Source organism: Hyla sarda, chromosome 1 (assembly GCF_029499605.1).
Source record: "Hyla sarda isolate aHylSar1 chromosome 1, aHylSar1.hap1, whole genome shotgun sequence".
Lineage (NCBI taxonomy): Eukaryota > Metazoa > Chordata > Amphibia > Anura > Hylidae > Hyla > Hyla sarda.
The window spans coordinates 182,705,141-182,777,229 of NC_079189.1; the positions used below are offsets into that span (position 1 = coordinate 182,705,141).

Below are 72,089 nucleotides of genomic sequence, written 5' to 3' on the forward strand. Positions count from 1 at the left end.
CCACTGAATTTGCTAAAATATACCATCAATACAGTGAAACTCCAAGCCAGCTCCAAGTTGGCATACGATTTAGAGGCTGTCTCACAAGCACTTCAAATGCACCTATGTTTAACAAATGAACCTCACTAAGCTTAATTCTTTAAATACAAGGACAAAAGTATTGAAAATTTACCAAATGTTGGTGTAAATTCTGTCTGGTAGAGCAAGGGAAGCTGATGGATTCAAGAGATACATCTGTTATTAGTATGTATTGACCGCTGATTCACCTGCACTAAACCCCATACACAGGGTTATAGCGCGTGTGAACCTGATTAAAATGAGGTATATTTTACCAGGATCTGTGGTCCGGGTGCCGAGATAGACCCGTTATTAGCCAATATGGCTAATATGTTAATTGCTGGCTTCGCACAGGTCAGTCGGGACCTGCCATACCTTCATGCCAGGTCCCGCTTTAATCAGCAGTAGGACCACGGGGACATGCACTTGGGTGAAAACACAATTATGTTATAAAGAAAATAACCATACAACTTCCTCTGTAGTATACAGCAGCTGATAAGTACTGGATGGATCAAGATTTTTAAATAGAAGCAATTTACAAATCTAATACATTTTTGACACCAGTGGAGTTAAAAATAATTGTTTTCCACTGGAGTACCACTTTAAGTACCAACTAAGCCATCTACATGTAGAGTTTTTCTCTTAAACAACAACTACCACCTACTCCAAAGATGTAACATTCACTCCTGAAACCTTTATCGATATCTTTATTCTTCCCAAAGAGTAGAATTGGGCAGCAGTGAGCTTTCCCAACTGCTCATCACTGGGGGATATTCTTGTGATCTGTGGGGTACCACTTGATGGAAAAGGGGGATAGGAAGTGAAGTTCATGGAAAAAAACATATTAAAGGTTAAAGGAAAAGTGACAGATTATGAGAGTAGTTCATGGAAAAACCCTTTTAAGCGGTTAAAAGAAAATAAATATTTTCCTACATGTAACACTGCTTAAAAATGTTGAAGGCAGGCGAGAACAATGAATGGATGTAGCTTGCTGACAATGCCAGCATAATACTTTCAATGCCTAGTTCTCCAATGGAAGGCATACATCAAAACATACACAATCCCCATTAGATTATGTACATCACCCCCACATGTATATATTTACAGGGGCATTCTGATTTAACATTAGTTATTGCCTATCTACAAAGCTCCGGGGGCAGAGGCAGGTTTTTGTTATCCTTAGAGTGGCGTGCCCAGCATGTGTGCCACTGCTCCATTCATTCTGCCAAAGGTAGGTGAGCGTTATACTCAGCAGTTCCATAAACTATTAATGAGCGACTCGCTACTCCATTGATAACAAAGTCCCAGGGCCCCGTCTGGAGACTGCAGGTGTTTTCACTATGCAATGAGCAACATTAATTTGGGGAAAAATCTCCACGGTAAGCCTACCAGGTTGAGGGTTGAGGGGCTCCGACTGTAGGTGGGAGGTGCTGTGTTTGCAACACCATTTAGAGGAAGTCATTTGAGCCTGCAAAAATGGCTGACTTTCTCACCAATATTGTTTTTAGACTGATGCATTGTTGAGCTGGGTTGAGAACATTAGACCCTTCATCACTTGTCTGCCAGGTCACTACTGTAAGAAGAATTCCATGTGCATCCGAAAGCAGGATTTGTCGCTGAGCAAGGTTTGCCTCTGTGAGAGACAGAAAGAGACAGTAGGTCTGAATGGGCAGTGACTGGAGCATGCAGACTGTGAGTGTATGTAACAACCATGTTACGCCTAGCGCTCCGGGCCCCCGCTCCTCCCCGGAGCGCTCACGGCGTCTTTCTCCCTGCAGCTCCCCGGTCAGTCCCGCTGACCGGGAGCGCTGCTCTGTCATGGCCGTTGGGGATGCGATTCGCACAGCGGGACGCGCCCGCTCGCGAATCGCATCCCAGGTCACTTACCCGTTCCCGTCCCCTGCTGTCATGTGCTGGCGCGCGCGGCTCCGCTCTCTAGGGCGCGCGCGCGCCAGCTCCCTGAGACTTAAAGGGCCAGTGCACCAATGATTGGTGCCTGGCCCAATTAGCTTAATTGGCTTCCACCTGGTCCCTGACTATATCTAACCTCCTCCCATGCACTTCCTTGCTGGATCTTGTTGCCCTTGTGCCTAGTGAAAGCGTTTTGTGTGTTTACAGCCTGTGTACCAGAACTTCTGCTATCTCCCCTGACTACGAACCTTGCCGCCTGCCCCCGACCTTCTGCTACGTCCGACTTTGCTTCTGCCTACTCCCTTGTACCTCGCCTATCTTCAGCAGTCAGAGAGGTGAGCCGTTGCTAGTGGATACGACCTGGTCACTACCGCCGCAGCAAGACCATCCCGCTTTGCGGCGGGCTCTGGTGAAAACCTGTAGTGGCTTAGAACCGGTCCACTAGCGCGGTCCTCGCAATCCCTCTCTGGCACAGAGGATCCACTACCTGCCAGCCGGCATCGTGACAGTAGATCCGGCCATGGATCCCGCTGAAGTTCCTCTGCCAGTTGTCGCTGACCTCCCTACGCTGGTCGCCCAGCAAGCTCGTCAGATCGCCCAACAAGATCACCAGCTGTCGTACTTGACCACCATGACACAGCAACTCCAGTCACAACTACAGCAAGTACAGTCACAGCTACAGCAGCAACAACCATCTCCTCCGCCAGCTCCTGCACCCCTTCCGCAGCGAGTGGCCACTCCTAGCCTCCGCCTGTCCTTGCCGGACAAATTTAATGGGGACTCTAAGTTTTGCCGTGGCTTTCTTTCGCAATGTTCCCTGCACTTGGAGATGATGTCGGACCAGTTTCCTACTGAAAGGTCTAAGGTGGCTTTCGTAGTCAGCCTTCTGTCTGGAAAAGCCCTGTCATGGGCCACACCGCTCTGGGACCGCAATGACCCCGTCACTGCCTCTGTACACTCCTTCTTCTCGGAAATTCGAAGTGTCTTTGAGGAACCTGCCCGAGCCTCTTCTGCTGAGACTGCCTTGCTGAACCTGGTCCAGGGTAATTCCTCCGTTGGCGAGTACGCCATACAATTCCGTACTCTTGCTTCTGAACTATCCTGGAATAATGAGGCTCTCTGCGCGACCTTTAAAAAAGGCCTATCCAGCAACATTAAAGATGTTCTGGCCGCACGAGAGACTCCTGCTAACCTGCATGAACTCATTCATCTAGCCACTCGCATTGACATGCGTTTTTCTGAGAGGCATCAAGAGCTCCGCCAGGAAAAAGACTTAGATCTCTGGACACCTCTCCCACAGTCTCCACTGCAATCTGCGCCTAGGCCTCCCGCCGAGGAGGCCATGCAAGTGGATCGGTCTCGCCTGACCCTGGAAGAGAGGAATCGCCGCAAGGAAGAGAATCTTTGTCTGTACTGTGCCAGTACTGAACATTTTTTGGTGGATTGCCCAATCCGTCCTCCACGTCTGGGAAACGCACGCTCGCACCCAGATCTCGTGGGTGTGGCGTCTCTTGATGCTAAGTCGGCTTCTCCACGTCTCACGGTGCCTGTTCGGATTTCTACTTCAGCCAGCTCTCCCCTCTCAGCCGTGGCCTGCCTGGACTCTGGAGCTTCTGGGAATTTTATTCGGGAGTCCTTAGTGAATAAATTCCGCATTCCGGTGACCCGTCTTGTCAAGCCACTCCACATTTCCGCGGTCAACGGAGCCAGGTTGGATTGCACCGTGCGTTACCGCACGGAGCCCCTCCTAATGTGCATCGGACCTCATCACGAGGAAATTGTATTTTTTGTCCTTCCTAATTGCACTTCTGAAGTTCTCCTTTCGACTACCCTGGCTTCAACACCATTCCCCAACCCTGGATTGGTCCACTGGGGAGATCAAGAGTTGGGGTCCCTCTTGTTCCAAGGACTGCCTTCAACCGGTTCCCAGTACTCCCTGCCGTGACCCTGTGGTTCCTCCTGTATCCGGTCCCCCTAAGGTCATTAAGGACTCTGCCTGCCACAGGAAATGCCTCTCCCCCCCTCCCAGTCCCATCAGGCAAGCCTCTGTGTCCCCTCATGGCCCTCGTCCTGGTGTCACACTGCCCCGTGCCAGGTCTCGCCCTCTGCCCTCTCTCCCCATTCCTACTCCTGCTGTTCTGCCTGCCGTTGAGGAATCCCTCCATCCTTTCCCGGTGTCCTCATCCCAGGGGAGGCAGTTACCGGACAAAGAGAAGGGGAGACCTAAGGGGGGGGGTACTGTTACGCCTAGCGCTCCGGGCCCCCGCTCCTCCCCGGAGCGCTCACGGCGTCTTTCTCCCTGCAGCTCCCCGGTCAGTCCCGCTGACCGGGAGCGCTGCTCTGTCATGGCCGTTGGGGATGCGATTCGCACAGCGGGACGCGCCCGCTCGCGAATCGCATCCCAGGTCACTTACCCGTTCCCGTCCCCTGCTGTCATGTGCTGGCGCGCGCGGCTCCGCTCTCTAGGGCGCGCGCGCCAGCTCCCTGAGACTTAAAGGGCCAGTGCACCAATGATTGGTGCCTGGCCCAATTAGCTTAATTGGCTTCCACCTGGTCCCTGACTATATCTAACCTCCTCCCATGCACTTCCTTGCCGGATCTTGTTGCCCTTGTGCCTAGTGAAAGCGTTTTGTGTGTTTACAGCCTGTGTACCAGAACTTCTGCTATCTCCCCTGACTACGAACCTTGCCGCCTGCCCCCGACCTTCTGCTACGTCCGACTTTGCTTCTGCCTACTCCCTTGTACCTCGCCTATCTTCAGCAGTCAGAGAGGTGAGCCGTTGCTAGTGGATACGACCTGGTCACTACCGCCGCAGCAAGACCATCCCGCTTTGCGGCGGGCTCTGGTGAAAACCTGTAGTGGCTTAGAACCGGTCCACTAGCGCGGTCCTCGCAATCCCTCTCTGGCACAGAGGATCCACTACCTGCCAGCCGGCATCGTGACAAACCATACTGCAACCATAACTGCCAGCCTGTAATAATGTGCTATGCCACTGAATAGCTTGACATTTTTATGCCTTGTTAATACTGTAGCCACTAACCCAGTTGCCTCTTGGTTGTAAGTCCATCTTGAGTTGAGGCAAACTACTATGAACTGCAAGCTTAGCTGTTCCCTCTTACAGGGTGATTAAAGGGGTACTCCGGTGGGATTTTATTTATTTTTTCATATCAACTAGCTTCAGAAACTTTAATAGATTTGTAAATCAGTGCTCTCTGCTGACACCTCTGCTCATGTCAGGATCTGTCCAGAGTAGGAACAAATTCCCATAGCAAACCTCTCCTGCTCCTGACATTCCTGACATGGACAATGGTGTCAGCAGAGAGCACTGCGGTCAGACAGAAAAGAACAACACAACTTCCTCTGGAGCATACAGCAGCTGATAAGTAGTGGAAGGAATAATATATTTTAAAAGAAGTAATTTACAAATCTGCACTCTTCCCCACCCCCTCAGCCCAACCCTATATAAGCAGTAGTTAGCTGCACATGGGCCATTTCTTTCCTAGCTGCCTCCCAGTCTTACTGGGAGAGTATGGTAAGTGAGCTGTTACATCCCTGTTCACACTGGTGTTGTTACGCCGAGCGCTCCGGGTCCCCGCTCCTCCCCGGAGCGCTCGCTTCACTCTCCCCGCTGCAGCGCTCCGGTCACATCCTCTGACCCGGGGCGCTGCGATTCCGCTGCCAGCCGGGATGCGATTCGCGATGCGGGTAGCGCCCGCTCGCGATGCGCACCCCGGCTCCCGTACCTTACTCGCTCTCCGTCTGTTCTGTCCCGGCGCGCGCGGCCCCGCTCCCTAGGGCGCGCGCGCGCCGGGTCTCTGCAATTTAAAGGGCCACTGCGCCGCTGATTGGCGCAGTGGTTCCAATTAGTGTGTTCACCTGTGCACTTCCCTATATCACCTCACTTCCCCTGCACTCCCTTGCCGGATCTTGTTGCCATTGTGCCAGTGAAAGCGTTCCTTGTGTGTTCCTAGCCTGTGTTCCAGACCTTCTGCCGTTGCCCCTGACTACGATCCTTGCTGCCTGCCCCGACCTTCTGCTACGTCCGACCTTGCTTCTGCCTACTCCCTTGTACCGCGCCTATCTTCAGCAGCCAGAGAGGTGAGCCGTTGCTAGTGGATACGACCTGGTCACTACCGCCGCAGCAAGACCATCCCGCTTTGCGGCGGGCTCTGGTGAAAACCAGTAGTGGCTTAGAACCGGTCCACTAGCACGGTCCACGCCAATCCCTCTCTGGCACAGAGGATCCACTACCTGCCAGCCGGCATCGTGACAGTAGATCCGGCCATGGATCCCGCTGAAGTTCCTCTGCCAGTTGTCGCTGACCTCACCACGGTGGTCGCCCAGCAGTCACAACAGATAGCGCAACAAGGCCAACAGCTGTCTCAACTGACCGTTATGCTACAACAGTTACTACCACAGCTTCAGCAGTCATCTCCTCCGCCAGCTCCTGCACCTCCTCCGCAGCGAGTGGCCGCTCCTGGGCTACGCCTATCCTTGCCGGATAAATTTGATGGGGACTCTAAGTTTTGCCGTGGCTTTCTTTTCCAATGTTCCCTGCATCTGGAGATGATGTCGGACCTGTTTCCCACTGAAAGGTCTAAGGTGGCTTTCGTAGTCAGCCTTCTGTCCGGAAAAGCCCTGTCATGGGCCACACCGCTCTGGGACCGCAATGACCCCGTCACTGCCTCTGTACACTCCTTCTTCTCGGAAATCCGAAGTGTCTTTGAGGAACCTGCCCGAGCCTCTTCTGCTGAGACTGCCCTGTTGAACCTGGTCCAGGGTAATTCTTCCGTTGGCGAGTATGCCGTACAATTCCGTACTCTTGCTTCAGAATTGTCCTGGAATAATGAGGCCCTCTGCGCGACCTTCAAAAAAGGCCTATCCAGCAACATTAAAGATGTTCTGGCCGCACGAGAAATTCCTGCTAATCTACATGAACTTATTCACCTAGCCACTCGCATTGACATGCGTTTTTCCGAAAGGCGTCAGGAACTCCGCCAAGATATGGACTCTGTTCGCACGAGGCGTTTCTTCTCCTCGGCTCCTCTCTCCTCTGGTCCCCTGCAATCTGTTCCTGTGCCTCCCGCCGTGGAGGCTATGCAGGTCGACCGGTCTCGTCTGACACCTCAAGAGAGGACACGACGCCGTATGGAGAACCTCTGCCTGTACTGTGCTAGTACCGAACACTTCCTGAGGGATTGTCCTATCCGTCCTCCCCGCCTGGAAAGACGTACGCTGACTCCGCACAAAGGTGAGACAGTCCTTGATGTCTACTCTGCTTCTCCACGTCTTACTGTGCCTGTGCGGATGTCTGCCTCTGCCTTCTCCTTCTCTACTGTGGCCTTCTTGGACTCTGGATCTGCAGGAAATTTTATTTTGGCCTCTCTCGTCAACAGGTTCAACATCCCGGTGACCAGTCTCGCCAGACCCCTCTACATCAATTGTGTAAATAATGAAAGATTGGACTGTACCATACGTTTCCGCACGGAGCCCCTTCTTATGAGCATCGGATCTCATCACGAGAGGATTGAACTTTTGGTCCTCCCCAATTGCACCTCGGAAATTCTCCTTGGACTTCCCTGGCTTCAACTTCATTCCCCAACCTTGGATTGGTCCACTGGGGAGATCAAGAGTTGGGGGTCCTCTTGTTCCAAGAACTGTCTAAAACCGGTTCCCAGTAACCCTTGCCGTAACTCTGTGGTTCCTCCAGTAACCGGTCTCCCTAAGGCCTATATGGACTTCGCGGATGTTTTCTGCAAAAAACAAGCTGAGACTCTACCTCCTCACAGGCCTTATGATTGTCCTATCGACCTCCTCCCGGGCACTACTCCACCCCGGGGCAGAATTTATCCTCTCTCTGCCCCAGAGACTCTTGCCATGTCTGAATACGTCCAGGAGAATCTAAAAAAGGGCTTTATCCGTAAATCCTCCTCTCCTGCCGGAGCCGGATTTTTCTTTGTGTCCAAAAAAGATGGCTCCCTACGTCCTTGCATTGACTACCGCGGTCTTAATAAAATCACGGTTAAGAACCGCTACCCCTTACCCCTCATCTCTGAACTCTTTGATCGCCTCCAAGGTGCCCACATCTTTACTAAATTGGACTTAAGAGGCGCCTATAACCTCATCCGCATCAGAGAGGGGGATGAGTGGAAAACGGCATTTAACACCAGAGATGGACACTTTGAGTATCTGGTCATGCCCTTTGGCCTGTGCAACGCCCCTGCCGTCTTCCAAGACTTTGTCAATGAAATTTTTCGTGATCTGTTATACTCCTGTGTTGTTGTATATCTGGACGATATCCTAATTTTTTCTGCCAATCTAGAAGAACACCGCCAGCATGTCCGTATGGTTCTTCAGAGACTTCGTGACAATCAACTCTATGCCAAAATTGAGAAATGTCTGTTTGAATGCCAATCTCTTCCTTTTCTAGGATATTTGGTCTCTGGCCAGGGACTACAGATGGATCCAGACAAACTCTCTGCCGTCTTAGATTGGCCACGCCCCTCCGGACTCCGTGCTATCCAACGCTTTTTGGGGTTCGCCAATTATTACAGGCAATTTATTCCACATTTTCTACCATTGTGGCTCCTATCGTGGCTTTAACCAAAAAAAATGCTGATCCCAAGTCCTGGCCTCCTCAAGCAGAAGACGCCTTTAAACGACTCAAGTCTGCCTTTTCTTCGGCTCCCGTCCTCTCCAGACCTGACCCTTCCAAACCCTTCCTATTGGAGGTTGATGCCTCCTCAGTGGGAGCTGGAGCTGTTCTTCTACAAAAAAATTCCTCCGGGCATGCTGTCACTTGTGGTTTTTTCTCTAGGACCTTCTCTCCAGCGGAGAGGAACTACTCCATCGGGGATCGAGAGCTTCTAGCCATTAAATTAGCACTTGAGGAATGGAGGCATCTGCTGGAGGGATCAAGTTTTCCTGTTATTATCTACACCGACCACAAGAACCTCTCCTACCTCCAGTCTGCCCAACGGCTGAATCCTCGCCAGGCCCGGTGGTCTCTGTTCTTTGCCCGATTTAATTTTGAGATTCACTTTCGTCCTGCCGATAAGAACATTAGGGCCGATGCTCTCTCTCGTTCCTCGGATGCCTCAGAAGTTGAACTCTCTCCGCAACACATCATTCCACCTGACTGCCTGATCTCCACTTCTCCTGCCTCCATCAGGCAGACTCCTCCAGGAAAGACCTTTGTTTCTCCACGCCAACGCCTCGGAATCCTCAAATGGGGTCACTCCTCCCATCTCGCAGGTCATGCGGGCATCAAGAAATCTGTGCAACTCATCTCCCGCTTCTATTGGTGGCCGACTCTGGAGACGGATGTTGTGGACTTTGTGCGAGCCTGCACTATCTGTGCCCGGGATAAGACTCCTCGCCAGAAGCCCGCTGGTTTTCTTCATCCTCTGCCTGTCCCCGAACAGCCTTGGTCTCTGATTGGTATGGATTTTATTACTGATTTACCCCCTTCCCGTGGCAACACTGTTATTTGGGTGGTCGTTGATCGATTCTCCAAAATGGCACATTTCATCCCTCTTCCTGGTCTTCCTTCTGCGCCTCAGTTGGCTAAACAATTTTTTGTACACATTTTTCGTCTTCACGGGTTGCCTACGCAGATTGTCTCGGATAGAGGTGTCCAATTCGTGTCTAAATTCTGGAGGGCTCTCTGTAAACAACTCAAGATTAAATTACATTTTTCTTCTGCATATCATCCCCAGTCCAATGGACAAGTAGAAAGAATTAACCAGATCTTGGGTGATTATTTGCGACATTTTGTTTCCTCCCGCCAGGATGACTGGGCAGATCTCCTCCCATGGGCCGAATTCTCGTATAACTTCAGGGTCTCTGAATCTTCCTCCAAATCCCCATTTTTCGTGGTGTACGGCCGTCACCCTCTTCCCCCCCTCCCTACTCCCTTGCCCTCTGGTCTGCCCGCTGTGGATGAAATTTCTCGTGACCTTTCCATCATATGGAGAGAGACCCAAAATTCTCTCTTACAGGCTTCATCACGCATGAAGAAGTTCGCGGATAAGAAAAGAAGAGCTCCTCCCGTTTTTTCCCCTGGAGACAAGGTATGGCTCTCCGCTAAATATGTCCGCTTCCGTGTCCCTAGCTACAAGTTGGGACCACGCTATCTTGGTCCTTTCAAAATTTTGTGTCAAATTAATCCTGTCTCTTATAAACTTCTTCTTCCTCCTTCTCTTCGTATCCCTAATGCCTTTCACGTCTCTCTTCTCAAACCACTCATCCTCAACCGTTTTTCTCCCAAATCTGTTCCTCCCACTCCTGTTTCCGGCTCCTCGGACATCTTCTCTGTCAAAGAGATCTTAGCTTCCAAAAAGGTCAGAGGGAAAACTTTTTTTTTAGTGGACTGGGAGGGTTGTGGTCCTGAAGAGAGATCCTGGGAACCTGAGGACAACATCCTAGACAAAAGTCTGCTCCTCAGGTTCTCAGGCTCTAAGAAGAGGGGGAGACCCAAGGGGGGGGGTACTGTTACGCCGAGCGCTCCGGGTCCCCGCTCCTCCCCGGAGCGCTCGCTTCACTCTCCCCGCTGCAGCGCTCCGGTCACATCCTCTGACCCGGGGCGCTGCGATTCCGCTGCCAGCCGGGATGCGATTCGCGATGCGGGTAGCGCCCGCTCGCGATGCGCACCCCGGCTCCCGTACCTTACTCGCTCTCCGTCTGTTCTGTCCCGGCGCGCGCGGCCCCGCTCCCTAGGGCGCGCGCGCGCCGGGTCTCTGCGATTTAAAGGGCCACTGCGCCGCTGATTGGCGCAGTGGTTCCAATTAGTGTGTTCACCTGTGCACTTCCCTATATCACCTCACTTCCCCTGCACTCCCTTGCCGGATCTTGTTGCCATTGTGCCAGTGAAAGCGTTCCTTGTGTGTTCCTAGCCTGTGTTCCAGACCTTCTGCCGTTGCCCCTGACTACGATCCTTGCTGCCTGCCCCGACCTTCTGCTACGTCCGACCTTGCTTCTGCCTACTCCCTTGTACCGCGCCTATCTTCAGCAGCCAGAGAGGTGAGCCGTTGCTAGTGGATACGACCTGGTCACTACCGCCGCAGCAAGACCATCCCGCTTTGCGGCGGGCTCTGGTGAAAACCAGTAGTGGCTTAGAACCGGTCCACTAGCACGGTCCACGCCAATCCCTCTCTGGCACAGAGGATCCACTACCTGCCAGCCGGCATCGTGACAGGTGTGGTGCTGTGCGGTGTCCGTTGCTGCCGTGGTGCCGTGTCTGCGGGAGGGTGCGGCTCATAAACTGGTTTGAGTGGCATTGGGGCTGCTCTGCCGGTGGGTCGTTCCCCCCTGTGGGCATTGGCGTCGTGGCGGTGGTGGTCGCCGCTCGGTGCTGCGCCATTTCATGCTAGGGACGTTAGGGACCCACTCTGGATAGGTGGCTTTGACGTGGCGAGTGGGCTTGTACTTTTTGATCAAAAATGTATACTAACAACCTGTTAGTTTTTGATATTATGCTGAGAAGCAGTCAGATCATTATACAGGATTGTAGATGTGCACCATGTCTGTTTTTCTACCCGAATTCACACTGTGATTTCTATCCCCTCCTTTTTCTTTGTTTTAACATGTGCTGCACTCTTCCCCACCCCCTCAGCCCAACCCTATATAAGCAGTAGTTAGCTGCACATGGGCCATTTCTTTCCTAGCTGCCTCCCAGTCTGACTGGGAGAGTATGGTAAGTGAGCTATTACATCCCTGTTCACACTGGTGTGGTGCTGTGCGGTGTCCGTTGCTGCCGTGGCGCCGTGTCTGCGCGGGGGTGCGGCCCATAGACTGGTTTGAGTGGCATTGGGGCTGCTCTGCCGGTGGGTCGTTCCCCCCTGTGGGCATTGGCGTCGCGGCGGTGGCGGTCGCCGCCCGGTGCTGTGCCATTTTATGCTAGGGACGTTAGGGACCCACTCTGGATAGGTGGCCTTGACGTGGCGAGTGGGCTTGTACTTTTTGATCAAAAATGTATACTAACAACCTGTTAGTTTTTGATATTATGCTGAGAAGCAGTCAGATCATTATACAGGATTGTAGATGTGCACCATGTCTGTTTTTCTACCCGAATTCATAATTTACAAATCTGTTTAACTTTCTGGCACCAGTTGATTGAAAAAAAAAAAATAAATTCCACCATATCCATATCCATTTAAGTCATCGCTCAGCCCCTTGCCCACCATTTGCCTGCTGTCTCTTACACTTTTGGAGATTATGTTATTGTTCTGAACTACTTCAGGTATTCTACCATCATTTATTGTTTAATTATCAATAATTACATGACAGTCCTCTTCTTTGCCCCATGAGGATTAACTTGCAGAATTATTCTTAGTGAAAGTCAATAAAATTCCTTTTAGTTAAATGTCAGAAATATAAATCCATCTGAGGGGAATTAACTTGATCTTTCTTATTTACATGGACAGTAATACCCTTTAATGGCTCCTATTCCAGCTAATAACATTTTATGATATTTACTAAGTGCTGTAGAAACAGCTTTTTGAAAATGTTATAAATGGTCAATAAAATAAGGAATGTGTCTCAGCTGAATATAAATGCGCAGTTTACCAGATTAATGGCTGAGAGGGTAAAAACACAAGGGCTGTTGGCCACATGTGGCCAAAATATGGTAGCCAATCAGCGCATGAGTTTACTGGATGCTACATTTTGGCTGCCTGCAGCCAACAGCTCATGTGTGTTCACCCTAATAGTTTTCTTTTAATTGAATTTTTATGTCAATATGTCTTATGTACATAAACTTTATAAAGTGCAAGTTAGGCTTAGACTACTGCTAATGGTGTGCACTCTCTGAGTCTGTAAAAAATACCATTGGGAGCAAGGGTAATGCACATCATGCTTCATATTTTTTTCCTGCTAATAAAGCCTTAGGCCCCTTTCCACTACAGTTATTTTCCTGCATTCTGACATCCATCATTCAGCAATAACGGGCCATGAAAAAATGGATAAAATAACTGAACACTTTGGATGATAACTGATGACCAATTTTAACGGACAGTCTGTAAAAATAACGGACATGTGCCATCCGTTATCACCCGTTATAGTCCGTTATTTTATGTACGTTAATTTATTTCCATGTGACTTCCTGGTTGTAATGCTGTACTGAGCATGCTCAGTACAAAAAAATGGATCATAAAAAAAAGACAATAATGGTTAATAATGGAAGTATTTTGTGAACATTGGTTTCCCATAGATTTCAATGTTAAATTTTAACGGACGTTATTTCACCTTAATTTTTGCGATGTCTTTTGTGCTGGCAAAAATAACAGAGATTAGTAAAAAAGGACATACCTGATGCATAAGGATGGTTAAAAAATACCATTGACATTAATGGGATATTTTGACGGCCGTTTTCATGACTATTTGACGGGGGTAATGACGGAGGTTTTTAAAGGATGATACCTGTATTGTGAAAGGGGCCTAAGCTAGCTCCTTTTGCACCCAAGGCAAGAACAGAAAATTACAACACATACCTATTACCTGTACAAGTATAAGCTTGACTTTTAAAGAGTACCTCTCATTAAATTGATGTGGTGGCCCAATACAGGAGTTGCACCCCTGTACCATTGCTGCCCTTTCAGGTGGACTTTATTTCAGTGACCCCTGGGCCCCTTTCATCTATGTTCCATAAACAGTACTAAGTGCCTATGTTATCTAATGTAATGTGTATATATTGTTATGTACCTTTAACCCCTTAACGATTCAGGATGTAAATGTATGTCCTGGTGAGGTGGTACTGAATGCACTAGGACGTACATTTATGTCCTGTACATCACCACGAGCATCAGAGCAATGCTCGGGTCATGTGCAGCAGTTCCCGGCTACTGACAGCAACCAGAGATCCGCCGTAATGGGGGACATCCGCGATCGCCGCGGCGGTCTGATCATCTGTAATGGCGGATGGAGGTCCCCTCACCTGCCTCCATCCGTCTCCCAGCAATGAGATCGAGCAGAGCAGTATTAGCAATCCAATGATTGCTATAAATAGTCCCCTATGGGGACTATTAAAGTCTAAAAATAAATATAAAAAATAAAAAAATTGAAAAATCCCCTCCCCCAATAAAAATTTAAATTGTCCATTTTCCCCATTTTGCCCCAAAAATGAAAAACTATTTTTTTTAATAAACATATTTGGTATCACCGCATGCGTAAATATCCAAACTATTAAAATATAATGTTAATCATCGTGTACAGTGAATGGCATAAACGTAATTTTTTTTCCCAAAATTGCTGCTTTTTTATATAATATTATCCAAATAAAATTGATACAAAATTTATCAAAAGTTTTATATATGCAAATATGGTATTAAAAAAATTACAGATCACGGCACAAAACATTTGCCCTCATACCGCTGCTTATACGGAAAAATGAAAAAGTTATAGGTCAGCAAATAAAGGGATTTTAAACGTACTAATTTGGTTAAAAAGTTAGCAATTTTTTTAAAGCGGTATAATAATAGAAAAGTATGTAATCATGGGTATATTTTTAATTGTATTGACCCACAGAATAAAGAAAACATGTCTATTTTACCGTAAAGAGTACTTGGCATGAAAACGAAACCTTCCAAAATTAGCAAAATTGCGGTTTTCTTATCAATTTCTCCACAAAAATATAAATTTTTTTTGCATCATACATTTTATGGTAAAATGAGAGATGTCATTACAAAGGACAACTGGTTGCACAAAAAACAAGCCCTCCTACTAGTCTGTGGATGAAAATATAAAAGAGTTATGATTTTTAGAAGGCAAGCATAAAAACGAAAGCATAAAAATAAAATTGTCCTTAAAGGGGTACTCCGCCCCTGGCATCTTATCCCCTATCCAAAGGATAGGGGATAAGATGTTAGATCGCCGCGGTCCCGCTGCTGGGGACCCCGGGGATCACTGCTGCAGCACCCTGCTATCATTACTGCACGTCACACGCCGCCGGCCCTGCGGTCGATCGTAATCAGTCCCGGAGCGAACACACTCTGGGGACTGATTACAAACGGGGTGCCGCGTGCATGATCACGGGCGTCCCCAGCTGCGGGACTCCCGCGATCAGGAATCTTATCCCCTATCCTTTGGATAGGGGATAAGATGTGTAAGCACCGGAGTACCCCTTTAAGTGTGAGATGAGCTATGATTGGATAAAGCTGGACACATACCCCTCAAGACTCTAGGCTGCATTTCCTGTGTTTCCTGACTTCTGCCAGGCCAAAGTCTGTTGAAAAGTCCAAAAAAAAAGTCCAAAGTCTGTTGAAAAGATGGGTGAAAATGTGCTCTGGACAAGTAGGCAGCTTTTTTAAACACAAATAAAACTTCATTTTTTTCAAAGTACATTAGAAAGATCTTTAGTTAGTTTTAATGAGAATGGCCATTTAAAGCCATTTAAACTTCAGAACTTTTTGATGCCATAATTCCTATGCCTACAAGACAACAAACTGGACTCACCTTCCACTCCCTCAGTGTCCCAGTATTGCCGCTCTAGTCCTCCGGTGCTATCTTTTTCCTGGTTGCTGGTGGTCAAAGCGTCATTTCACCAGCTGCAATGATGTTTTGTCTTGGCCGGTGATAGGCAGTGTAGGTGGCAGTGTACTGCATTGAGCCCTGGCACCATGAAGAAGACCAGTGCCAATGGTCAATACATCACACTGCCACTCAGCCTAAGACCGGCCAAGGAGGGACATTGCTGCAGTCGGCTATAAGCTGATCAGCAGTGTTACACCTTGATCACAGGCAACCAGGAATAAGATGGCATCGGAGGACTGGAGTAACAATACCTGGGTACTGAGGGAATGTCAGCAGGTCAGTCCCGTTTTTTGTTTTATATGTTGGCAACCTAGGGTCGATGGCACTTAAAAGTTCAGAACAGGATTACTGTTAAGCCGAGTGCTCCGGGTCCCTGCTCCTCCCCGGAGCGCTCGCGGCGTTCACCTTCATGCAGCGCCCCGGTCAGACTCGCTGACCGGGAGCGCTGCATTAATGTTACCGGCGGGGATGCGACCCGCTTAGCGGGACGTGCCCGCTTGCGGCTTGCATCCTGGTCTCCTCGCCCGTCCTGTTCCCCGACGGCTCAGTCCCGGCGCGCACGGCCCCGCTCCCTAGGGCGTGCGCGCCGGCTCTCTGTTATTTAAAGGGCCAGTGCAGCACTGATTGGCACCTGGCCCAATTAGTGCTCACACCTGTGCCCTCTCTATATAACCTCACTTCCCCTTCCCAGCATTGCCGGATCTTGTTGCCTTGTGCCAGTGAAAGCGTTTCCTTGTATGTCCCAAGCCAGTGTTGCAGACCCTCTGCCGTTGCCCCTGACTACGATCCTTGCTGCCTGCCCTGACCTTCTGCTACGTCCGACCTTGCTCTTGCCTAATCCCTTGTACCGCGCCTGTCTCAGCCGTCAGTTGGGGTTGAGTCGCTATTGGGTGGAACGACCTGGGGGTTACCTGCCGCTGCAAGTCCATCCAGCTTTGCGGAGGGCTCTGGTGAAAACCAGTAACCCCTTAGACTCCGTTCCCCTGTTACGGCCCACGTCATCACCCCACTGACACAGAGGATTACCCACCAGTATCCTCACAGTATCCGGATCCTGACAATTACACTCCTTTATTTTTTTATTTTTTATTTGTGTGGTGAGCCACGGGGTGTGAGGTGAGGTGTAAGGGGCAGATGGCATTAACCCCTTCATGATAGTTTTGCCAGGCCGTGGTTTTCCTATATAAACACCCGAAGGTAGTACTGCTAATCCTAGGTCAGGCAGGGGCAATAATGAGTCCAAGGCCAGGTTAAGGGTAATGGTAGCTTTTACTGAGCTTAGACAGGTGGTACACTCTATACAGTTCAGCCAGCATCCCAGAGAGGTGGCCAGTGACACAGAGAGACCTTGCAGGCTTGCTGGGACTTGCAGTAGGTAGACTGACTATAATGCAGGCCACCTTGAATAGACAGTAGACTTGACTTGACTGACTTGATAACTGACAGTTAGATGACTTTAGCTTACTTGCAACTGACAGGTGGCTGCAGACTTTAGGCTTGAGGCCTCCAATGCTCTGGACACACACACCGAGTCGTCTGAACTGCACTGGACCTCAGCAGGAAGAAAATCACAAGACATAAGAGAAAAGAGAGCGAATGCAGCTCCTCCCTATCTTATATAGGGGGGCTGTGCAAGGAGCCCATAGGTTACTTGGGAAGTCACCTGGTCACTGGGTTCTCTGGGTAACAATCATATGACTTAAACATGTGACTTTAACACAATCATGTAGTACAAATATATTCATGTGACAAACAATAAAGATCCTTTACTCATTATGTGAAAACCCTTTATGTGAAACCTATATACACAGTGGGAGATACTGCAGGAGAGCCCCGGGGAAAGACAGGGACTCAACCTGACAGGACAGAAGGACCATATCCCGTACTGGGACACCGCATATGTACATAGCAGGATGAAAAAACTGGGGCTGATTTATCACTGTCTTATTTCAGCATTCAGGCAAGGCTTCAAAGTTGCTCTGGACATGACTCATTTATTAACATATTCTACTTAAAAGGTTAGAAAAGTAAGAACCAATGCCAATTTGCCCAGAGTTTGGGAGGTGATACTGAGGTTGAGGGAATTTTCCAAGCAGCATACATATGGACATGGCTGTGTTTACAGACAGCTGACTAGATTACGGCCTTCACTATTGGTTTCTTCAGGTTTCCTGCTCTGAATGAGACAGAAGCAGATGCTTATTTCACAGTTCTACAGTAAAAGCCAAATGGTATAATTTACAAGTAACATAACAGGAATGGTTACATTTTTTATTAATATACATATACAGGAATGAAGTTTATATCACTAGGATGACATTTAACCCCTTAAGGACCAAGGACGTACCGGTACGTCCTTGGTCCTGCTCTTCTGATATAACGCGGGGTTACACAGTAACCCCGCGTCATATCATGGCGGGCCCGGCGTCATAGTGAAGCCGGGACCCGCCTCTAATAGCGCGCAGCGCCGATCGCGGCGCCGCGCGCTATTAACCCTTTAGCCGCGCGCTCAAAGCTGAGCCGCGCGGCTAAAAGTGAAAGTGAAAGTTCCCGGCTTGCTCAGTCGGGCTGTTCGGGATAGCCGCGGCTAATCGCGGCATCCCGAACAGCTGACAGGACAGCGGGAGGGCCCCTACCTGCCTCCTCGCTGTCCGATCGCCGAATGACTGCTCAGTGCCTGAGATCCAGGCATGAGCAGTCATCCGGCAGAATCGTTGATCACTGGTTTCTTATGAGAAACCAGTGATCAACATAGAAGATCAGTGTGTGCAGTGTTATAGGTCCCTATGGGACCTATAACACTGCAAAAAAAAAGTGAAAAAAAAAAGTGAATAAACATCATTTAACTCCTCCCCTATTAAAAGTTTGAATCACCCCCCTTTTCCAATAAAAAAAAAAACACAGTGTAAATAAAAATAAAAATAAACATATGTGGTATCACCGCGTGCGGAAATGTCCGAATTATAAAAATATATCATTAATTAAACCGCTCGGTCAATGGCGTGCGCGCAAAAAAATTCCAAAGTCCAAAATAGTGCATTTTTGGTCACTTTTTATATCATTTAAAAATGAATAAAAAGTGATCAATAAGTCCTATCAATGCAAAAATGGTACCGTTAAAAACTTCAGATCACGGCGCAAAAAATGAGCGCTCATACCGCCCCATACACGGAAAAATAAAAAAGTTATAGGGGTCAGAAGATGACAATTTTAAACGTATTAATTTTCCTGCATGTAGTTATGATTTTTTCCAGAAGTCCGACAAAATCAAACCTATATAAGTAGGGTATCATTTTAATCGTATGGACCTACAGAATACATATCAGGTGTCATTTTTACCGAAAAATGTACTACGTAGAAACGGAAGCCCCCAAAAGTTACAAAACAGCGTTTTTTTTTTCAATTTTGTCGCACAATGATTTTTTTTCCCGCTTCACCATAGATTTTTGGGCAAAATGACTAACGTCATTACAAAGTAGAATTGGTGGCGCAAAAAATAAGCCATCATATGGATTTTTAGGTGTAAATTTGAAAGAGTTATGATTTTTTAAAGGCAAGGAGCAAAAAACGAAAATGCAAAAACGGAAAAACCTCCGGTCCTTAAGGGGTTAAAAGGAGCTAGCAGTTCTCCTGCCAAGTCTGTTGTAGTAAAACAATTATAGAACGTTTTTATGTTATCCTGACATTACATGTACAGTGCAATATCTTTGTGATATTGGGAGGGGTATAAGAAGAAAGTTTAGCAGCTGTACATGCTCCATTTAAGGTAGGTGCATGCTGTGTATTACAGCTGACATCTGCCAACAGTGGGCACGATTAACCCCTCTGATGCTATAGTCAATATCAACTCCAACATCTATGCAGTTAGAAAATGAGCAGTAGTCCCCTCTGGCATCTGAATGCCCCCCAAGCCTTCCTGTATGAAAAGACTGAAGGGTGCCAAGTAAATGGCACCCTTTGGATAGGGGATAAGATGTAATAAGGCTGGAGTACCACGTTCAGAGCTTGTATTAGAGATTTTAAAACCTAAGTACTCAAAAGCCCTCCTGCCACAGAAATTTCTTTATAACAGGTACTTCTTTAGGCCTCCTTACCCAGGGCCCTGCATCACTATAGATCTCTACCAATTTTTTTAGGACCGATCACTTCCCATATTAATTAATTTTATCTATTTTATATTCAATATTTTCCTCCATGTTATCAATAAAACACAGCATGTCATCTGTAAATAAAGAGATTTTGTTCCATCTCTCCCTTGCTCCAAACACCCTTATCCTTGGATTCTTATAAATCCAAGCTGCCAAAGGCTCCACTATCAGGGTAAAGAGCAGGGAGAGCGAGAACATCCCTGCCTTGTACTTTTTAACACTTTTAAAGTACGTTTTAGTGTTTTCCCCATTAATCAAAACCGTAAATTAGTGTACATTATTCTAACCATTTGAATATATCCCTCTCCAACTTTTCTCATTGTCGCCCAGAGGAACTCCCACTTTAACAGCATTTAATGACATTATGAAGCTGGAGCCCACCCTGTCCAAATCTAAATATCATGAAATCCTCTTAACACATTGTACCTTAACACCCTACCTCGTATAAAACCATTCTGTTCTTGATAGACCAGGTCTGAAATCAGAAGGATCAATTGATTTACAAGAAGCCTTGAAGTAAATGTTAAGTAAAGAGATGGTCTGAATCATCCAGTATCTGCCACACCCTTTCAAGGATTTGTAAAAAGGATAAGGCTAAGTTTCCACTTGTTTTTTTCTCTGGCAGTTTTTGAGCTAAAGCTCGAAATGTATTCAAAAGGAATAGGACATATAAAGGAAGAACTTACACTACTCCTCTCTTATGGATCCACTTATGACTTTGGCTCAAAAACTGCAGTGGCAGATCTCCAAAAACTGCCAGAAAAAAAACCAAGCGGAAACTTAGCCTTAGTGTTGCTTCCCACATTGTGCAAGGGAGAGATCCAGTTTTAAACAATGACACAAAGGAGCTTTCTGGGCACTGCTCTGCTCTGTGTAAACACCTCACTATTACGGAGAATCGCTCATACACAAAGTTTAGCAAAAGTCTACTAAGACGATAACACATCCAACAATCTGGTAACTCTGTGGTGCTCACTATGTGGAAAACATTCCGAGTCCAAATCCAAAATGTGCGAAAGGAAAGAAATAGGGCACTCACCGCTCCCGGACTGTATTCAAAATTCTTTATTCATCACTTGATAAAATACAGCATACGGATATCATTGCCGCAGCAGGACGGACAAACATAGAAAGCAGGGCTACCTGTGCGGGGCTACGCTGCTGTTTCGCGCTGATAGCGCTTCGACTGGCCCTCTGCATCATCACGTACGTATATATGCTCCACCTGGTAGCCATGGAGACAGTGTAAACTATAGCTACTTAAAGGGGACAGAGACCATATACTAAAACATACCTTAAAAACAAAATATAAGCAGCGGGGGAAAGTTACAATAGTGCATTCATTTCGTAACGGTCATGGAGGCCAAGGGGCCCCATGGCCTCAAGTCGCAATATCCACCTAGATTCTCTTTTTAGTAGGCATAGATCCTTATTCACACCATCGTTTGCACGTTCAATCCTTTCAAGTGCGGTAAATTGAAGAGCGTCACCCTTACCTTCGTGGCATTCTCTAATATGGGTAATGAATCGGGTGGCGCCTATACCGGTCTTTATGGACCGAACGTGCTCACGGATTCTGTGAAATAAGGGTCTTTTTGTTTTACCTACATAGAAAAAGTGACAGTTGCATACTAAGACATATACAGTATGTGCAGACCTGCATGTGATAAAATCTTCAATCTTAATATTATGCCCTCCTAAACAGATATCTTTACGCGCATGCATTTAATTTACAGAAAGAGCAAGATCCACATTTAAAATTGCCCTTCGGTCTGGAACCCGAAATCCAATCTTTTTTTATTTTGTTCTAATATCCTTCTTTTTTGTTGTTTTATGTATCCCCCAATTGTTATATTTTTTCTATATGTAATAATTGGTTTATTTAAAACTACCTTTTTTATATCGTCATCTCTTTGTAAGATATACCAATTATTATGAATTGCATTCTTTATGATATTATTTAAAGGGGTATTCTTAAACGAGAAAATGAATCTGTCACTTGTTTTATTCCTTTCATTATTTTTATTATTATTTTTTAATAATTCTCTCCTTGGGATTTTATCCACTTTTTTTCTTGCTTCCTCTACAACTTTTTTCGGATACCCTCTCTGAAGTAGTCTTGTTTGAAGTTCATCAGTTTGTTTCTGGTATGTATCTTCATTGTTGTTAACCCTTTTTAGACGGAGCATTTGACTGGACGAGTTAATATGTAGTATGGAATTTCTGGAGATCTCTTTCCTGTAACTGGAGGTTACAATGGTATTATCTCTTATATCTATTGCTACATCCAAAAAATCTAAATGGTCACCCCCAAACAGAGAGATAAATCTCATATTGACATCATTAATGTTATTAAGATGTTCTACAAAATTATTAAACTCAGTTTGGTCACCATCCCATACTATAAATAAATCGTCAACAAATCTTAAAAATTATAAAATTTTGCCTATGAAAGGATTTTTGGATGTAAATATAAAATTTCTTTCGCACACGGTGAGGAATAAATTAGCATATGAGCAAGAAGTGGGCGTGTCCATTGCTGTACCAGACAATTGTCTGTACCATTCCCCGCCGTGTTCGAAAACATTATTTTCCAGAATAAATAATAAGGCATCTGATACGAAATTAATGAATGGAGGAGACTTGTTTTTATAGGATAACATCTCTCTGACAGCCTGTACACCCGCAACATGTGGGATGTGAGTGTACAGGCTCTCACCATCAATGGAAGTCAATCTGTACCCGGGCTGTCAGTCAAATTCGGCTAGTACTGAGATCAAATCACCAGGATCTCTTAAATAAGATGGAACCTATTTTAACAATGGGGAAATTAACCAGTCAATGAAAGATGATAAATATTCAGTAGGGGATCCAATTCCCGCAACTATCCCGGGGGGTTGTGTGACCGTCTTATGAATTTTCGGGAGTATGTACCACTTAGGTTTTTTATTTGTTTTTTGGAATTAAGCTCTCAGCTCTTTTTTGGGAGATTATACCTTTTTCAGTTTATGATCTTAATAAAAACTTTAATTTATCCATAATCTTAGGTATGGGATTTGACTTCAATTTTTCGTACAAAACTATATTCCCTAGCTGGTTGTTCACTTCAGTGTCGTGGTCTTTTTTTACTCCAAACGACTATTGCACCGCCCTTGTCCGCTTTTGTGATAACAATATTTTCATCTTCTCCCAGTTTTTTTAAAGCATTTTTTTCCTCATTGGATATATTATTTATTACCTTCGGGTAGATGAGTGCTTTAACATATTTTTCCACTGTTTTTATAAAGATGTCAATATTACTACCAGGGGACAAGGGTGGGCAAAAAGTCGATGGATTACCTCCCTGAAAATATATATCATTATTTTCATTAGTGTCATTAACCTCTACTTCGGCACGTTCCATAAGTGACAAAAGACCTTCTATGTCTATCTGATCAAATTCTTTGGGAATAAAAAATCCCAAAGGTCCTCTGCTACATGGGGAATCACCTTCTGTTTTTAATTGTTCTTTATTAGATTTCACCTGTGTGAAAAAAAAAATTAGAATTATTTTACGTGTCCCCTTATACAAATCTTCTTGGAACCCGATGTAATTAAAGTCCTCGCTAAGTCCGAAATGTAGTCCTCGATTCAAAACTGTCAACTCCACATCAGGCAAAGGAGTGTCAGTGAGATTAACTACAACATTTTCATTTTTCATTTTCTCCAAGTCACGGTTTTTTTCCGAGGTGTGCGCCTTCTTGTTTTTATTTTTGTTTCTCCCTCTGCCTCGTCTTTTTCTTCTCCTAAAGGGATCGCTACAGATATAGGTTTTTTTTCCATTGAGGTTGTAGGTTGTTCATCCGATAAACTACTATCAGATTCGGTGGTCATAAAATCAGTAGATTTTTAAATTTTTCTTTTCTGTTCTTGCATTTTCTTATGTTTGAATCCCAAAGGGTTATAAAAATGCTTTAAAAAAACTGGGAGAAGATGAAAATATTGTTATTGCAAAAGCGGACAAGGGCGGTGCAATAGTCGTTTGGAGTAAAAAAGACCACGACACTGAAGTGAACAACTAGCTAGGGAATATAGTTTTGTACGAAAAATTGAAGTTAAATCCCATACCTAAGATTATGGATAAATTAAAGTTTTTATTAAGATCATACACTGAAAAAGGTATAATCTCCCAAAAAAGAGCTGAGAGTTTAATTCCAAAAAAAACCTAAAAATCTAAGTGGTACATACTCCCGAAAATTCATAAGACGGTCACACAACCCCCAGGATGTCCCATAGTTGCGGGAATTGGATCCCCTACTGAATATTTATCATGTTTCATTGATTGGTTAATTTCCCCGTTGTTAAATCGGTTCCATCTTATTTAAGAGATACTGGTGATTTGATCTCAGTACTAGCCGAATTTGACTGGCAGCCCGGGTACAGATTGACTTCCATTGATGTTGAGAGCCTGTACACTAGCATCCCACATGGTGCGGGTGTACAGGCTGTCAGAGAGATTTTATCCTATACAAACAAGTCTCCTCCATTCATTGATTTCATATCTGATGCCTTATTATTTATTCTGGAAAATAATGTTTTCGAACACGGCGGGGAATGGTATAGACAATTGTCTGGTACAGCAATGGACATGCCCACATCTTGCTCATATGCTAATTTATTCCTCGCCGTGTTTGAAAGAAATTTTATATTTACATCCAAAAATCCTTTTATAGGCAAAATTTAATTATTTTTAAGATTTGTTGACGATTTATTTATAGTATGGGATGGTGACCAAACTGAGTTTAATAATTTTGTAGAACATCTTAATAACATTAATGATGTCAATATGAGATTTACCTCTCTGTGTGGGGGTGACCATTTAGATTTTTTGGATGTAGCAATAGATATAAGAGATAATACCATTGTAACCTCCAGTTACAGGAAAGAGATCTCCAGAAATTCCATACTACATCTTAACTCGTCCCATCCCATTCCCGTCAAAAAAAGGATCCCATTCAGCCAAATGCTCCGTTTAAAAAGGGTTAGCAACAATGAAGATACACACCAGAAACAAACTGATGAACTTCAAACAAGACTACTTCAGAGAGGGTATCCAAAAAAAAGTTGTAGAGGAAGCAAGAAAGAAAGTGGATAAAATCCCAAGGAGAGAATTATTAAAAAATAATAATAAAAATAATAAAAGGAATAAAAGAAGTGACAGATTCATTTTCTCATTTAATAATACCCCTTTAAATAATATCATAAAGAATGCAATTCATAATAATTGGTATATCTTACAAAGAGATGATGATATAAAAGAGGCAGTTTTAAATAAACCAATTATTACATACAGAAAAAATATAACAATTGGGGGATACATAAAACAACAAAAAAAAAAGGATATTAGAACAAAATAAAAAAGATTGGATTTCGGGTTCCAGACCGAAGGGCAATTTTAAATGTGGATCTTGCTCTTTCTGTAAATTAAATGCATGCGCTAAAGATATCTGTTTAGGAGGGCATAATATTAAGATTGAAGATTTTATCACATGCAGGTCTACACATACTGTATATGTCTTAGTATGCAACTGTCACTTATTCTATGTAGGTAAAACAAAAAGACCCTTATTTCACAGAATCTGTGAGCACGTTCGGTCCATAAAGACCGGTATAGGCGCCACCCGATTCATTACCCATATTAGAGAATGCCACGAAGGTAAGGGTGACGCTTTTCAATTTACCGCACTTGAAAGGATTGAACGTGCAAACGACGGTGTGAATAAGGATCTATGCCTACTAAAAAGAGAAGCTAGGTGGATATTGCGGCTTGAGGCCATGGGGCCCCTTGGCCTCAATGACCTTTACGAAATGAATGCACTATTGTAACTTTCCCCCGCTGCTTATATTTTGTTTTTAAGGTATGTTTTAGTATATGGTCTCTGTCCCCTTTAAGTAGCTATAGTTTACACCGTCTCCATGGCTACCAGGTGGAGCATATATACGTACCTGGGAACGTGATGATGCAGAGAGCCAGTCGAAGCGATATCAGCGAGAAACGGCACCGTAGCCCTGCTTTCTATGTTTGTCCGTCCTGCTGCAGCAATGATGTCCGTATGCTGTATTTTATCAAGTGATGAATAAAGAATTTTGAATACAGTCCGGGAGCGGTGAGTGCCCTATTTCTTTCCTTTCCCACATTTCAGTTTTAAACAATGTTTCTGTAACGCCGAGCGCTCCGGGTCCCTCTCCTCCCCCGGAGCGCTCGCGATGTTTATCTCCTGTTCGCAGCGCCCCGGTCAGACTCGCTGACCGGGAGCGCTGCTTTGATTCCCCTGGCGGGGATATGATCCGCGCGGCGAGACGTGCCTGCCCGCGGGTCGAATCCCGTTCTGCTCACCTGCCCCGTCCTCCTTCGGCTCCGTCCGCTCTCTTGGGCGCGCGCGCGCCGGCTCTATGAAATTTAAAGGGCCAGTGCACCACTAATTGGTGCCTGGCCCAATCAGTGTATTACCACCAAACACTACATAAACCCACTTCCCCTTCCTGTCCTCGCCGGATCTTGTTGCCCTAGTGCCTTGAGAAAGCGTTTTGTGTGTATCCCAAGCCTGTGTATCCAGACCCTTTGCCGTTGCCCCGACTACGAACCATTGCCGCCTGCCTTGACCTCTTGCTATGTCCAACCTTGCCTTCGCCTTGTCCTCCCCACTATCGGGGGATACGAACTGGGAGTTACCGCCGCAGCAAATCCATCCCGCCTTGCGGCGGGCTCTGGTGAAAACCAGTAACTTCTTTAAACCGGTCCCCTGGTACGGCCCACGCCATCGCCTCACTGACACAGAGGATCCACTACCCGTATCCTACCTGCTTACCAGACCGGTTCCTGACAGTTTCTAATACCTTCACTAGCGATATCCCGCCTTGGCATGCAATAGGATGAGTGGCAGTTGGACCAAGAAAGACATCGACGCAGGAACGGAGATACAGGGAAACCGGGGGAGCTGAGGCAAGTGAATCTGGTCCATTATTTTATTTGCAGACAACGCGAGCATTATATAAAAAAAGGGTTGTATGTGACACTTCTACTTTAACCGTTTATTACACATCTTAATCTCCTGGTGTATCTTAGTCCCCTAAGAGTGATTCCTCTTCCTTAACACATTTTCCTATTTCTTTTGCGCTGCCAATCAGATCTATAGCCCAGGCTATTTAGGCTGATGCGGTTCCCCAGTTATCCTCTAACTTCTCCTTCAACTCTCACTTTCAATATCACAAGTGATACAATAAATTAAGCCCAAAAATCCTGTTAGATAACCCTTATTCGTCTTAAGCTCGATATAAACCAGGGAGTGATCCGAAATATTCCTGAGTATTTAATCTCTCCCACTCTGTTTAAGAGACTCTCACTACAAAGAACCACCTCAATTCTCGATAACATATCAAATGTTCATCGACAGTCCTCACCCAATCTGCGAGGATCTACAGAGAAGAATGGCAGAAAATCCACAAATCCAGGTGTACAAACCTTGTGTCATCATCACCAAGAATACTGGAGGCTATAATTCCTGCCAAAGGGGCTTCAATTAAGTACTAAGCAAAGGGTTTTTTTCTTTTTAATAAACTAGCACAGATTTTTACCATTCAATTTTCTCTTTGTCATTATGAGGTACTAAATGCATTGTATATATTCATTGATATAAAGGGAAGATTGTAATTATTTGTAATTATTAAGAGTAACAATAGCTTATTTTACATGATATTAACCTATTGCTATAGAGGGCAATGACGAGTCCTGATGTTCTTGGAAACTACATATTCTGCGGTAGAAGTTTCAATAGCAAATCTAGTACTGAGACATATGGGAGCCTTAGTCAAATTGTGGTTTTTCCCTCACATATTTGCTTTGATATTTAATTGAATACATTTACTAAGCCAAAGTATATGAACAGTCAACTACTGTTGACTACCCATGGCTGTGCTTAAAAGAGAATATGTGTTACTTGCATAGGTTTTCAGTCCCAAATTAAAGGTAATGAAATATGCTTGTAAAGTACCACAATGTTAACTCTTTGAGGACCAAGGGATGTATTTGTCCCATGTTTTTAATTGCCTGTATCAGGCAATTAAAAACATGGGACAAATACATCCCTTGGTCCTCAAAGGGTTAACAAGTTAAAGCAAGACTATTTACAGCTTAAAGCCTATTTACAGCTATTTAGCCAAAAATTATTGTAGAAATGTGCCTCCTTATGTAATTTTAAAATGCTATATTTCTATTCATCTAAATGAGAACATTGTGAAAGTGGTAGAAGGGTAAATAAAATGTCATTAATAGGCCTAAAAACATCAGCGGAAACTTCTCAAGCTGTCTCATGGTAAGATTCTCTTTGTTGCCCATAGTAGCCAATCACAGCTTAACCCCTTAAGGACCAAGGGCGTACAGGTACGCCCTTGGCCCTGCTCTCCTGATATCACGGCGGGCCCGGCGTCATAGTGAAGCCGGGACACGCCTCTAATAGCGCGCAGCGCCGATCGCGGCGCCGCGCGCTATTAATCCCTTAGGCCGCGCGCTCAGAGCTGAGCGGCGCGGCTAAAAGTGAAAGTGAAAGTGGCCGGCTAGCTCAGTCGGGCTGTTCGGGATAGCCGCGGCTAATCGCGGCATCCCAAACAGCTGACAGGACAGCGGGAGGGCCCCTACCTGCCTCCTCGCTGTCCGATCGCCGAATGACTGCTCAGTGCCTGAGATCCAGGCCTGAGCAGTCATGCGGCAGAATCGTTGATCACTGGTTTCTTATGAGAAAACAGTGATCAATGATGAAGATCAGTGTGTGCAGTGTTATAGGTCCCTATGGGACCTATAACACTGCAAAAAAAAAGTGGAAAAAAAAGTGAATAAAGATCATTTAACTCCTCCCCTATTAAAAGTTTGAATCCCCCCCCTTTTCCAATAAAAAAAAAAAAACACAGTGTAAATAAAAATAAAAATAAACATATATGGTATCACCGCGTGCAGAAATGTCCGATTTATAAAAATATATCATTAATTAAACTGCTCGGTCAATGGCGTGCGCGCAAAAAAAATTCCAAAGTCCAAAATAGTGCATTTTTGGTCACTTTTTATATCATTTAAAAATGAATAAAAAGCGATCAATAAGTCCTATCAATGTAAAAATGGTACCGTTAAAAACTTCAGCTCACGGCGCAAAAAATGAGCCCTCATACCACCCCATACACGGAAAAATAAAAAAGTTATAGGGGTCAAAAGATGACAATTTTAAACGTATTAATTTTCCTGCATGTAGTTATGATTTTTTCTAGAAGTCCGACAAAATCAAACCTATATAAGTAGGGTATCATTTTAATCGTATGGATCTACAGAATAAAGATAAGGTGTAATTTTTACCAAAAAATGTACTATGTAGAAACGGAAGCCCCCAAAAGTTACAAAACGGCGTTTTTTTTTTCAATTTTGTCGCACAATGATTTTTTTTTCCATTTCACCGTAGATTTTTGGCCAAAATGACTGACAAAGTACATTACAAAGTAGAATTGGTGGCACAAAAAATAAGCCATCATATGGATTTTTAGGTGCAAAATTGAAAGAGTTATGATTTTTTAAAGGCAAGGAGCAAAAAACGAAAATGCAAAAACGGAAAAACCCCCGCTCCTTAAGGGGTTAAGGATGCAGCTAATTTTTTATTTTACATTTAATTTTTTTTCTCCTCACCTTTAAAAGCCATGGCCCAATTATTCATCTACCCAAAAAGGAAAAAAAAAAAGAAAAATGATTCCACAAATTTGCAATAATTTGGGGTTTGTTTCTACAGAATAAATGTTGTTATCTTAAAGGGATACTCCTGTGAAAAACATTTTTTTTTAAATCAACTGGTTCCAGAACGTTAAACAGATTTGTAAATAACTTCTATTCAAATCTTAATCCTTCCAGTACTTATGAGCTGCTGTATGCTCCACAAGAAGTTCCTTTCTTTTTATGTTTTCTTTCTGTCTGACCACAGTGCTCTCTGCTGACTCCTCTGTCCGTATCAGGAACTGTCCAGAGTACAAGCAAATCCCCATAGAAAAACCTATCCTGCTCTGAACAGTTCCTGACATGGACAGAAGTGTCAGCAGAGAGCACTGTGGTCAGACAGAATGGAAATTCAAAAAGAAAAGAACTTCCTCTGTAGTATACAGCAGCTAATAAGTACTGGCAGGAGTAAGATTTTTAAATAGAAGAAATTTACTAATCTGTTTAACGTTCTGGCACCAGTTTATTTGTAAAAAATTGTTTTCTACCGGAGTAGCCCTGGATGCAACAAATTTTTACATTTAAATTTTTACTCCTCACATTTGAAAGCCATGGACCAATTATCCATCTACGCAAAAAAAATAAAAAAAAATATTCCACACATTTGCAAACATTGGGGGTTCGTTTATACAAAATAAATATCTTATCTTAATTCTATAGATCAATAGAATTACATTGATACACAATTTTTTATTTTTTTAAAATAACATAAGTATGTTTAAATCCAAAGGTGAAGAAAGAAAAAGAAAGGCGACTCACCGCTGAGGGAAGTTTCTTTATTTCTTCATGTGCAGGTAAAATCACAGGACATCAAGCCACTGATCGCACGGACACCAGTGTGTTTTGCCGGGTGCCAATTGTTTCGCGCAAAAATGCACTTCCACAGACCCTCCCTTTCCTGCTCAGGTGCGACACCTAAATACACCTATTCCTGGTGACGTCTGGAGCAGGGCGGGGATAACAGGCAGAGGTTTAAAATATACAAAATGTCACATACATTTAAAACCAAACACAATTAAAGGAACATAGCCATATCAATACGGTCATTAAGACCAACTGCCTCCTGTGCATTAGTCCTCAGGATCCAGCAGGCCTTAATTTCCCGGAGTACTTTCTCTGAATCTGACCCATTTTGGCAGGTTACTGTTTTCAGACCCATAAACCGCAATGCGGACGCATCACCATTGTGTGCTGTCTGCATATGCTCAATCAACCTGATCTTATGGACCATACATGTTCACGGAATCTTGTGTTAAGTGCCCGTTAAGTTAAGTATGTTTAAAATTATCGTATTCTGGCCTCATTTTTGTTTAGCTGGGTTGTTTTGATCGCTTTTTATTAATTGTTTTCTGATATATGAAGTGCAATGCAATATACGTTTTTTTTCCCGAATGCGGCAACACTAAACAGGTTTATTATTTATTTTTCTGTCTCCAATTTTTTACTTCAAAATTGCGAAGGGGGGGGGATGATTTATATTTTAATTAGGGGAGGGGCTTAGTTATATTTTTAATCACTTTTATTTTTATTATTTTATTCACACTTTTTAAGTCTCCATAGGGGACTATTATTAGTAGCCATTCAATTGCTAGTATTATTCAGTGGTATGCCATACCAAGACACTGATCAGTAGTATCAGAGCTCTCCTTGTACATTCTGTTTAAGACCCAACCCTGTTGAGAAGATCCAAAATGACCGGCACACAAGTAAGCAGAAGCCTTTCAACTGAAATTTCAACTGATCAGAACTACCACACTGCACTGTAGAGGTCCTGATCAGACCCCCGAACCCACTGGCAATGTCATGATTAGCAATGATCAAGAAAGGTATCTGAAGGGTGAAGTGCTAGGGTGCACCACTAATGCAGGACATCAGCAATTAGGCTGATGTCCTGCATTAGTGGTGCACCCTAGCTGCTTAAAGCTTGCTTCATATTCCCTGATGACACATGTGCTGCATATATAGATATATATGACATGCATCGCTAAGGTTTTATCCCCTTCTCACCACAATCAACAACCATAAGAGAACTTATTTTTGTGAATCAATATGTACTTTTTAATGGCAGTCTTAATTTTACCATATAATGTATTAAAAATAAATATATAACAAAAATAACAAAAAATATATATATTTGGTGGCTTTAATAAAGCTCCATTGGGGAGCTGAGGCGTTGCTTTAAATTTTGACATGAAGAAATACATTTTTACACTTTTTTTTTTTAATTTTGGAGTGCTGCAAAATTGTTTTCTATTACATGGACTTTGATCGAGTCGGGGCGCTGGCACCGGGCATCTAATGGTGAAGTAGTGCTGCATTGTTTTTGAATATATATTTGGTGGTGAATAAAAAAGGAGTGGCAACAGGTTTTGTGCCTGGAAAGTGAAAAAGCTATTGTTTTTTACAAGCTGTGAAAACTGATTCCCCTTTTGAGGCATAGCAATATGATTGGTATCCTAGAAAGTGTAAAAGAAATAACACAAGACCCTCTATGTACAGCTTTTTTTTACAATTGGTGGAAAACAAAAAACTGTCACACTAAACACTTAATTAAAACATATTTTGCACTGTCAGAACAGATGCAGAACACTCTCTGCAGTGCTGCTTTACTACAATAATTTATTTTGTGTGATACTTCTGTGTTATTTACTGCTTAGTGTCCCTCACAGAGATCTTCACCTAACACCTGCTTTATTAAAATGGTTGCTTAAGCTGTGTGCATAGATTTCTATAATGGATGTAACAGAACCCTATACTGCCTCCTGATTGGCTCAGAGAGCTGTTTAAAAGGTATAATGGAATGCCCTTAAGGTCAGATGATCCTTCCATCTTCTCCTTTCTGCCTTGTGCCTGATGTTATTTTAGCAGCTTTTGCCAAACTGAATAGCCCAAATTTCAAGCTGAACCGAACTTTGGTTCTATTGGTTCGATTTGCTAACCTCTAATTCTAATCTAAAAACATTTAAATTTTTTTCATCTATAGAGTGATTTGAGGGCTCATAAACTGTAGTTTTGATTGCTTCCTTTGTGTTTTTCGATTACATATGCTTCAAATGTGAGGAAAGGTTTAACCCATCAGTTAATATTTACAGTCTTTTGTGCAAAGGAACAGTGGAGCTATTGCCCATAGCAACCTACCAGATATTCTTAGATGCTTTTTTTTAAACCCTTAAGGACTTTTTTCATTTTTTTTTTTTACCTTTAAAAAATCATAACCTTTTAAATTTTCCACCTAAAAATTCATATGATAGCTTTTTTTGCACCAACAATTCTAGTTTGTAATGAAATCAGTCATTTTACCCAAAAATCTATGGCAAAACAAAAAAAATCATTGTGCGACAAAATTGAAAACAAAAACAACAAAAAAAACGCCATTTTGTAAATTTTGGGGACTTCCATTTCTAAGCAGTGCATTTTTCGGTAAAAATGACATCTTATCTTTATTCTGTAGGTCCATATGGTTAAAATGATACCCTACTTATATAGGTTAGATTTTGTCTTACTCCTGGAAAAAATCATAACTACATGCAGGAAAATGTATACTTTAAAAAATGTCCTATTCTGACCCCTATAACTTTTTTTATTTTTCCACATATGGGAATGTGTGAGGGCACATTTTTTGTGCCACAATCTGAAGTTTTTATCGGTACCATTTTTGTTTTGATCGGACATTTTGATCACTTTTTATTAATTTTTTCATGGTATAAAAAGTGACCAAAAATACTCTATTTTGGACTTTGGAATTTTTTTACGTGTACGCCATTGACCGTGCAGTTTAATTAACAATATATTTTTATAGTTCAGACATTCATGCACGCGGCGATACCACATATGTTTATATTTGTTTACATAGTTTTTTTTTTTATGGGAAAAGGTGGGGGGGATTCAGACTTTTATTAGGGAAGGGGTTAAATCACATTTACTAACACTTTATTTCCTGAAGGGTTAATACCGGGCATCACCATGATCGGTGTTGTCCATTATTAGCTGCAGGTCCCAGCCGTTGATGGCCGCCGGGACCGACCCGAAATGATGCGGGGTTAAATTAATTTTGGAATTTGATTAGTTGCTATATGCAACTGCTCCACTGTTCCTTTAATAAGTTTTTTTTTTATTTATTTTTTTACATCATTTTATTGAATTTTCAATATATATAAAGTAAAACAGTCTCTGGCATTCTCCCAGAATAGGTATACAAATACTGTACATACAATAGAAAAATATCAAACATTGAAACTCGTAAAAGGCATACAGTAATAATATCATGTACTATTACATATCATAACAAAATTCACTTACTCTCCCACTCCCCATCCCAAAACAGCAATACCCTAAAGAGCAAATGTAAATATATATATATATATATTGTCCATTGTAGCTATAACTGCCCTAGTGGTACCTCATATAAAGGCTTCAGCCTACAATAATTCCGCAGATTTGAAGACAACAAAGTAAACAAAATTATATAGGGAGGTGCGATCCCTGCACTGAAAGCACATGCCTCCCACCACTATCATTCGAAGATTTACATTATCATGTTTCTATATATGTATATATTATTATGTATATGAATGTATATTAACTCATTAAGTGTATCTCGGTCCATTCTCATGATCTATACACAAGGTGTATGTTTTTAATATCACATATCGCACTTTAGGACAGTCTATGACGTCCCTATAGAATATAATGCACTTGCACTTTTTATTTTCGCTTGATAATTGAAATTTGCACTAATTACTTTTAATATTGATGTAATGATTTGTCACTGTATGGGGCTGTTCCCCTATATATACCCTGTTGGTTCACTATTGACTTGCTTGAGAATGGTGTTGTGAGGACACCGAAACGTTGTCATGGAATGAATCACCTTTTTATTTGAATAAGCCTGTGTGTTGCGGTCGCCTTATTGTGGATATATATATATATATGTAGCTATAACTGCCCGCGTGGTACCTCATATAAAGGCTTCAGCCTACAATATTTCCGCAGATTTGAAGACGCCGAAGTAAACAAAATTATATAGGAAGGTGCGATCCCTGCACTCAAAGCACATGCCTCCCACCACTATCATTTGAAGATTTACATTATCCTGGGAACTGAAGGTGACCTAAAGAGCCTGCCAGGCTCCTCGTTAGATACCAGGTAGTATCTTGAAAGGAAGTTACCACCTGAGATATTTCCTCGTCAGTTCATGGAACATGAAGGTTTTCCACTTCTTAAAAACATATATTTTTTCAAAGATTGGAGGACTTTAGATAGTGGGGACCAACCAATGGGATAATAGACAACGCTTAGTTACCAGAAGAAAAGTATGGAGTAATAATGTAACAGTCATGCCGTCTGGCTCAATGTGTAACAAAAGAAAATGAGCATCAAAAGGCAGAGAAACACCTAGTTTGTCATGAAACAAAGTCAGAAGTTCCCTCCAGAACCTTTCCATCCGTTGGTACGACACTAAGCCATGTAGCAAGTCTGTTTTACAGGCCTCACAATTGGGACAGTGTTTTATACGATCAGGATGATCAGGAGTGCGGGGAAATGAAAAAACGTATTTGGCATGGTGGAGTATCTTATATTGTCTTTCCCTTTCCAGGTCTCATTAACCACTGCTTTCCTGACTTTAGCCCAACCAATTAGTACAGATATTGTTAAATCAGAAGTCCCCAATTTACCCAGTATGTGAACAAAGATGCCACCAGGTCACCTCCCCGCCTCTTAACATGACTATATAAGTATAATAGGGAATGGCATGGAGCATCGGATAACACAAAAGTATGAAAAGATGTTCTTGCCCACTCCCTCGTCAGATCAGTAAGACGAGGCTTAAGAAACCCCATCAATAGTGAGTAGGAGAGCAAGTGACTGGACCCTAGAAAATATTTACTGCATAGTTCCATAAAAGGAAGGTATCTTGTTTCAGTATCATGAAACAAGGAACCAACTGTGTTTATCCCTGCCGGTTTCTAGCTGTCATATAATAAATTTTCATGGCCCTGTGGCAACTCGGGGTGTGACTATAAGGGCATGTGTTTGCTAAGAAGGACGGGGAGTTGCATGACCAGTCTACACAACTTCCACGCCGCAGCTGTGTCTTTTAGGAGAGGATTCCTTTTGAGAGCACATGGTGTGGCCCCATACAATGTGTGAAGAAGAGCGCTTAAAGTCCATGGGTGGACTAAGCTGGATTCCGGGGAATAATTAGAGTAATAATTACCCTCGTGTAGCCAATCCACACTGTATCTATAGAGACATGCTAAATTATAATGGCGTATATCCGGAAAGCCTACTCCACCCTTTTCTTTAGGTAATATCAATTTTTTCAGAGCTATGCGAGGGCGCTTGTTGGCCCAAATAAATTTGGTAAAAGTTGAAGCTAGACTGGTAATATCCGAGAGCTTCAATAGAACTGGGATTTTCTGTGATGGCTATAACAATTTAGAGAAGCTAAGCAGCTTTATTAAATGACATCTGGCCAACAGTGGTAAAGGCAAGGATACCCAACACTTCAGTCCCAAATATATTTTCTGAAATATAGGAGGGAAGTTAAGTGTGTAAAGAGAGTGGGCAGTTGGGCCGATCCATATGCCTAAATATTTCAGAGAGTGTCATGTCACTTTCACAGGTGAAGATAGATCAGCAATAGATAAGGCACACTCTGGAGGAGAAAGGTCCAACAGTACACTCTTTTCTATATTGACCCGAAATCCCAAGGTTAGCAAAAAATCTCATAGGTAGTCTAGCTAGGTCAGCGGTCAGGTCACTTAAAGGGGTTATCCAGAAAAAAAAAATGTTTCTAATATATCAACTGGCTCCAGAAAGTTAAACAGATTTGAGAATTACTTCTATTAAAAAATTGTAATCCTTTCAGTACTTATGAGCTGCTGAAGTTGAGTTGTTCTTTTCTGTCTAAGTGCTCTCTGATGACTCCTGTCTCGGGAACTGTCCAGAGTAGAAGCAAATCCCCATAGCAAACCTTTTCTACTCTGGGCAGTTCCTGAGACAAGCAGAGATGTCAGCAGAGAGCACTGTTGCCAGATAGAAAAGAACAACTCAACTTCAGCAGCTGATAATTGTTGGAAGGATTAAAATTTTTTAATAGAAGTAATTTACAAATCTGGAGCCAATTGATATATATAAAAAAAAGTTTTATCCTGGAATACTCCTTTAAGAAAAAAAGAGGGTCGTCAGCAAATAATGTGTGGGACACCCTTGTGCCTCCCACCGATATTCCTCGAATATCTGGAGATGTAGATAAGAAACAGGAAAGGGGCTCAATGGCAAGGTTGAAGAGTAAGGGCAATAACGGCTACCCTTGATGTCTGCCTTTTTGTGGGGAGAAGCTGTCAGACAAGAACCCTGGAGTATGTATCCTGGCAAGGGGCGTGAAGTACAGGGCATGTAAGTATTGCAAAAAATGGCCCTAAAAATGCATCCGTTGCATCTGGAGATGTAGATAAGAAACAGGAAAGGGGCTCAATGGCAAGGTTGAAGAGTAAGGGCAATAACGGCTACCCTTGATGTCTGCCTTTTTGTGGGGAGAAGCTGTCAGACAAGAACCCTGGAGTATGTATCCTGGCAAGGGGCGTGAAGTACAGGGCATGTAAGTATTGCAAAAAATGGCCCTAAAAATGCATCCGTTGGAGCCCGCTCCACAGCCAATCCCAGGAGACGTTATTGAATGCCTTTTCAGCATCTATGGACAAGATTGCGTCAGTGTTATGGAGATGGGGTCTTAACTTGATATCAGCCAAGACTGCGTTTACCCTACGTATTTTAGCCACCACTGATCTGCCCTTGACAAAGCCTACCTGCAAGGGGAAATCAAACAGGGTAAAATAGTCTAGAGTCTATCCGCCATTATCCTGGAGATAAGTTTTAGATCTATATTAATTAGGGAGATAGGTCTATATCCATCTGGACTCAACAAGTCTTTCCCAGGTTTTGGGAGAACCTTAATATAGGCAGTATTCATAGAGCCTTGTATGATTGCCCCCTGAAGGTAAGAATTGAAAAGATCTAAGAGGACCGGGGCTGTTTCTTGCCGGAGAATCTTGTAAAAATCTCCAGTAAAGTCATCCGGCTGCAGGGCTTTATCAGAGTTTATGGACTTCACCACCCAATCTAACTCCTTCCTGGTAACAGGCGCATTTGGGAGAGTTAGTTCCTCAGGGTTCAGGGCCAGGAGGTCAACACTCGACAGCCAGTCTCGGGAAGGACATAAGGGGGAGTCAGGTGAGGAGTAAATGGCCCAAAAAGGGCTCTGTAATGTCATATTTACAGTCTTTGGGTTTCTATATGAAGCACCCCCAGAATCTCTAAGAGCAATTATAGGGGTTGATGCTATACCTCCCTTAACATATCTTGCAAGTAGTCTCCCAGGTTTAATCCCAAAACGGAACAGGGTTGCTTTGAAATGGGAATGGTTAAGGTCATCCCTACGGGCTAGCCACATATCAGAGGAAAATACAAGCCTGTTTATTGGCTTCGGTTGGGGTAGACAAAAAGGCTGTATATGCTTTTTGTAATATATATATATATATATATATATATATATATATATATACATATAGTATATAATACTAAACTCTTTAAGCTGAGAGGCTATCTGCTTCTTTAGTGCAAAAGTATGCCCCAGGATCCTGCCCGTAAAAATGCTTTTGCTGCATCCCAGCATAACTGGGGTGTGGACAAATGATTTGTATTGTCCCCTAAAAACTCCAACCACCAACCTTTCAATAAAATTTTTCGTCCCTCACCAGTCCCCTCGGGAAGCGCCATATGAAGTCGGTTCCTTTAGGTACTGTGCCAAAAAAGTCTAAAACCAGGGGAGCATGGTCAGATATAACTAGATCAGCCAAGTGGACCTATCTAATCCTGAAGAGCAGCCCATCTGGAACAAAACTATAGTCCAATCGTGACCATGAATCGTGGGCATGAGAATAATGACTACATTCTCTGACGTCCGGGTGAGAAGCCCTCCAGGACTTAACCAATCCCACCTGAGTCGCCCACTGATGTAGCAACAGGTCATAGGGTAGGGGGTTAGGATTAGTGTTGCTCGCGAATATTCGCAATTCGAATATTATTCGCGAATATCGCATATTCGCGAATTCGCGAATTTCGCGAATATAGCGCAATATATTCGTAATTACGAATATTCGTTTTTTTTTTTTTTTTTTTTTCTTCACAGTACACATCACAGTGATCACCCCTCTCTGCTTCCAGCTTGTGTGGTGTAAAGAAGGCTGTAATACTACTGTGTGAGACTGGTGCGCGAAAATTCGCATATGCGAAAATTAGCATATACTAATTTTCGCATATGCGAATTTCCGCGTATGATAATTTTGTGTATGTTAATTTTCACATATGTTAATTTTCGCATACGCGAATGTTCGCATGTGCGAAAATAAAACTTGCATATAACGAATATGCGAATATTCGCGAATATATGACGAATATTCGTCCATATATTCGCGAATATTCGCGAATTCGAATTTGGCCTATGCCGCTCAACACTAGTTAGGATAATCTATTACTGCGTCTGCCCTCCAGAGTTTGCATCACAGCATTGAAGTCCCCTGCTACAATCTTACGGGGTGTAGAGGATAATAGAACAGTTCGAGTCAGGGAGTTTAAAACTGAACCGTAATCCCCATTCGGGCCATACACATTACATAATTCTAGCTCTTCAGATGCAGTCTTAATATGTACATAACAAAGTCATCCCTCCTTATCATGCTGGAGAGACAATAACTCGTAAGAAAAAGCTTTGTGGAAAGGAATGAGCACCCCAGCCTTACGGTCAATTGAGGGAGAGCCTATCACCCTGCCAAACCACCACTTCCTCATTCGGAAATAGTCCTCTTCCACCGTGCAGTTTAATTAATGATGTATTTTTATAGTTTAGACATTTACGCACGTGGTGATACCACATATGTTTATTTTTATTATGGTTACATATTTTTTATATGGAATTTGGGAAAGGGGGGGGGTGACTAAAAGTTTTAATAAGGAAGGAGTTAATGGGTTAACTTTTTTTTTACACTTCAGTCATTAGATTCCTCATACAGATCAATGTGGTTTCATAGAACAGCATAGGAGGAGAAGTAAGCCCTCTGGCTACCTCAACAGTGTATCGCTCCCGTGCGATCACGCTGTGGGGAGGGGGGGGGGGGGGAAATGGACTTCCTTTATTCCACACTATGAGGTAGTGTTCCTAACAAATCAATAAGTTGCAACCTAAAGCATCCTCAGTTTTGCATGGGGAAATGAGAAGGCTGCATACAAAAACATAAAAGGAGCTGGAGGAAAAGCCGCCAGCCTGCTAAAAAAAGTGAAAGCTGACTTTTGCCTGCCATACTGAACCTACTACCGCAGCTCATGTCAGTGATATAGTCATGAGCGGCATTGGCCACATTCGAATTTGCGATATTTTGCGAATATATAGACAAATATTCATCCTATATTCGCAAATTTTGCGTATTCGTTATAGTTGCATATGCGAATATTCGCATATGTGAATATTTGCATATTCGCGTATTAGAGGAAGAAAACAGTGAGGGGGTGGGCAACTTTACTATTGGTTACTAGGGATGTTGTTGATAACCTCTGACAAGTGTTTTTGCATCATTCTAATTGGCCCACAAGTGAAAAGAAGGAATATGCAAATATTCACATATGTGAATATGCGCATATGCGGAAAACGAATATTCACAGTTTCGAATATATAGCGAATATATTTGCAATATTCTCGAATTTGCGAATTTGCAATATTCGCGATAAAAATTTGAAATGCGAATATTTGCGCCCAACACTAGTGAAGAACAATTAGCAACATAAATGTAGGTGTGAGCAACGGCAAGTATACTAATAAGTATATAAGTATACTAATAGTATATAAGTATGCTAATAAAATGACTAGTAAGAGGAATATAGTTGAGAACTGCATTAATAAGAAGGAGGTTCCGTGAGGAATAAGGCAAAGTTTCAAATAAACAATAGTTGAACATATAAAGCGAGCATCGCAATGTAGAGTCAACATTAGGGTGAACGCATAGCTGATTAACCCTTTAACGACGCAGGACATAAATGTATGGGGACTATTAAAGTGTAAAAATAAAAGTAAAAATTTGAAAAAACTCCTCCCCCAATAAAATCGTAAATTGTCCCATTTTCCCTTTTTCACCCCCCAAAAAGTGTAAAAAAATAAATAAAATTATATACATATTTGGTATTGTCGTGTGCATAAATATCCAAACTATTAAAATATTATGTTAATGATACCGTACGGTGAATGGCGGGAACGGTAAAAAAAAAAAAAAAAAATCCCAAATTGCTGGTTTTTTTATAACATTTTATTCCAAGAAAAATAAAAAAAAAAATTGGTTAAAAGTTTTATATAGGCAAATATGGTATCAACAAAATGTACAGATCATGGCACAAAAAATGAGCCCTCATACCGCCGCTTATATGGAAAAATGAAAAAGTTATAGGTCTTCAAAATTGGGGGATTTTAAACGTACACATTTTTTTTTTTAAGTTTGCGATTATTGTTTTTAAGCAGTATGTTATCATGGGTATCAATATAATCATATTGACCCAAAGAATAAAGAACACGTAATTTTTGCCGTAAATTGTACGGTGTGAAAACGAAACCTTCCAAAATTTGCAAAATTGCGGTTTTCTTTTTAATTTCCCCACACGAATAGTATTTTTTGGTTGCGCCATGCATTTTATGGCAAAGTGAGCGATGGCATTACCACGGACAACTGATTGCGCAAAAAACAAACCCTCATACTAGTCTGTGGATGAAAATATAAAATAGTTATGATTTTTTGAAGGTAAGGAAGAAAAAACGAAAACATAAAAATAAAATAGTCCTTAAGGCCCAAATGGGCTAAGTCCTTAAGGAGTTAATAAAGCATCCGTGTCAGGGAGGTAATGGTAAAGGCAAATAGAAGAAAACATCCTCCATAATCAACATTAACGTTCCTGGAGACCACCACTGGTGCAATCAACGTCCGCCTTAGGGAAAATGTCCTCCTAGGTAGATAACTGGTCCGGTAGTGACGATCATGGCGTTGATCTCTCGGGGCCATGAACCTTGGATCATCAGATGCGGACGGGGAGGCTTGTACTCGCACCGGAACAGTGCCCTGATCAGGGGATGTATCCAGATGATCTGGAGGTCAGGATCCGGGCGATCTTTGTGAAGCAGAGCGAGGCTGTATCAGATCTCGTAAGGAAGTCTCGGCCTATTCAGGTGTGAGATAGGTAGAGGTAGTGCCATTATTGGAGAACACCTTCAAGATAGCTGGGAATAGGAGCGCAAAGCAGATCCCTTGTCTATGTAAGGTGGTCCAGACCGGGGTGAATAGTTTCCCTTTTTTTGCAATGTCCACTGAAAAGTCACTGAATAAAAGCAGTCTTGCCCCCTCAAAAATAAGATCTTCCTGGTGGCTTCTGAAATTTCTTAGTATGGCCACCTTGTCAGTAAAATCTAAATATTTCACTATGATATGCCTAGGTCTGCCCCAGTTAGCAAGTCCTGGGGGGGGTCTGAGGCTTCAGGAGCCACTCTAAGATCAGGTCCGATATGGTGGGCCCGTTCGACCTTACAGAAATGTCTCAGTCCCAGCAGCTCAGGCAGTATTGATTCACAGAAGCGAAGCAGCATCTTACCCGGGACCAACACAGACATCCGTACGACCTGGAGGTTGTTCCTCCTTGATTGATTCTCGAGATCTTCCACTTTCTCTCTTAGGCGTCAGAATTCATTTTACACCATAGAAACCCGGGTTGGGGCAGAATCAGATGTAGCTTCCACTTCCTCAAAGCGATCCTCCATAGCTGTCAGTCTGGCATCGTGCTGTGTCACAGTTTGTTGCAGGTTCCCCATAGTGGAGTGTACGGTAGCTGCTAGCGTTTCCTGCACTTTGGGGGCTATGCGCTTTGATACCTCAGCTGCTAGGTGGGCGTAGTCAATGCCCGACATGTCCGGAGCTCCATCTTCTTCTTCATGGTCAGTTTTGGAAGGTATAGGAGAAGACACCCTGTCGGAGGCAGGAGAGGCCACCATGTTGGCTGTGATGCTGCAGCCTAAGGTAGTCTTCTTTTGCCCTTCCACGCTGAATTGCGGCCTGTTCTAGGCAGGTATCGCTCCATACACTGCCTCTGTATCCGGAGGAGCTTTGAAGCACAGGTAGGCATATGGTGCACCCTCACAGAATGGTATAAGAACCGGAAGTCCCTTTAACCCCTTTAGGACTGTTTTTTTTTCGGTTTTTGCACTTTTGTTTTTTCCTTCTAACCTTTTAAAAATCAGAACCCTTTCAATTTTGCACCTAAAAATCCATATGATGGCTTATTTTTTTGCGCCACCAATTCTACTTTGCAGTGACATCAGTCATTTTACCCAAAAATCTACAGCGAAACGGAAAAAAAAAACATTATGCGACGAAATTGAAGAAAAAACCACAATTTTGGGGGCTTCCGTTTCTATGCAGTACATTTTTCAATAAAAATGACACCTGATCTTTATTCTGTAGGTCCATACGATTAAAATGATACCCTACTTATATCGGTTTGATTTTGTCGTACTTCTGGAAAAAATCATAACTACATGCACTGAAATTTATACGTTTAAAATTGTCATCTTCTGACCCCTATAACTTTTTTTATTTTTCTGCGTATGGGGTGGTATGAGGGCTAATTTTTTGTGCTGTGATATGCCGTTTTTAGCGGTACCATTTTTGTATTGATCAGACTTTTTAATCACTTTTTATAAATTTTTTCATGAAATAAAAAGCGAACAAAGATATGTTATTTTGGACTTTGGAATTTTTTTGCGCATACGCTATTGACCGTGCAGTTTAATTAATGATATATTTTTATAGTTCGGACATTTATGCACGCGGTGATACCACATATGTTTATATTTATTTTTATTTACATAGCTTTGCAGTGATCAGTGTTATCAGTGCTTTGCAGTGATCAGTGTTATCAGCGGTCGATTGCTCAAGCCTGCATCTCAGGCTTGGAGCAATCAATCGCCGAAGGGACACGCCGGAGGCAGGTAAGAGGACCTCTGTTCATGTCCCAGCTGATCGGGACACCGCATTTTCACTGCGGTGGTCCCGATCAGCCCCACTAAGCAGCCGGGCTGCTTTCACTTTCGTTTTAGACGCCGCGTTCAACTTTGAACACGGCGTCTAAAGGGTTAATAGCGCGCAGCACCGCGATCACTGCCACGCGCTATTAGCCCCATCCCCCCTTCAGATACATGCCGGGACTGACCCGATATGACGCGGGGTCACCGGGAGCCGGCCAACTTTGAACGCGGCGTCTAAAGGGTTAATAGCGCGCGGCACCGCGATAGCTGCCACGCGCTATTAGCCCCGGGTCCCGGCTTCAGACACATTCCAGGACCGACCCGATATGACGCGGAGTCACCCCGTGACCCTGCGTTATATCGCGGGAGCCGGCCAAGGATATAAATATACGTCCTTGGTAGTTAAGGGGTTAATAAGGTTTGATGAATGCGCAAACATTTTGGTTGATTCCATTCATTCAGGATAAAATATAAGCAACAAGGCAAATAGTCTTGTGTAAAAAGGTCCTGGTTACATATTCACTGAAAAATTTGAACATATGGATAGTTGTTTTACTGTACTTCCTTTCTTTTCAATTTCCCACCACAAACAATATTATTTTGGTTGGACCATACATTTTATGCTAAAATGGCAAAGTACAATTTTGTCTGAGCATGCTGAGTGCTAGTTTTGCAATAGCTTCAGGTACACTGGTTGGGAAACACTGATTTAGATAAACTGCAATGTAAATAATACCTGCAAAGGAAAGGGGACCCAGGGTGGGATTGGGGATTTGTAGGTGACTGATCTAATTAATAATGAGGACCTCATTTTCCACTATAAAGAAGTGAACTTTATATTAGTTGTTCATGATGGATTGCTGAAAGTTGCTTAATTGTACCCCTTTCTAAGTAATGTTACACCCCACTATATATAGTGTTTCCCTACTTTAAACTTTGCTGTTGTGCTGAGTGTAGTTGACAAGTAAATACCTTGCAGTGGCAGCACAGGGAACATTTCATTAAGCTGGCGTTTCCCTGGTCTAATACCTGTAACGGGACACCTAAGGATAGCTGGAGTTCAAACCTAGGACACAGATGAATATTACTTTTAGAAAAGGGAACAGCAAATTGGCCACTATTTATTTAACTGAATAATTTCAGTCTCTTCTCAGAAATTACCGAAAAACAACAGAAAGAAAATGTAACTTCACATTGAGTGGGCATTATCTTTGCCTCTTTCTATACTGTATGTATTCTCTGGGAGAAAGTTTATCATCCAGATCCAGTATTTACAGTATATTTGAAGGGGTACTCCGCAGCTCAGCATTTGGAACCTGTGCCGGAAGCTCGTGACATCATATCCACGCCCCCTCATGATGTCACGCCCCGCCGCTTCAATGCAAGTCTATGGAAATGGCCGTTATGCCCCCTCTCATAGACTTGCATTGAGGGGGTGTGATGTCATGAGGGGGGGGGGGGGCTATGAAGTCACAAGCTCCTGGTGCCAGCTCGGAACAGTTTGTACCAAACGCTGAGCAGTGGTGTAGCCCTTTAAGTTTTTAAACATTAATTTGCGCCTTAAATACATTGTCATTAGAACATAAATAATGAATATGTGTGAAAAGGTTCACAACTTCTGTGAAGGATTGGTGGAATTTCACTTTAAACAGAATGGGCCTCATTTACTAAGAGTGCCGGGTTTTTACTAGTAGGAAAAGTAGTTTCAGACTTGCAGGATTCCTCTCTATTTACTATTGGAACAAGTCGGGAACATTTTCTGACCTGCTTTTTCTAGGTGGATATTTCCAGTCATTTATTCACAGGATTCTCTGTGAATTCAATAGTAAATCGGTCGTGTTGTGAAACCACGCCCCTTTAGGGTCGATCACACCCCCTGTGTGCCAGACCACGCCCCCTTTTGGCTTTTCACAGTTCAATGTCAGGTTTGTCGGATTTTCCAGGTGCACACTGTCGCACACTGGCGCAGACATGTCTCAGACACTCTGCGCCAAAATAACCAGACAAAAACTGGTCGGTTTCAGCTTAGTAAATGAGGCCTAATGTGTCTATAAAAAATTACCCATAGTTAAAATCAAGTTTTTTGTTAACCATATTTTTAAAGAATATTTGGTCACTAGGGCTAAAACTGAGCTGAGACTTTATGTTCTGTATCATCAGAGACTGCTCTGTATCATCACGGACCACAGTACAATGAAAGGTGACACTAGTATAATGATAACACTGAATCCATCACAGCAGAGCTCAGCATTCCCCTCCCTGTAGAATGTCCTTTGAAGAGTTCACAGAGAATGCCCAGAAGCTTCTTCAATTCATCTGAACTGGACAGCTTTAGTCTATTGTCTGTGCCCATTGGTCCTGCAGTAAAGCATATCTCTAAATGCTGTTAAAAACAGCTCAAGCAAAGATAGCTTCCCCCATTATCACGTATAACAAAGGAAATGAAAAAAAAAAAAAAAACACAATCAGAAAAAAGGAACTGATTAGAAAAAAATAACATGTTTTAGTATCTGTCTCTAATCAGGTCTAATCAGGAAAGAATATATGTGATGCATTCCCTTTAATGCAAGGTAATTGCATATATAGAACAGTTTTTTGTAAATTGTTCTGAATAAGTATAATCCAGCTCTACCATCTGCAGCCAGTACTGAATGTCAGTATAACACTAACAGTTGTACTATACTGAAATAGAGATGTACTGCAGTATACACTGCTCAAAAAAATTAAGGGAACACTTAAAGGGGTATTCCAGGGAAAAAAAAATGTTTAGATCAACTGGCTCCAGAAAGTTAAACAGATTTGTAAATGACTTCTATTAAAAAATCTTAATCCTTCCAATAATTATTAGCTGCTGAAGTTGAGTTGTTCTTTTCTGTCTAAGTGCTCTCTGATGACACGTGACACGGAGCTGTCCAACGTAGAAGCAAATTCCCGTAGCAAACCTATTCTGCTCTGTGCAGTTTGTATGGGATTTGCTTCTACTCTGGACAGCTCCGGAGACACGTGTCATCAGAGAGAACTTAGACAGAAAAGAACAATTCAACTTCAGCAGTTCATAAGTACTGAAAGGATTAAGATTTTTTAATAGAAGTAATTTACAAATCTGTTTAACTTTCTGGAGCCAGTTGATGTATAAAAAAAGTTTTTAACCTGGATAACCCCTTTAAACAACATAATGCAAGTCAATCACACTTCTGTGAAATCACACTGTCCACTCAGAAAGCAACACTTATTGACAATCAATTTCACATGCTGATGTGCAAATGGAACAGACAGCAGGTGGAAATTATAGGCAATTAGCAAGACACCCCCAATAAATAAGTGGTCTGCAGGTGGTGACCACAGACCACTTCTCAGTTCCTATGCTTCCTGACTGATGTTTTGGTCACTTTTGAATGCTGGTGGTGCTTTCACTCTAGTGGTAGCATGAGACGGAGTCTTCAACCCACACAAGTGGCTCAGGTAGTGCAGCTCATCCAGAATAGCACATCAATGTGAGCTGGGGCAAGAAGGTTTGCTTTGTCTGTCAGTATAGTGTCCAGAGCATGTAGGCGCTACCAGGAGACAGGCCAGTTAATCAGGAGACGTGGATGAGGCCGTAGGAGGACAACAACTCAGCAGCAGGACCGTAACCTCGACCTTTGTGCAAGGAGGAGGAGGAGGAACACTGCCAGAGCCCTGCAAAATGACCTCCAGCAGGCCACAAATGTGCATGTGTCCACCCAAACGGTCAGAAACAGACTCCATGAGGGTGGTATGAGGGTCCGACCTCCACAGGTGGAGGTTGTGCTTACAACAATGCTAGACCTCATGTGGTTGGAGTGTGTCAGCAGTTCCTGCAAGAGGAAGGCATTGATGTTATGGACTGGCCCGCCCGTTCCCCAGACTTGAATCCGATTGAGCACATCTGGGATATCATGTCTCGCTCCACCCACCAACGCCTCGTTGCACCACAGACTGTCCAGGTCTGGGAAGAGATACCTTAGGAGACCATCCACCACCTCATCAGGAGCATGCCCAGGCTTTGTAGGGAGGTCATAAGGGCATGAGGAGGCCACACACAGTACTGAGCTTCATTTTGGCTTGTTTTAAGGACATTACATCCTTGACAACGTATACTATAAAAATATGTTGTTATTTATCTTGTACGGTGAACACCACCAAAAAATAAATAAAAAATAAATAAAAACATCATGCCAGAATTGTAAATTTTGGTTAACTTGCCCTTAAAAAAAAAATAAAAAATTATAAAAAAAAACATTATTAAAATGATCCCTCATGCAGCCTAAAAATAAAAAAATATATGGATGTCCAAATATGGCAAAACAATTTTTTTTTCGTTTTTTTTCCCTTTTTTTTTTTTTTTTTTTTTTTTTTTAAAAGAAGAAAACCACAAAAAAAACTACATAAATTGGTTATCGCCATAATTGTACCAACATGCAGAGCAATGATAATGTGATTATTCCCGCACGGTGAACACCTTAAAAAAAAATTATATATACATTTATTACTCAATACTTATTATTTATTTTGTAGGTAGATTCACACTGGTCTTTTTTTTTCCACATCACACTCCTTTTTTTTTTCCTTCCCCCCTCCCCATTTCCTTTATGTTTTATTCACACTACTGTGTTTGTGAAACATACACTCTTTTCCCCATACTAGATAGTATTTTGCCCACACTCTATATGCCCTTACAGACTTCATTCACCTTGTTACTATTTGACCGCCAGCGGAGACAAATTTGCGAGCTAAGTGCCTCACTATTTCATAGTTTCACATTTGCATCTATTACACCATAGCTGTATAGCTCTCCATGTTTTAACTGCATATTCATGTTTCACCTATATCTTTGTGCTAGCAGTGTGCTGCTGCATTCTTTTGTTGCTGTATATCTAGCCTAGTAGCGTGCACCTGTAGACCAGGTCCATATAATAGTTTGGTATCAACTAAAGTGCTGGCTAACTTATTCTTTGTCTGTATTGCACATACAGGGAAGTGGCTACCTGCATGTTGGCCTTGCACCCCACCCACCTCTATCAGGTGTGTATATAAGGTGTCTTGGATGTTCCAGACCCTGCCATGCTTACTGAACTGTTCACACAGAGACATATTCACAGTGTAGGGTCCGTACCAATGAGGCCACCTTATCGCGGTGGGACGGTCCAAGCTATTTGACCGCCGGCGGAGACAAATTTGCGAGCTAAGTGCCTCACTATATCATAGTTTCACATTTGCATCTATTACACCATAGCTGTATAGCTCTCCATGTTTTAACTGCATATTCATGTTTCACCTATATCTTTGTGCTGGCAGTGTGCTGCTGCATTCTTTTGTTGCTGTATATCTAGCCTAGTAGCGTGCACCTGTAGGCCAGGTCCATATAATAGTTTGATATCAACTAAAGTGCTGGCTAACTTATTCTTTGTCTGTATTGCACATACAGGGGAGTGGCTACCTCCATGTTGGCCTTGCACCCCACCCACCTCTATCAGGTGTGTATATAAGGTGTCTTGGATGTTCCAGACCCTGCCATGCTTACTGAACTGTTCACACAGAGGCATATTCACAGTGTAGGGTCCGTCCCAATGAGGCCACCTTATTGCGGTGGGACGGTCCAAGCTATTTGACCGCCGGTGGAGACAAATTTGCGAGCTAAGTGCCTCACTATTTCATAGTTTCACATTTGCATCTATTACACCATAGCTGTATAGCTCTCCATGTTTTAACTGCATATTCATGTTTCACCTATATCTTTGTGCTTGCAGTGTGCTGCTGCGTTCTTTTGTTGATATATATATATATATATATATATATATATATATATTTATTACTCAATACTTATTATTTATTTTTTAGGTAGATTCACACTGGTCTTTTTTTTCCACATCACACTCCTTTTTTTTTCCTTCCCCCCCCCCCCCATTTCCTTTATGTTTTATTCACACTACTGTGTTTGTGAAACATACACTCTTTTTCCCATACTAGATAGTATTTTGCCCACACTCTATATGCCCTTACAGACTTCATTCACCTTGTTGCGCCTGTGCATACATATTCAAACACTTCACAACATCCCTAGGCTCGGGAGTTCCGATCACGTGCCATGATGACGTTGTTCGTTGGACACGTGACCGGACTCCGTACCCGGGTATGATTCCATTGCTTCACATGCATCTAAGGTGGGGGAGTCTCTGTGCGTCTCCAGGCCCTGGTCATGTGTCCTGATGATGTCACTTGCAGGTCATGTGACTGGGTCCTGTGACCTAAGACGCGCCCTCCTATTGGCTCAATCTCCCTCGCATACACGGAAGTACTGTTCTCAATATACCACGAGTTTGACATGGCGTGGGTTCTTATTTACCTACACAGGCTGATCAGCCCTAACGCCGCGGTTCCTTCCCGCCCTGTAAGTTGATTATTTACTAATGTCAGCTGACGCAATTATAATTTATTTCTGTTTTTATCTGCACTTTCACAGTGGGGGATTTTATTCGCATCTACAATGCAATATCACTATGCAATATTGTTGTAACAGTCTTTATTTATGCACTGCAATTTGTTGATTTTCATATGTATATATATTATTCCTTAATTATGTTAATGTCTGTATCACATGATCATGTCTATTTAAACTGCTGCTATTCACTTGCACTCTGACTTGAGAAAGGTGGTGTGAGACCACAGAAACAATGTCTTATTTTTAGTTGGAATAAAACATTTTTTTCATTTTTGATACTCCGGTGTGCTGCAGCCGTTTTCTTCTTTCTGCAAATTTTTGGACCCAGGACCGGGGTCCCTGAGACTGCTTGCACCCAAAGATTCACTCGTCTTTTCCGAGAGTGCTGCTTCAATTCTATCTCTATCTCTATCTCTATCTCTCTATATCTCTATATCTCTATCTCTCTATCTCTCTATCTCTCTCTATATCTCTATATCTCTATCTCTCTCTATATCTCTCTCTCTCTATATATCTCTCTCTCTCTATCTCTCTCTCTCTCTATATCTCTCTCTCTATATCTCTCTCTCTCTCTCTATATCTCTCTCTCTCTCTATATATATATATATATATATATATACAGCAACAGAAGAATGCAGCACAAATGCCAGCACAAAGTATATAAAATATAGATGAAACATGAATATGCAGTTATAACATGGAGAGCTATACAGCTATGGTGTAATAGATGCAAATGTGAAACTATGAAATAGTGAGGCACTTAGCTCGCAAATTTGTCTCCACCGGCTGTTAAATAGCTTGGACCGTCCCACCGCGATAAGGTGGCCTCATTGGGATGGACCCTACACTGTGAACAAGCTATTTGACTGCCGGCGGAGACAAATTTGCGAGCTAAGTGCCTCACTATTTCATAGTTTCACATTTGCATCTATTACACCATAGCTGTATAGCTCTCCATGTTTTAACTGCATATTCATGTTTCATCTATATCTTTGTGCTGGCAGTGTGCTGCTGCATTCTTCTGTTGCTGTATATCTAGCCTAGTAGCGTGCACCTGTAGGCCAGGTCCATATAATAGTTTGGTATCAACTAAAGTGCTGGCTGACTTATTCTTTGTCTATATATATATATATATATATATATATATATATAATTAAAAATGAAAGAATTAATATTTTTTCGTCTTCTCTATGAAGGGGAGTCATTAGCAGACAAAAAGAACCCCTTCTAGGCCCTTAGATGCTGTGATTTCTATTGACCCTCCTTTAACCAGTATTGGTGCACTACCCCCAATACTATTCCAACTTTTTGTCTAAGAAGTACTTTTGATGCTAACCTCACAGGTACAGGGGCAGTTCCCACAACAAGGTCAGGATAAAATGTGTGAGGATTCCCTGTGGAGGCCCTCTGCACCCCACTATAACCATAGAGATTCAGACCATGACCAGTGTGAGGACCACAAGCTTCTGCAATCCCACAGGTATCCCCCTTGGTTACATCTTGTTATGTAGATGACCCCTTAAGATGCAGGGTGTAAATTTACGCTCTGTGTTCGCCCACACAGTTTGAAGCAGTCATAAGCTCAGCACGCTTCATACCTGGAGCTTCATACCCATGGCTAATTCCGGATACCTTAAAATCGGCCGAAGTCCAATATTAACCCTTAAGATGCTGCAATCAATGTTGATCATGGCATCTGAATGCGGGAAATTAGCTTTCTGGTTATCTCTGTGTACTGATTGGGACCACTGCAATGAAATCGCAGGGTCCTGATCAGTTGAGAAGATGGCTTTATGTTTTATTCACACTACTGTGTTTGTGAAACATACACTCTTTTTCCCATACTAGATAGTATTTTGCCCACACTCTATATGCCCTTACAGACTTCATTCACCTTGTTGCGCCTGTGCATACATATTCAAACACTTCACAACATCCCTAGGCTCGGGAGTTCCGATCACGTGCCATGATGACGTTGTTCGTTGGACACGTGACCAGACTCCGTACCCGGGTATGATTCCATTGCTTCACATGCATCTAAGGTGGGGGAGTCTCTGTGCGTCTCCAGGCCCTGGTCATGTGTCCTGATGATGTCACTTGCAGGTCATGTGACTGGGTCCTGTGACCTAAGACGCGCCCTCCTATTGGCTCAATCTCCCTCGCATACACGGAAGTACTGTTCTCAATATACCACGAGTTTGACATGGCGTGGGTTCTTATTTACCTACACAGGCTGATCAGCCCTAACGCCGCGGTTCCTTCCCGCCCTGTAAGTTGATTATTTACTAATGTCAGCTGACGCAATTATAATTTATTTCTGTTTTTATCTGCACTTTCACAGTGGGGGATTTTATTCGCATCTACAATGCAATATCACTATGCAATATTGTTGTAACAGTCTTTATTTATGCACTGCAATTTGTTGATTTTCATATGTATATATATTATTCCTTAATTATGTTAATGTCTGTATCACATGATCATGTCTATTTAAACTGCTGCTATTCACTTGCACTCTGACTTGAGAAAGGTGGTGTGAGACCACAGAAACAATGTCTTATTTTTAGTTGGAATAAAACATTTTTTTCATTTTTGATACTCCGGTGTGCTGCAGCCGTTTTCTTCTTTCTGCAAATTTTTGGACCCAGGACCGGGGTCCCTGAGACTGCTTGCACCCAAAGATTCACTCGTCTTTTCCGAGAGTGCTGCTTCAATTCTATCTCTATCTCTATCTCTCTATATCTCTATATCTCTATCTCTCTATCTCTCTATCTCTCTATCTCTCTATCTCTCTCTATATCTCTATATCTCTATCTCTCTCTATATCTCTCTCTCTCTATATATCTCTCTCTCTATATCTCTCTCTCTCTATATATCTCTCTCTCTATATATATCTCTCTCTCTCTCTATATCTCTCTCTATATATATATATATATATATATATATATATATATACAGCAACAGAAGAATGCAGCACAAATGCCAGCACAAAGTATATAAAATATAGATGAAACATGAATATGCAGTTATAACATGGAGAGCTATACAGCTATGGTGTAATAGATGCAAATGTGAAACTATGAAATAGTGAGGCACTTAGCTCGCAAATTTGTCTCCACCGGCTGTTAAATAGCTTGGACCGTCCCACCGCGATAAGGTGGCCTCATTGGGATGGACCCTACACTGTGAACAAGCTATTTGACTGCCGGCGGAGACAAATTTGCGAGCTAAGTGCCTCACTATTTCATAGTTTCACATTTGCATCTATTACACCATAGCTGTATAGCTCTCCATGTTTTAACTGCATATTCATGTTTCATCTATATCTTTGTGCTGGCAGTGTGCTGCTGCATTCTTCTGTTGCTGTATATCTAGCCTAGTAGCGTGCACCTGTAGGCCAGGTCCATATAATAGTTTGGTATCAACTAAAGTGCTGGCTGACTTATTCTTTGTCTATATATATATATATATATGTATATATATATAATTAAAAATGAAAGAATTAATATTTTTTCGTCTTCTCTATGAAGGGGAGTCATTAGCAGACAAAAGGAACCCCTTCTAGGCCCTTAGATGCTGTGATTTCTATTGACCCTCCTTTAACCAGTATTGGTGCACTACCCCCAATACTATTCCAACTTTTTGTCTAAGAAGTACTTTTGATGCTAACCTCACAGGTACAGGGGCAGTTCCCACAACAAGGTCAGGATAAAATGTGTGAGGATTCCCTGTGGAGGCCCTCTGCACCCCACTATAACCATAGAGATTCAGACCATGACCAGTGTGAGGACCACAAGCTTCTGCAATCCCACAGGTATCCCCCTTGGTTACATCTTGTTATGTAGATGACCCCTTAAGATGCAGGGTGTAAATTTACGCTCTGTGTTCGCCCACACAGTTTGAAGCAGTCATAAGCTCAGCACGCTTCATACCTGGAGCTTCATACCCATGGCTAATTCCGGATACCTTAAATTCGGCCGAAGTCCAATATTAACCCTTAAGATGCTGCAATCAATGTTGATCATGGCATCTGAATGCGGGAAATTAGCTTTCTGGTTATCTCTGTGTACTGATTGGGACCACTGCAATCAAATCGCAGGGTCCTGATCAGTTGAGAAGATGGATGGAGGGTCCCTACCTGCCTCTGTCCCATCTTATCGGTGCTACCTCAGTGCAGGAAGCCATAGCAGCCTGCAGCAATGGAGCACCAATAAAACTGATCATTGCTGTACTATAAGAACCGCTGTACTATAGGAACCGAAACAAAGAAATAGTGAATAAAAAAAAAAAAGTTCATAAATATGAATAAGCCCCTTTCCACATAAAAGTTTGACCCCCCCCCCCCCCTTTTCAAATAAAATTATGTTTAAACTATAAATATATACTGGAACAAAGAAAAGGATAGCCAGCATCCAGGAGAATTCCAACAGGGTATACTTTATTTGGAGATTTGCAAATATACGTACAACTGTTGGAATTCACCTGGATGCTGGATATCCTTTTCTTTGCTCCTTGATTGTGCAGCCGGGGGCAGAACCGGCAGATCCGAGCACGGGTGTAACCAGGTTTGAGGTGAGCTGTCTCCACTTGGAATAAATATATACTGTTTATTAAACTACATGGTCAATAGCATTAAAAAATAAATAAAAAAAACTAAAATCCAGAATTGCGTATTCTTGTTCACTTGATATACCATAAAAAATGTATAAAACAAAACCAAAAACTCCCATCAGAACAGCAATTGGACAGATAAAAAGTACAGATCATGGCGCAAAAAGTGAGCCCTATACTGCCCCGTATACGGAAAAATAAAAAGATGTTATAGGGGTCAGAAGAGGACAATTTTAAACATACTAATTGTGGTACACAAAGTTATAATTTTTTAAAAGGAGTAAAAATAAACAAAATCTATGTAAATTGGGTATCATTGTTATTGTATGGACCTACAGAATAAATGAAATTATTTTTACTGAAAAGTGCACTGCATAGAAACAGAAGCATCCAAAATTTGTAAAATTGCATTTTCTTTTAAAATATATATTTTTTTATTTCACCATAGATTTCATGATAAAATGATCTCATTACAAAGTACAGTAGGTGGTGCAAAAAACAGGTCCTCGTATGGGTCTGTAGGAGGAACATTTAAAACATTATGATTGTTAGAAGGTGAGGAGGAAAAAACTAAAGTTCAAAAATGAAATATTCCGGCTACCCTAAGGGTTTAAACGGAACCTAGTATAGATGGGGAAATGCATGACTAAGATAGAGGCAGCCAATCTTTCAAGTGCCCTGAATATTAATATAGATCATTTCCTTTAAGATGCCAGCTGAAGAAGCTAAGGATCAGCAGAACAGATAGGATTTCATGGTGCTATAGGAAGTTTTGAATACATTATCATATATATATATATATATATATATATATATATATATATATATATATATTATCATATAGTATAAGAAATAAGTTGATTTTCATATAATGATCTACTAAAATATTTATCTGCTTTCAATTCTAAAAATAACCTGTCTTACAATAACCACTTATTCATTACACAGTTCTATATTGATTTATTACTATTTAAACCTAAAGGTAATGGAAAGCATAAAGTCTATTGAAAATGAGCTGTGAGATGATATATTATTAAAAAAAAGAAAGAAAAAAGGTTCAGTAATTCTGGCTTTCACATAAATTTTTAGTGCCAGGAATGGGATTAGGTAGTTATCCATAATAGTCACATGTGAGCTGCTTAAAATGACATTACTTTGGTGGACACCCCATAAATTACTTTTATTAACAGTCTGAATACAAAAGGACCATATAGAAAATATAACATAAATAAAATATGGTACCCTCACAGAATCTTTCAGCAGGGTTCCTTTTATTTTATCATCCAGAAAAGGTTTAATTTATTTCTTGAACAAAAACATTTACTTGTTACCTGATGGTTGTTACATTTTGTTTACTGTATGTGGTGGAAATTTGTAAATAGAGATATGAACTCATATACAAACTCACATCTCACATCTCAATACTAACCATGTCACATAATGGAGATTGGTAGGGCAAAAGTGCTATGAAATTCCTAATTATCAGAAAAATAAAATGATCTTTCTATCCATCAATATGTCTGTCTATCTACCGTATATACTCGAGTATAAGCCGAGGCCTCTAATTTCACCCCAAAAACCCAGGAAAAGTTATTGACTCGACTATAAGCCTAGGGTGGGAAATACATCATCCCCCCCCATATCATCATCCCCCCTGTCATCATCCAGACCCCCGTCATTAACACCCCCGTCATTAACACCCCTGTCATCATCACCCCCGTCATCATCACCCCCGTCATCATCACCCTGTCATTATCACCCCCGTCATCATCACCCTGTCATTATCACCCCCGTCATCATCACCCTGTCATTAACACCCCCGTCATCATCACCCTGTCATTATCACCCCCGTCATTATCACCCCTGTCATCATCACTCTGTCATTATCACCCTGTCATTATCACCCCCGTCATCATCACCCTGTCATTATCACCCCCGTCATCATCACCCTGTCATTATCACCCCCGTCATCATCACCCTGTCATTATCACCCCCCGTCATCATCACCCTGTCATTATCACCCCCGTCATCATCACCCTGTCATTTTCACCCCCGTCATCATCACCCTGTCATTATCACCCCATCATCATCACCCTGTCATTATCACCCCATCATCATCACACTGTCATTTTCACTCCCGTCATCATCACCCCATCATCATCACCCTGTCATCACCCCCCCCTTCATCATCACCGCCTGTCAATCCCCTCAGTGGTCTTCAACCTGCGGACCTCCAGATGTTGCAAAACTATAACTTCCAGCATGCTTGGACAGCCATCGGCTGTCTGGGCATACTGGGAGTTGTAGTTTTGAAACATCTGGAGGTCCGCAGGTTGAAGACCACTGCGCGGGCCTTCGTCATCATCCAGACCTCCCCCCCCTTTAGTTTTCTACTCACCTCCCCTAGGTGGGAAGGGTGAGCTGGTCTGGGCCATCTATGCTGCAGTCGTTCCGGGCTGTACATTTTCACCGGGGGGCCCTCTTCTCTGCTCGCTCCGGCCCCGGACTAGTGACATTGCCTTGACGACGACGCACAGGGACGTTTATGTGCATGAAAGTCCCTGTGCGTGGTCGTCAAGGCAACGTCACTAGTTGCCGGCCCGGAGCGAGCGGAGAAGAGGGCTCCCGGTGAAAATGTACAGCCCGGAACTACTAACCCTCCCCACCGGGCGGTCCCTGCAGCATAGATGGCCCGGACCAGATCACCCTTCCTTCCCACCGAGGGGAGGTGAGTAGAAAACAAAAGGGGGGGGGGGCGATAGCTGTCTGGGCGTGCTGGGAGTTGTAGTTTTGCAACATCTGGAGTTCCGCAGGTTGAAGACCCCTGATGAAGGGATTGACGGGCGGAGAGTTCACTCGAGTATAAGCCGAGGGGGTGTTTTCAGCACGAAAGATCATGCTGAAAAACTCGGCTTATACTCGAGTATATGTGGTGTCTATATCTATCTATTTATCTATCTATCTGTCTGTCTATCTCATATCTATCTATCTGTCTGTCTATCTCATATCTATCTATATCTATCTATTTAATCTATATCTATCTATCTCATATCTATCTATCTATCTATCTGTTTATCTATCGGAACACATACTCATTATCACCACACACATTAAAGGTTTAGAAAAAAAGTTCACCTACACCACCCTTAATACATTTCCCCCAAGATCACATGGGTGGTACTGGTGGCCTTTGTATTTTGTATCTGCTTTATTACAATACAATAAAAAAATGCTTCAATTGCTCTAATTATTTGGGAAAATTTAGGCCATTAACCCCTTAACCTGTTAAGGACCCAGGGCGTACCTGTACACCCTGAGTCCGCTCCCGATCTATAACCTGGGGCCACGTGGCTAATAGCGCGCGGCATTGGTCGCAAAGTTGAACGCCGCGTCTAAAATGAAAGTGTAACCATGCTCAGGGAGCTGTTCGGGATAGCCGCGGGGAAATCACGGGACAGCTGGAGGGTCCCTACCTGCCTCCTCGCTGTAAGATCGCCGAATGACTGCTCAGTGTCTGAGATCGAGGCATGAGCAGTCAAGCGGCAGAATCATCGATCAGTGTAAATAAAAATAAACATATGTGGTATCGCCACATGCGGAAATGTCCGAATTATAAAAATATATCATTAATTAAACCGCACGGTCAATGGCGTGCGTGCAAAAAAATTCCAAAGTTCAAATTAGTGCATTTTTGGTCACTTTTTATACAATGATCAATAAGTCCTATCAATGCAAAAATTGTACCGCTAAAAATTTCAGATCACGGCGCAAAAAATGAGCCCTCATGCCGCCCCATACACGGAAAAATAAAAAAGTTATAGGGGTGTTATAGGGGTCAGAAGATGACAATTTTAAACGTATACATTTTCCTGCATGTAGTTTTGATTTTTTCCAGAAGTACGACAAAATCAAACCTACACAAGTAGGGTATGATTTTAACCGTATGGACCTACAGAATAAAGAAAAGGTGTCATTTTTACCGAAAAATGTCCTGTGCAGAAACGGAAGCCCCCAAAATTACAAAATGGTGTTTTTTTTTTTCAATTTTGTCTCACACTGATTTTTTTTCCATTTCGCCGTAGATTTTTGGGTAAAATTACTGACGTCATTACAAAGTAGAATTGGTGGCGCAAAAAAAAAAGCCATCATATGGATTTTTAGGTGAAAGATTGAAAGAGTTATGATTTTTTAAAGGTAAGGAGGAAAAAAAGAAAATGCAAAAACGGAAAAACCCCGGGTCCTTAAGGGGTTAAAGCGTATCCGTCAGATCCAACAAAAAAAATTTTTTTTAAATATCACTCAGTACCTAATCCTGACCATGTACATCTAATTTTTATGTGTCTAGCATTTTTATTTTATTTTTATTACACTTTTAATTTAGCTCAATAGTCTGAATTCCTCTAAAAGGGGGAGGGCGGTCTCCAGTCCCTCAGTATGCTGTCTGCTCACATCTCTCCTAGCATTAGCAAAACTACAACTCCCAGCTTGTCCTCACTGACAGTAGCGGGACACAAGCTGACAGTGGGAGGATTTTTCCTCCAGTTGTGAGCCCTGCTCTCACAGCTGTCAATCAAGGAAGTGTGTCCATGACATAGGTGATGATGCATGGACACAGCAGGACTAGTATGTGTCAAGCAGGCAGGGGGCAGTTGTTTGACTGGCTGTTTCAGTATGAAATACTGAAAACTTTCTAATGAAAGCGATTGCAAAACCTATTGGTTTTACATGCTTTACAACATACAAAAGTTTTTGTATCTGACAGTGCCCAATTAACCCCTACAGGACCCATGACGTATCGGTACATCATGAGTCCGCTCCTGTTCTATAACTCGGGGCCATGGCGTGACGCCGCATCCTAGCAGGTCGGGCCTGGGGACCATGGCTGGGACCCATGGCTAATAGCGCACAACACTGATCGCGGTGCCGCATGCTATTAACCCTTTAGACGCGGCGTTCAAAGTTTAACACCGCACCTAAAGTGAAAGTAAATCATTGCTGGGTAGTTCAGGGGGCTGTTTGGGATGTCCGTGGCAAAATCGCGGCATTCCGAACAGCTGTGACACAGCAGGAGGGTCCCCTTACCTACCTCCTGGTGTCCGATCGCCGAATGACTGCTCAGTGCCTGAGTTCCAAGCATGAGCAGTCAAGTTGCACAATCATTGATCAATGGTTTACTATGAGAAACCGTTGATCAATGTAAAAGATCAATGTGTGTAGTTTTTTAGTCCCCTATGGGAGCTGTAACATTGCAAAAAAAAAGGGGGAAAAAAAGTTAATAAAGATCATTTAACCCTTTCCCTAATAAAAGTTTGAATCACCCCCCTTTTCCCATTCAAAAAAAACCCAGTGTAATAAAAAATAAACATATGTGATATTGCCACGTGCGGAAATGTCTGAATTATAAAAATATATAATTAATTAAACCACACGGTCAATGGCGTACGTGCAAAAAAATTCCAAAGTCCAAAATTGTGTATTTTTGGTCACTTTTTATATCATGAAAAAATGAATAAAAAGCGATCAATAAGTCCTATGAATACAAAAATGGTACCGATAAAAAACTTCAGATCACGACGCAAAAAATGAGCCCCATACATGGAAAAATAAAAAAGTTATAGGGGTCAGAAGACGACAATTTTAAACGTATTTACAGAAACGTATTTACAAAATCAAACCTATATAAATAGGGTATCATTTTAATCTTATGGACCTACAGAATAATGATAAGGTGTCACTTTTACCTAAAAATGTACTGTGTAGAAACGGAAGCCCCCAAATTTACAAAATGGTATTTTTTTTCCCAATTTTGTCTCACAGTGATTTTTTTTTTCCGCTTTGCTGTAGATTTTTGGATAAAATGACTGATGTCATTACAAAGTAGAATTGATGGTGCAAAAAATAGGCCACATATGGATTTTTAGTTGCAAAATTGAAAGAGTTATGATTTTTTTAAAGGTAAGGAGGAAAAAAAGAAAATGCAAAAAGGGAAAAACCCCTGGTCCTTGAGGTGTTAAGGACCAAGGGTTTTTAAGTTTTTGCACTTTCATTTTTTCCTCCTTACCTTTAAAAAATCATAACTCTTTCAATTTTGCATCCAATAATCCATATGATGGCTTATTTTTTGCGCCAAAAATTCTACTTTGTAATGACATCAGTCATTTTACCCAAAAATCTACGATCAAACAGGAAATAAAATCATTGTGGACAAAATTGAAGAAAAAACAAAATTTTGTAACTTTTGGGGGCTTCCGTTTCTACGCAGTACATTTTTCGATAAAAATGACATGTTATATTTATTTGGTAGGTCCATACGATTAAAATGATACCCTACTTATATAGATTTGATTTAGTCATACTTCTGGAAAAAATCATAACTACATGAAGGAAAATGGATAAGTGTCACGATGCCGGCTGGCAGGTAGTGGATCCTCTGTGCCAGAGAGGGATTGGCGTGGACCGTGCTAGTGGATCGGTTCTAAGTCACTACTGGTTTTCACCAGAGCCCGCTGCAAAGCGGGATGGTCTTGCTGCTGCGGTAGTGACCAGGTCGTATCCACTAGCAACGGCTCAACCTCTCTGGCTGCTGAAGATAGGCGCGGTACAAGGGAGTAGACAGAAGCAAGGTCGGACGTAGCAGAAGGTCGGGGCAGGCAGCAAGGATCGTAGTCAGGGGCAACGGCAGGAGGTCTGGAACACAGGCTAGGAACATACAAGGAAACGCTTTCACTGGCACGATGGCAACAAGATCCGGCAAGGAAGTGCAGGGGAAGTGAGGTGATATAGGGAAGTGCACAGGTGATAACACTAATTGGAACCACTGCGCCAATCAGCGGCGCAGTGGCCCTTTAAATCGCAAAGACCCGGCGCGCGCGCGCCCTAGGGAGCGGGGCCGCGCGCGCCGGGACAGGACTGACGGAGAGCGAGTCAGGTACGGGAGCCGGGGTGCGCATCGCGAGCGGGCGCTACCCGCATCGCGAATCGCATCCCGGCTGGAGGCGGTATCGCAGCGCCCCGGGTCAGTGGATCTGACCGGAGCGCTGCAGTGAGGAGAGTGTAGCGAGCGCTCCGGGGAGGAGCGGGGACCCGGAGCCCTTGGCGTAACAGTACCCCCCCCTTGGGTCTCCCCCTCTTCTTAGAGCCTGAGAACCTGAGGAGCAGACTTTTGTCTAGGATGTTGTCCTCAGGTTCCCAGGATCTCTCTTCTGGACCACAACCCTCCCAATCCACTAAAAAAAAGGTTTTCCCTCTGACCTTTTTAGATGCCAGAATCTCTTTGACGGAGAAGATGTCCGAGGAGCCGGAAACAGGAGTGGGAGGAACAGATTTGGGAGAGAAACGGTTAATGATAAGTGGTTTAAGAAGAGAAACGTGAAAGGCATTAGGAATACGAAGAGAAGGAGGAAGAAGAAGTTTGTAAGAGACAGGATTAATCTGGCACAAAATTTTGAAAGGACCAAGATAGCGTGGTCCCAACTTATAGCTAGGGACACGGAAGCGGACATATTTAGCGGAGAGCCATACCTTGTCTCCAGGGGAAAAAATGGGAGGAGCTCTTCTTTTCTTATCCGCGAACTTCTTCATGCGTGATGAAGCCTGTAAGAGAGAATTTTGGGTCTCTCTCCATATGATGGAAAGATCACGAGAAATTTCATCCACAGCGGGCAGACCAGAGGGCAAGGGGGTAGGGAGGGGGGGAAGAGGGTGACGGCCGTACACCACGAAAAATGGGGATTTGGAGGAAGATTCAGAGACTCTGAAGTTATACGAGAATTCGGCCCATGGTAGAAGATCTGCCCAGTCATCCTGGCGGGAGGAAACAAAATGTCGTAAATAATCACCCAAGACCTGGTTAATTCTTTCTACTTGTCCATTGGATTGAGGATGATATGCAGAAGAAAAATTTAATTTAATCTTGAGTTGTTTACAGAGAGCCCTCCAGAATTTAGACACGAATTGGACGCCTCTATCCGAGACGATCTGCGTGGGCAACCCGTGAAGACGAAAAATGTGTACAAAAAATTGTTTAGCCAACTGAGGCGCTGAAGGAAGACCAGGAAGAGGGATGAAATGTGCCATTTTGGAGAATCGATCAACGACCACCCAAATAACAGTGTTGCCATGGGATGGGGGTAAGTCAGTAATAAAATCCATACCAATCAGAGACCAAGGCTGTTCGGGGACAGGCAGAGGATGAAGAAAACCAGCGGGCTTCTGGCGAGGAGTCTTATCCCGGGCACAGATAGTGCAGGCTCGCACAAAGTCCACAACATCCGTCTCCAGAGTCGGCCACCAATAGTAGCGAGAGATGAGTTGCACAGATTTCTTGATGCCCGCATGACCTGCGAGATGGGAAGAGTGGCCCCATTTGAGGATTCCGAGGCGTTGGCGTGGAGAAACAAAGGTCTTTCCTGGAGGAGTTTGCCTGATGGAGGCTGGAGAAGTGGAAATCAGGCAGTCAGGAGGAATGATGTGTTGCGGAGAGAGTTCAACTTCAGAAGCATCCGAGGAACGAGAGAGAGCATCGGCCCTAATGTTCTTATCGGCAGGCCGAAAGTGAATTTCAAAATTAAATCGGGCAAAGAACAGAGACCACCTGGCCTGGCGAGGATTCAGCCGTTGGGCAGACTGGAGGTAGGAGAGGTTCTTGTGATCGGTGTAAATAATAACTGGAAATCTTGATCCCTCCAGCAGATGCCTCCATTCCTCAAGTGCTAATTTAATGGCTAGAAGCTCTCGATCCCCGATGGAGTAGTTTCTCTCCACCGGAGAGAAGGTCCTAGAAAAAAAACCACAAGTAACAGCATGCCCGGAAGAATTTTTTTGTAGAAGGACAGCTCCAGCTCCCACAGAGGAGGCATCAACCTCCAATAGGAAGGGTTTAGATGGGTCAGGTCTGGAGAGCACGGGAGCCGAAGAAAAGGCAGACTTGAGTCGTTTAAAGGCGTCTTCCGCTTGAGGAGGCCAAGACTTGGGATCGGCATTTTTTTTGGTTAAAGCCACGATAGGAGCCACAACGGTAGAAAAATGTGGAATAAATTGTCTGTAATAATTGGCGAACCCCAAAAAACGTTGGATAGCACGGAGTCCGGAGGGGCGTGGCCAATCTAAGACGGCAGAGAGTTTGTCTGGATCCATTTGTAGTCCCTGGCCAGAGACCAAGTATCCTAGGAAAGGAAGAGATTGGCATTCAAACAGACATTTCTCTATTTTGGCATAGAGTTGATTGTCACGAAGTCTCTGAAGAACCATACGGACATGCTGGCGGTGTTCTTCTAGATTGGCAGAAAAAATCAGGATATCGTCCAGATATACAACAACACAGGAGTATAAAAGATCACGAAAAATTTCATTAACAAAGTCTTGGAAGACGGCAGGGGCGTTGCACAGGCCAAAGGGCATGACCAGATACTCAAAGTGTCCATCTCTGGTGTTAAATGCCGTTTTCCATTCATCCCCCTCTCTGATGCGGATGAGATTATAAGCACCTCTTAAGTCCAGTTTGGTAAAGATGTGGGCACCTTGGAGGCGATCAAAGAGTTCAGAGATGAGAGGTAGGGGGTAGCGGTTCTTAACCGTGATTTTATTAAGACCGCGGTAGTCAATGCAAGGGCGTAGAGAGCCATCTTTTTTGGACACAAAGAAAAATCCGGCTCCGGCAGGAGAGGAGGATTTACGGATAAAGCCCTTTTTTAAATTTTCCTGGACGTATTCAGACATGGCAAGAGTCTCTGGGGCGGACAGAGGATAAATTCTGCCCCGGGGTGGAGTAGTGCCCGGGAGGAGGTCGATAGGACAATCATAAGGCCTGTGAGGAGGTAGAGTCTCAGCTTGTTTTTTGCAAAAAACATCCGCAAAGTCCATATAGGCCTTAGGGAGACCGGTTACGGGAGGAACCACAGAGTCACGGCAAGGGTTACTGGGAACCGGTTTTAGGCAGTCCTTGGAACAAGAGGGCCCCCAACTCTTGATCTCCCCAGTGGACCAATCCAGGGTTGGGGAGTGAAGTTGAAGCCAGGGAAGTCCAAGGAGAATTTCAGAAGTGCAATTGGGAAGGACCAAAAGTTCAATCCTCTCGTGATGAGGTCCGATGTGCATTAGAAGGGGCTCCGTGCGGAAACGTATGGTACAGTCCAATCTTTCATTGTTTACACAATTGATGTAGAGGGGTCTGGCGAGACTGGTCACCGGGATGTTGAACCTGTTGACGAGAGAGGCCAAAATAAAATTTCCTGCAGATCCGGAGTCCAAGAAGGCCACAGCAGAGAAGGAGAAGGCAGATGCAGACATCCGCACAGGCACAGTAAGACGTGGAGAAGCAGAGTAGACATCAAGGACTGTCTCACCTTTGTGCGGAGTCAGCGTACGTCTTTCCAGGCGGGGAGGACGGATAGGACAATCCTTCAGGAAGTGTTCGGTACTAGCACAGTACAGGCAGAGATTCTCCATGCGGCGTCGTGTCCTCTCTTGAGGTGTCAGACGAGACCGGTCGACCTGCATAGCCTCCACGGCGGGAGGCACAGGAACAGATTGCAGGGGACCAGAGGAGAGAGGAGCCGGGGAGAAGAAACGCCTCGTGCGAACAGAGTCCATATCCTGGCAGAGCTCCTGACGCCTTTCGGAAAAACGCATGTCAATGCGAGTGGCTAGGTGAATGAGTTCATGTAGATTAGCAGGGATTTCTCGTGCGGCCAGAACATCTTTAATGTTGCTGGATAGGCCTTTTTTAAAGGTCGCGCAGAGGGCCTCATTATTCCAGGATAATTCTGAAGCAAGAGTACGGAATTGTACGGCATACTCGCCAACGGAAGAATTACCCTGGACCAGGTTCAACAGGGCAGTCTCAGCAGAAGAGGCTCGGGCAGGTTCCTCAAAGACACTTCGAATTTCCGAGAAGAAGTAGTGTACAGAGGCAGTGACGGGGTCATTGCGGTCCCAGAGCGGTGTGGCCCAAGACAGGGCTTTTCCAGACAGAAGGCTGACTACGAAAGCCACCTTAGACCTTTCAGTGGGAAACTGGTCCGACATCATCTCCAGGTGCAGGGAACATTGGGAAAGAAAGCCACGGCAAAACTTAGAGTCCCCATCAAATTTATCCGGCAAGGATAGTCGTAGACCAGAAGCGGCCACTCGCTGCGGAGGAGATGCAGGAGCTGGCGGAGGAGATGATTGCTGAAGCTGTGGTAGTAACTGCTGAAGCATAACGGTCAGTTGAGACAGCTGTTGGCCTTGTTGCGCTATCTGTTGCGACTGCTGGGCGACCACCGTGGTGAGGTCAGCGACAACTGGCAGAGGAACTTCAGCGGGATCCATGGCCGGATCTACTGTCACGATGCCGGCTGGCAGGTAGTGGATCCTCTGTGCCAGAGAGGGATTGGCGTGGACCGTGCTAGTGGATCGGTTCTAAGTCACTACTGGTTTTCACCAGAGCCCGCCGCAAAGCGGGATGGTCTTGCTGCGGCGGTAGTGACCAGGTCGTATCCACTAGCAACGGCTCAACCTCTCTGGCTGCTGAAGATAGGCGCGGTACAAGGGAGTAGACAGAAGCAAGGTCGGACGTAGCAGAAGGTCGGGGCAGGCAGCAAGGATCGTAGTCAGGGGCAACGGCAGGAGGTCTGGAACACAGGCTAGGAACATACAAGGAAACGCTTTCACTGGCACGATGGCAACAAGATCCGGCAAGGAAGTGCAGGGGAAGTGAGGTGATATAGGGAAGTGCACAGGTGATAACACTAATTGGAACCACTGCGCCAATCAGCGGCGCAGTGGCCCTTTAAATCGCAAAGACCCGGCGCGCGCGCCCTAGGGAGCGGGGCCGCGCGCGCCGGGACAGGACTGACGGAGAGCGAGTCAGGTACGGGAGCCGGGGTGCGCATCGCGAGCGGGCGCTACCCGCATCGCGAATCGCATCCCGGCTGGAGGCGGTATCGCAGCGCCCCGGGTCAGTGGATCTGACCGGAGCGCTGCAGTGAGGAGAGTGTAGCGAGCGCTCCGGGGAGGAGCGGGGACCCGGAGCGCTTGGCGTAACAATAAGTTTTAAATTGTCATATTCTGACCCCTATAACTTTTTAATTTTTTTGCGTACGGGGCAGTATGTGGTCTCATATTTTGCGCCGTGATCTGAACTTTTTAGGGATACCATTTTCGTATTGATCGGACATTTTGATCGCTTTTTATTCATTTTTTTTCATGATCAAAAGTGACCAAAAATACTCTATTTTGGACTTAGGAAATTTTTTTTTGCACGTACGTGTGCTTTAATTAATGATATATTTTTATAATTCGGACATTTAAGCACGCGGTGATACCACATATGTTTATTTTTATTTACACAGTTTTTCAAACTTTTATTAGGGAAGGGTTTAAAAGATCTTTATTAACTTTTTTTAAAACTTTTTTTTGCAATGTTATAGCTCCAATAGGACACTATAACACTGTACACACTGATCTTTTACATTGATCTATGGTTTCTCATAGAAAACCATTGATCGATGATTCTGTCACTTGACTGCTCATGCCTGGATCTCAGGCACTGAGCAGTCATTCAGCGATCGGACACCAGGAGGCAGCTAAGGGGACCCTCCTCGTGTCCTACAGCTGTTCGGGAAACTGTAATTTCACTGTAGCGGTCCCAAACAGCCCACTGAGCTAGCCGGGGGTAGTTTAGTTTCACTTTAGAAGCGGCGATCAACTTTGAATGTTGCGTCTAAAGGGTTAATAGCATGCGGCACCGCGATCAGTGCCGTGCGCTATTAGTCACGGGTCCCGGGTTGTTAGAGGCCGGGCCCGAACCGCTATGACGCAGGGCCACGTTGTAGAAAGGGAATGGACTCAGGGCGTACAGGTATACCCTTGATCCTTAACAGGTTGAAGGTTTTTTTTTCACCATGATCTACTTCATAAACAAACTTCATATGTTGTTAGGTTCCGTGAAAATAAATGTCTGCCTGTAAAAATAATGCAGACACGACCTCATTTCCTTGTCTATGACATTTTTTTTATTCATCTTCCCTTTTCATTTAAAAATCTGTTTGGTGGGCGGAGCTTCTGATTGTCACATGATTTACTCAACTTTATTTCCCAGCAGATGGTGCAGATGCTCATTCATGGGGTGCATTGAGAATGTAATCTTCATAATGGTAATGTCATCTCTTCTCTCCTCACACAGCATACAGGGGGAGATTTATCAGAACTTGTGCAAATAAAATAAAAATCGACCAGTTGTCCATAGCAACCAATCAGATTGCTTCTTTCATTTAAAAAAAATTAAAGAAGTGATCAGATTGGTTGCTATGGGCAACTGGTCAGCATTTCCTCTACACAGGATTTGATAAATCTTCCCCACAGTGTTATTATAGGGAACAATATCTGCCCCTCCTGCCATGTGCATTTAGTGTTAAACTGTAGGGAGATTTATCAAAACCTGTGCAGATGAAAAGTGGACCAGTTACCCTTAGAAACCATCATATCATTTCTCTAACCCTTTAAGGACACAGTCTGTTGGGGCCTTGAGCACACAGTCAATTTCCTTTTTGCATTTTTGTTCTTTCCTCCCTGCCTTTAAAGAGGCATAACTCTTTTTTTTCCCATCCACAGACCCATATGATGGCTTGTTTTTTTACATGACAAATTTTACCCTAAATTAAAAAGAAAACAGCAATTTTGCAAATTTGGGAGGATTAAATTTTCACTTTATGGTAAAACTGACATGTTCTCTTTATTCTGTGGGTCAATGCCACCCATAGAGGTGCATATCGCTTCAGATCAATTTTTTTATGGATTCTGCATGAATGTCACACAAAAAGTAGAAAAAAAGAAGAAAAGAAGGAAAGAGCGCTCCATAGCGTAATACCGCAAGGTAGGGGATCCACAGGTAAAATAGGAAATGCCCTTACCATGAGCGGTTGTGTAAACTCCCACACAACAGTGGTCAGAGTGAGTGAGAGACAAGTCCAGTCTGCAGCCTTCCCATCCAAGCGAGACAATGGCAGGATAAGACTTCAAAGTGTGATGGGATTCAATGGCGCTGAGCAGGAGCAGACACGTCAGGTAAGGTGGAGGATGACTTTATTAAAACAAAGCTACGCGTTTCACCGCAGGTGCCTGATGAAGCCGCACCTGCGGTGAAACGCGTAACATTGTTTTAATAAAGTCATCCTTCACCTTACCTGACGTGTCTGCTCCTGCTCAGCGCCATTGAATCCCATCACACCTTGAAGTCTTATCACACAAAAAATTTGCACACTTCATTGCTTATTTTATTTTTTTCCTCATTGATTAACACCTTCTAACTTATCCAGCCTTCAAAAGAATAAAATGAAAACAACCTATTAATCACTTATTTAATAGTATCATCAAATATTTTATATTACAGTATGTTTTCAATCCATATTTTCAAATAACCAAATCTTTGGTTTTTCCAGGATGACCAACTTCAAAGCTATTTCACTGTATCCTCACTTCATCTCAAAATCTACTAACATCATTACAATACCAGTACAGATATATAACCCCAGCTGGAGATCTTTTACATTTTGGACAATCTTCTATAGTATCTGCATTTAATTTACCCATCTTCTTTGTGGTATAGAATAGCAGAATAACTATAAAGAATTGTGTAATCCTATTTTTATTACTAAAGGCTTTATGAGCTTTCTGAATACTGTGACCTAATACCTTTAACCATTTCATGCTATTACAATTTTTTTTTATCCTGTTCCCTTTTTACATTATCAAATTCTTAAACATATTAAAAGTCATCACCATATTAAAGTTTCCCAAATCATTTCTTATTGTGAACTCCTAAAATAGTCTTTTATGCCTGTTGCCATGATTGTGTGTTTAAATTGGTTACATTTAAATTGTGCAGTGCTTGGGATATTAAATGCCTCACAAAGGGATACAAACTTTTTTCATGTCCCTACTTAAAAATTGACATATATCAATGCAATATGATTTCCTCCGCCAATATATTTACTACACATGCAGCAGAAAAAATAAGTATTGAACACGTCACCATTTCTCTCACTAAATATATTTTCAAAGGTGCTACTGACATGACATTTTCACCAGATGTTGGTAAAACCCCAAGTAATTCATACATAAACCCAGAAATTATGTTATGTGTAATAATGTGAAATGACACAGGAAAAAAGTATTGAATACATGAAGAACGCATGAAAAAAGGCATGGAAAGCCAATAAAACAGCTAAAATCTATCAGTAATTCAAAATCAATCCAGCCCCTTGTCGGTGCAAAATAATATCATCATAAATAGTAAACCAGTCCTCAAAGGATCATGGAGAGTGAAAAATGGATAGATAGATAGATAGATAGATAGATAGATAGAGAGAAAAGGATGATATCCAGTGTGAATGTCACAGTAAAATGTTGTAAATCAGTATTTTGGACCTGAGATATGGCTAATTAAGTATACAATATTTATTATACATAAAATAAAATAAAATGGTAATCCGTAACGGATTACCATTTTATTTTATTTTATGTATAATAAATATTGTATACTTAATTAGCCACATCTCAGGTCCAAAATACTGATTTACAACATTTTACTGTGACATTCACACTGGATATCAGGCAAGGCACTTGCTATGGAAGTAGTAAGATAATAAAAATTACAAATAGATATGATGACAAGTTTTAAATGGAATACAACAGAAATGGAATATAATAAAACCAACTATAAGGAATCAAATGTCTATAATCAAATGCCTCAGTCTCTTATGAAATTCACTCAAGATAAGTGTGGGACAAGTCCCTTAAAGAGCTGCATCTCGGCCTACGGTTAGTGGATTCAATGCAGTTGGAGTACTGGAAGTCCCAGAATGTCCTGATACAGTTGGCCTGTGAGCGTACATCAGGATTGTCAGTCTCTGCGCTCGCTGTGCAGAGATGGACGGTCTGTCTGCTGCTGGCTGCTGTTGGCATGGAGCGATGTCCGACCTGGATGTATATAGTTGTAGCAGGCACAGCAGGTAAAACGCAAGCTAGCAGATGGTATGAGCTGGCAGATGGTGTACAGGCTGGCACGGACCTGCGTCCGGCCTATGGGAAACAGGATGATGGTAGTAGATAACAGAATGGTAGTCTGTAGTAGCTTCCTCGTGTTGGCAGCAAGGTGCATGGTTGAGTGGTACCAAATTAAGGGGTTAGAGCGCTTACAAATTATGGTTGAAGCAAGAGTCATAAGAGGTGGTGGTTATGGAAAGGTAAAACAGGCTAGACGCATTTCAAGGCCAAGGGCCTTTTCCTCTGTAACTTAATAGAGATGACTAGATAGCTCCAAATTCCAGTTTATAAACTGGATTTCAAAGCGCTGTAACCCCCTTAATTTGGTACCACTAAACCACGCACCTTACTGCCGACACGAAGACGCTACTACAGACAATCGTTCAGTTATCTACTCCCATCATCCTGTTTCCCATAGGCCGTCCGTGCAAGCCTGTACACTAGCTGCCAGCTCATACCATCTTCTAGCTTGCGTTTTACCTGCTGTAACTGCTACAACTGTATACACCCAGGTCGGACATCACTCTGTGCCAACAGCAGCCAGCCCGTCCATCTATGCACAGCAAGCGCAGAGACTGACAATCCTGACGTACACTGTATTAGGACATTCTGTACCATATGTACTCGAGTATAAGCTGAGTTTTTCAGCACGATTTGTCGTGCTGAAAACGCCCCCCTCAGCTTATACTCGAGTGAACAAAAATACGCTTCTGGCTTAGCTGTGAAGGGATGGGCCAGGCCATCCATCTTCGGCCATCTATGCTGCAGGGACTGTCCAGTGGGGAGGGTTAGTCATTCCGGGCTGTCCATCTTCACCAGGAGGCCGTCTTCTCCGGTCCGGGCCGGCCCCGAACTAGTGACGTTGCATTGATGCCACCGCGCAGGGACGTTGCTTGTATTTAGGCCCTTTGTAATGATAAGGCCACTGTTAAGCGTATTTGTACACAGGAAAAACGTTTTTTTTTTTCTTTAATACACTGGCAGGTGTATAACGTGTGGTATAACACTGAATTTAGCACAGAGACAGAAAAAAAAGGTGGTATATGGTACGCTATTTGCTTGTATGTAGGCCCTTTGCAATGATAATGCCACTGAAAAAGCGCATTTGTACGCAGGAAAAACTTTTTTTTTCTTTAATACACCGGCAGGTGTATAACATGTGGTATAACACTGAATTTAGCACAGAGACAGAGTAACAGGTGAAAAATGGTAAAAAGGCACTAAAGTCCACACTCTGGGTCTGAACAGCAGCAGGACCCAACAGTGCAGCACCACAAAAAAAAATCCAGGGATTAAACCCTAAATTGCACTCTCACACAATTCTGAGCAGCAGAAGATTTGTGGAGCAAATTAAAATAAACTTAATTGGGCTGAACAATGAGAAGATAAGATGCTTCAGAAAGTTCAGGCAACTTGGAGATCTGTATGAGGCAGCTGACAGCTATCTGCCCC

At 43.1% G+C, this 72,089-nt stretch overlaps 1 long non-coding RNA gene across 1 annotated transcript; it reads right to left on the reverse strand.

The window, feature by feature from the left end:
* Positions 1–16,762: 16,762 nt before the first annotated feature.
* LOC130303366 (uncharacterized) lies at positions 16,763–49,640 on the reverse strand. Its single transcript, XR_008853453.1, has 3 exons — positions 49,575–49,640; positions 30,187–30,368; positions 16,763–17,671 (listed from the first exon to the last, which is right to left on the reverse strand). It is a non-coding gene; the product is annotated as an uncharacterized LOC130303366 (long non-coding RNA).
* Between the last annotated feature and the right edge of the window lie 22,449 nt (positions 49,641–72,089).